Genomic DNA, 60,948 nt, shown 5'->3' on the forward strand with positions numbered 1-60,948 from the left:
ATTTTCATCTCGTCGCAAACGTCGGAGCACTGTCAATCGGAAGAAAGTCTCAGCTGCTCGGGAGAAACGCTTCACCTTCGTCCTTGCTGTGGTCATGGGCGTATTTGTTGTCTGCTGGTTCCCATTCTTCTTCTCCTACAGTCTGTATGGAATCTGCCGTGAACCATGCCAGATCCCTCTAACACTTTTCAAGTTCTTTTTTTGGATCGGCTACTGCAACAGCTCACTAAACCCAGTAATCTACACTATCTTCAACCAGGACTTCCGCAGAGCCTTCCAGAAAATCCTTTGTAAGTCATGGAAACGCTCTTTTTGAAGGATACAGCACGGCTGGGTGTGTAAGACCTTTTACTTTGCAGACAATAAGCTATGCTGTTCTGAACCGTTTGATAATGTGCTGGCCTCGGGTGTTTTCACATCTGTACTTTCAGGGACTGCATTAGAAATGAAGGTGTGATTAAAAGACCTAACAAAATGCACAAAGAAGGGGCTTAAACTACAGGTTCTCTGATAATATTCACATAGGAGGCTTATTTGATGGCTTTTAGGCTGTTTTTCCCTGATGTGGGCTTTGGTTCACCCTATACTGCTTTTCTCTTCACCTAAATAACATAAATGGTTTCCTAACAGGTACTGATGCATGCCTGCCACAGTGGCTGCACTTCATGAACTTCCCAGGAGGCAAAGGGTTTACAGAGACAGAGCCAATTTACAATGTGACCTCATTCACTGAATATAATGCGAAAGCCATGACAATCTCCTCACAACTGTTGTTTGTGACTTTAGATAATAGTATGTATCTTTTCTCTCTATCTATAAATCTGTTTTTCTTTAACTTCCTATGTCACACTCTCGACAGGAGGACCAATGGGACGAAGGGGCTCTTTGCTTACTGTTAAAGTAGCAAAAGTGTTTCACACAAAAAACTAACAAAAGAAAACAAACAAAAAAAAAAAGACATCTTGAAAAACAACAAATTCATATTTCTGCCTCAGTGTTTTGTGTGAACTTAAAAATGCCTAAACTGTGTGCTGCAGTGGAAACTTTTGTCATGTTATGGTGGACTTTGATTGGACGACACGTGCAGTACAGTGGTATCACAGACAGACATGTTCACCTTCCTCACACTGCCGAGGAAAGCTGATGGAATACTGAGGTAGTACTGAAGCAGATGGGCATCTACTGAGGCATTCACTGTTTGTGCATATTTGTGTGTGTGTATGTGTGTGTGCGTGTCTGTGTGTGCAGTCTGGGGGGTTTACCGCATCTTATCCCACCTGCCTGTTAGTGAATGTGTGTGCATGTCTGAATGTTTGCGTGTAAGCCTACTTTTCCAAATGGCCTGATTCTTTCTGGTCAAATGTGTATCTATTCTTCTGCTTCTTATTTTTGTCATTCAACTTCTCTCCCTTATAGCCACAGTTAAAACCAAACACCTTATTGCTGTTTCAGTGTATGCTGCTCACACCCATATTTAGTAAGAACACTCAAGCATTTGTAGCCAGAAGGGCAGATGCTTTGTTCAAGTGTAAATAATTAAGATGATACAGTATTATTGTGTGGTGCCTCATAATCACACGTGTAAAGGATAACAATATTTTGTTTGTAAAATGAACAACACTCTGCGAGATTTCTATGTTACACCAACCTCTGTCCTTTTCTAAAAGAACAAGTGTTCACTTCTCTGCTTTGAACACATCTGAAAAGATCAAATAAAGAAATCTCTTAAGCTATCTTCTGAAGACTACAAGAGTGCATTAGTGCATTTGTTGTTACTGTATGGGATTTTTTGCCGCTCTGCCACTGTTGGTATAAAATGCACACCATCTGAGTGATCCATTGATTTACTTCCTCAAATTTCTGATTGCACCTTGACTTCTCACTGCAGCTACATGCTAAGCCAGTTTGTTACCAGTCTTGATTTTGCTTTGTACAAAGAGGGAAGACTTGCCATCACATACACTCCCCTCCTTCACTAACAGCCAGGCTGACTAAGTGAAATGGTGAATAGGTCAAAACCAGCAGGCAGCTATCTAGCAAATCCCCGGGATACTGGTAATGTCATGCTACATGCTTAAATACTTGATTCTGATTTCACTCGATTTTAACCGATATATAATTTAGTCAATATTGGCAGATATGACAGATATATACAATATATGTGTTACCCAATAGGAAACGAATTGCTTTTTTTTCTTTTTTTCTTTTTAACAAATTTGTGCAGAAAATAAGGGCCAGTGTAATTTAGAACTGATGTTATCACATAATTTGTCCAGTGCAGCAGCTCTGACTCCATTATTTACAATACTGTCAACACATGTAACAGAGTACGTGTCAAGGCCAAGCAGATTGTGGTGCAGTCAAGCAGTGTCTTCATGGTGCGCGACATAGTGGAGTGCACTGCTGGTAAGTTAATAAAAAATGATCTCATTGTTTTACCTTTTGAGTCGAACATGTTGCATCTTAAAACTTATTTATGAATATGTATCAATAAATAATCTTGGACATTATGTTATTGCCATGTCTCCCTGTTTTTGTTAATGGCCCCAAAAAATCAGTATCAGCCAGGCTAAAGATCTGACACAGTATGTGGATAAATGCACTGATTAAAAAAAATAAAAAACTACACTGAATCTCAGAAATGAAATGTGGAAATATCTTGTATTTTTCAACTATTCAGCAGGGCCAGACTACAGGAGAAGGGTCAGAGTGACTGATGGAAAGGATGACAGCATAAGACACCTGAACAAGAGACACACAGGTTTGAACAGATCATTTAAGATCATTCTGTTTGTGCATCCAGTCGTGGTGACAGTGTGGCAGCTACCTTTGCTGCTTTGTCCATAGGAGCACCAGCAGTTGTTTCAATCAGACACATCTGGCTGTGACTGCTTGTTATAAGTGCAGTCTTCCACATGTGAGTTATACAGATGTGGAGGATTGAATACATCTGAAATGATTTTCCTTTTCCTTTAGCAACAGTGTGCTGGGTTCCTTTGTTTTTCTCTTTGACTGTCCTGTTTCTCCCAAATCCCCATTTAAATTGTCAAAAATTGTTTTAGGTAAAATACATTCAGGTCAAACAATTCAGAAATAGTTACTAATGAGAACTCAAAATGTAGTGCTGAAAAACAAAGCCTTCGCAAAAGTGCAAAAAAAAAAAAACTTCCACGAAAAGCCACGAGAGGCCCCATAGATTACAATTAAAACCCAACCTCAGAGAAGAAATTGACAAATTTACATCCTGGTTTTTACAGCCTTTTTATGATTAATCTTCTTAGATTTTTTTTATAAAGGCTTAAAGTTGCCCTGATTTACAGCAGTGCAGACACAACCAACTGTCACAGTCTGCTAGGCCTCATCTCTACCCATTCAAGTCACTGACCTGGACCTCTTAACTGTTTTCTTGTGCTGTTATTGTGTATTTTTGAGCACTTTTTAAAATCACTTTTTAGAAAATCAAATTATTCGGCAACTAGTATGGACATTCCAGCAGGCAAAAATAATGCCGAGATGATGTTGTTTTATTTTTAACCACTTATCCAATTTAGATTCATTGGGCCTAACCTAACATGTCAGGTTACACATGAATTGTGGAATGAAGATGGAGTACCTGGAAGAAACCAGTGCAGGCAGATCATATCATGCATACTCCACAGAGAAAGGCTCCAGCGAACCTGGAACTATGAATCAGAACCTTCTTACTGGGGGGTTACAGTGCTCACAGCAAGAAGCACTGTTTGTGGCTGTTAGTCCTGCTGCAAGAAATGAGACAAATATGAAAAGTGCCTGTTCTAAATGACTGTAGATTACTGGACAAATCTGTTCTTGTCAATGCCTGAATCACAGCAGATGCTGAAGAATCATACTACTGCTGTTATTCTTGCAAATTTAATGAATAAGATACACAACAAATAAGTGTGTACTTTAGCTAAGCAAAGCAGACAGTGTGCCTTTAGTGGAACTGAAGATTGAGGACAGCAATATCTAACCATGCTGAACTAACATTTTCAGGTTTATTTAGATGCTGTTTGCATTTTATTTGGGGAGGCAAGAGCTGTTTCTCCTGAATGTTTGCTCTCTGGCTCAATCAAGGCAAGGTGCAGAAGATACATGTTCATATTCAAAGTTAGATAAGCTAGATACTTCAACAAGAAAGCCAGTGTGGGTTGTTGTTCGGTCTGTGGCTCATGTTGTGTAGCAGCCGACTGTCTGGCTCAGTTTTACCATCTGCTCTGCCTGTGATGAAATGTCGACATTACTGCTTCACCAATATTTGACTTGCTAAAACAAAATAAAATCTCTAGTCACATAAATTGAAACCAGAACTACTTTATTCAGATTCAGGACAAAACAAGGGGTTAAATTGTGAATCCAGGTACTAAAAGGTACTAGTTTATATGTAAAGCACACAAATTTGCTTTGTAGATGTTCATTTTTATCAATAAGATGCCCAGAGAAGTCAACGTTCTGGCTAATAAAGGGGTGTGGACCTCATATTATAGTTCATATACTTAATATCAAAATCAGTAAAAAATATCTCACCAATGTAAACATTTTTGATCACAGAAGGCACAAAAATGGACTTGTGTTTGTCTGGATGTCTTTATAATCATCTCCACTATTTGAAAGTTTCAAAAACAGCGCTTTCCTTTATAGTACTTTACTGTTTTATGGGGTTCGGCTTACGAAGACCCCATTTAACGAAAAATTCAATTTACGAAGGCACTTAACGACAATATTTTTGCCCGTGGTACGACAAAATGCCCATGTAACAAAATCCGTTTGCGAAATGCGTTTCTCTGTTCCACGTGAAAGACGTATTGTTGTTGCAGTGCGCTATTCCGCGTGCTTTTCGTTTGCAATTAGCCTATCGTTCATTCATAATGGGGCCAGCATAAGGCATAAATATGAGCGAGTTTAAAAAAATGTTAAAAAAATATCATTGCACAGTGTACGTACGTACATTAATTAACGTAAATGTAAGTTTTAGTTTTAGAATTAAATTCCATAATGTTATGTACATGTACACGTACGTATGTATGCATAGATATGCTTCCTTCAGCCTCCACCAAGAACTTCGTCTTCAGCCAGCATCTCCTCACTCAAAAGGCGATGGAAAAAGGTGCTTCGACTTACGAAAATTTTGACTTACGAAAGACCCTCTGGAACAAATTAATTTCATAAGTCCACTGTATATATACATATATGTATCTACTGATTGCATATTGAATTTCTTTACTCAGTTTAGTCAGACCCAGACTGATTTCAGAGAAAAGAAGCAGCATACTATGCAGGAGCTCTGGAAACAGATTGTGGGTAAGAGTACTGTAAGAAAAAAAAAATCACTACCATAAATTTCTGAAGGCCATATAGTTGTAAATATGCTAGCGCCATGTCTTATAAACACAAACACGTTAATGACTGATGAGGCAGGCAATAGTGAAACCTAAGTCAGAGGTTTAGTTTTTAATTAATTCCATGCCCCATGGTATACTGCACCTGATGCATTAAAGCATTGCAAGGATGCATGCATGTACATGTACATAATGTCACAGACACAAAAGTGGCAGCAGTCGCGTTTTGGCCTTCAAAGATAAGCAAGACTTTATTTGAAATTGCAGACTGGATCACAGAGTCCTGATAAGTAGTCACAGATGAAAGATTCAGAGGCTTTGATGAGAAGATCACAAGTTTTGTTTTGGCAGCACTTACATCAGGTTCTGGCTGAATTTTCAAATTACAACCAGTTGCAGCAGTGCTGTCACCAAGTGTGTAGTGCTTGCTGGGTTTTACACTCTGATACTGTGAAGCGTTTAACTTACAATCAAAAGCAACTCGAGACAACTGTTCTTGTGAGCTGATGCTATATAAATAACACTGAAACTGAAAGATTACAACTTATAGTGTAATTGTTGAAAACCTTGATCATGAAATTATCTCAATTAAATATCTAAAGGTACAACAGACTTGTAGAATTAACAACTGGATGTTTTAAAACATAAAGTATTTGCAACAGTAGCCTTGTTTATTCATTATTGCAACTTTTTTTTAATGAAACTTTAATGATAACATTACTTACACATTAGATTTAATAGAATTAATAAGGCTGGCTGCTTCAGTAACAGATTGAACAGACAAAGCTTCACGTTGTCTCCATTAATCTTAATCAAAACAAATACTTTTGCAGTATCTGTAGGTTTGATTTTTCTATACATGTTTGTTTCACTGCATCCCTCATGGTTCAGAAAAGATATCACAAATGTTGTATTGTTTGAAGAGACTTTGATTTTCCAAAGATGTGTTCTGTTTGAAAGAAACTGCAGAACAAAATTCCCCCTTTTTTGAAGGCCGCTGTAACTCTCCAGCTGTCTGAGACCACGTAACAAAACAATATCTCTTCTGTTTCTTAGTACAACATTTAGCACATCTTCCAGACATGCGGTGCTTTTGTGTACTGTGTAAAGATTTCTACACTGTGAAGGGCCAACGACTGCTTCAACAAATCCTTGCGGGTGGTTACATTATTTATCATTGTATAAGATAAGATGACCTTTATTAGTCCCACAGGTGGGAAATTTGTTTTGTTACAGCAAAAGTGCAAAGTTATGTAGCAGAAATTAGAAAACACTGGAATGTAATAAAATAAAATAAAATAAAATACTATATACAATAGAATAAAATAGAAATACAAATGCTATATACAACTGAGTAAGAAAATACAAAAGTACAACTTCGTCAAAAGAAGAATTATATCAAATTAAATCAAACACTATGTAAAATGAAGATGTTTTCTCTCTCCAGGGGCCAGGTGGTTACATTGCCAGGTATGAGCAAAACCTCTGCTTGAGCCATCAGTAGAGGTCAGCTTTTACTAGAATGTGTATGTGCAATTATGCACTTTGTGCCTGCAGCTAAACAGTACTCACCAGAGACCCTGTAATCTAACCAGACATCAAATTTGGGTCAGAGTTTGCCATGAAGCTGGTATCATTTCTGCTGGCCCTTTAAGCCTACCTCATGTTTATTTATTTATTCATCTCCTGAAAGCTGGCTAGCATAGCCTAAACGACCAAGTAGAATAGATTCTGTCATCGCTGCGCCTGCCTCGTAGTGTTTATGAATTGCTGTATCAGCAGGGCACATCGTCACACTGTTGGTGGCTTGCTCCTGCCAGCAGACCTGAAGCAGAACTCAAAAGATCCATAATCACGTACATACAGTATAGAGATAATAACGCTTGTCTAGACATGTGCGTTGCTATATTTGATCATGTTCACAATCTAGTTACTATAGGAGAATTGTATTACCTAGGAAAAAGACATCCTTTCCTTTGTCCAGTGATGCTTGATTTTAAAGCTTGTGCTGCTCAGATCAGGCAGGACATGTCCTAATAATAAAAGAACACATATGCAATAGCTGAGCATCAACAGTATCAATCCATAAATATTTAAAATCTTTATGTAGCCTTCCTCTGGTGGGCGACAATCATGTCTTCAGTTCACCCTAAACTTCTAAATCCCAATTGTCTCTGCTTCCCTCTCACTCATTTCAAAACTGATTTCAGCTGATTTGCACGAAGTCTCAGTGGATAGGAAGTCAAGGATTGAGAAGTATTAAATGTTTATACAGTGTGCTGCAAATTGAAAGCTAAATAATCTAACATAAAATGCTAAAGGTTTTTTGTGTGTAAGGGACAACTTTAAAATATAAAGTCAATAAGTCTTATGAGTTCATGAAAAAACTGATAATGCCGCCTGCTTCTCTGCCCATTTCTAGTGGCAGGCTCTACCAGCCATTCCCCTTTTTCATTTTTGTGCATACTGCATAGTCTTTTCCCCTTATGCTATGCTGGAGATGTAATACACACAGCATTACAGTGTAGCAATCAATACCAGACTGCCGTCCACATTTGTCAGTGAGATAGGGATCTGGCTTAAAAACAGCCCTGGGTGATTTTTTGATAATCTCCAGGTGGTAAGCATGAAAGTTCAATCTAACTCTGCTATGACTGCATGGCACAGATGGTTACTAACAGCACTGTGAAGTTGAATGATTTTGCAAGCCCTGGAAAAGTGAAAAGTGAAAACAGGCATTTATCCCTGAATGTCATTGAGACAAAGGAGGTCATTGTGAAGAAATTGCAGAAAAAGGGAGTCACTCATCTCTCAGTGATCATAAATAATGCAGTGGTGGAAAAAGTGGACACCTTTAAATACCTTACACAAAGACTCGACATGAGCTACGCCTTTCAACTGTTGTTTTTAAAAAAGCCTCTGTGGTCTCAGATGTTTAAAAATCTTTTGCCTAAGAACTCAAATCCTTACTGCTTTTTGACCAGAAAAAGATGTAGAGAGACTTCTGACTACACCAGTAAAGATCTGAAAGTCCTTAAGAGACTGGTGTGCATTGCTGAGCACATTATTGGGTCTAAGCTGCCCAATCTACCAGAAAGAACTATACACACAGCTAGGAAGGCCCTTAAATTTTAAAGGACACAACACATCCACACAACAGCCTGTTCTCCATGATAGTATCAGGGGGTAACAGAGGGTATCAGGGTAAAGGAGCCACAAATCCCACACCAGCAGACTAAAGAACTAATTTCTCCCACAAGCTATACATTACTGAATATAACACATGAGCAATACATACCGTACTGCAAAAGTGTATGTCAGGTCTCAACAGTGTACAGTACCAGAACCTATTGCATTGTTGCCTTTTATGTTGTTTTTATACTATGTACTATAGTATTTTTCCTTACTTTAAAGCTTATTTTTTATCTGATAATGCTACATGGGACCCGTAAGTATTTCACTCAATAGCATTTGGATAATAAAGTGACAAAAATTGTCTAGAATCTTAAATCTAGTGAAAAGAAAGACTGCAAATACGGAAAAGGGGATGCTATAAGATCATATACTGGCAATACTCATGATACTAAGCCAAGTATTCCATCCATCCATCCATCCGTCCATTCATCCATCTTCTTCCACTCCAGGGTTACAGGGGCTAGAGCCTATCCCAGCTGTGATAGAGCAGGACGTGGACTACATCCTGGACAGACTGTCAATCTGCCGCAGGGCTGACACATTTAGATCGACAACCGTTCATGCTCATGTTTACACTTACAATCAATTTGGAATCCAGAGTGCATTAACACAATCCACACAGACAGGCACAGGGAGAAGATGCAAACTCCACACAGACAGGCCCCAAAATGGATCTGAACCTTCTTGCTGTGAGACTGCACCACAAATTCGCCTGCCGGTAGTCCATAAGTTATTTTCATAAGAAAAGTTTTCCAGTTTTTCATAGGGGGCACCTGAGGTGCTCCTAGGAGAGACTAGTTTACTCCACATTATAAAGGAGGACACAAAGGAGCAGTAAATACAATCTGAGCTCCAAATTATCAAACTATTCACTGAAACTAATGTATTCCAGCAGATGTTGCACCAATCTGCCAGTCTGTCTCATGGTTCACCTTTCAGTTACCTGTGAAGATAGAAAAGATTCTGCTATACTTTAACTTGCTGACTTGGGGTAAAAACCCTCTCCAACCATGAGGGAAAAAATCCACCACTTCCTAAAAAGAATCAATGGCTCAGATCTTGACTATTTAAAACTGAAATGTTGAGTCAGCAATTCATATACAAGTCATATAAGATATAAATAATTAGCTCACAGGTCTTTGAGTACTCTTTAGTACATTTCTTTATTATTTTGAGGTTAAATACAGTAAACAAAGACACAGATAAAAATGACAATAACATTATGCCTGTTTTCCCCCACGTTTTCTGTAGATATATGTAAGGCAAGGCAAGGCAAGTTTATTTATATAGCACAATTCAACAGCAAGGTGATTCAAAGTGCTTTACATAGACATTAAAAAATAAAAAACAATTAAAAAGCATGATTTAAAATGAAAAAGAAAAAAAGGAACAGTAGATAGAATCGGTAGTCAAAACGTAAGTTTTGAAATGTAAGCTTCAAAGTAAAACAGTGCAGATTTGATGCTTTATTCAAATGCAGCTGAGAATAGGTGATTCTTCAACCTGGATTTAACGATGTAACAATGCCACTTTTGTGATTGTTTTCTTTTTACCTATTAAATATTTTTTTAATTAATATTTTGACTATTACAATGTGAACTGAAAATCTGACATCATGACCAATGTTCCCTCTAAGCTGCCCGCGCGCAATTGCGCACTGCTGGCACGGTCTCTGCGCACAGAAAATCTGCGTTGTGCACAAAAAATCTGCGTTGGGCACAAAAAAATCTAACATGAATTGAAATTAAAATTAATACTTTAACAATTCTGTTTTGCAGTGTTAGTCAGTAAGTGCCTGGCTGTTTCAGCTGCTAGGATTAGAACGATGCCACCTTATCCCATAGTCCAGCCAATCACGCGATTCACATTCGTATATACGCAGCTAATCAATGTCGTTGACAGGCTATGACAGCGTCCTTATGTGCCAACACCGGTGTTTTAGCTAGCAAAGCGGCGTGGCTGATGTGGAGTGATGCCACGTTAATGACAACGTGGACAACCACTGGAGATGTGAGCAGGACAGATGGAACAATTGACGGAAAAAGTGTGGACTTTATACCAGTTTTTAAATTGTGTTGATAGGCCACATAAAACCAGAGTTATGATAAAAATATCTGCAATGTTTGGTTTTCTTCCTGAATACTATCGTTGTTTATATTTACTGCAGGAAGAAACGGTAAAAACGGCATTTTATAAGGAAAACGCTGGAAAGCACTCTCCACCTGTGAGCAAAAACAAAACCAAAAAACCTCCACCCTTTCCTATTGGTTGAAAAATGTAGCATGTCGACCAATCAAAAAATAATATGGCAACATGGCATTTGGTGGTTTAGGAAGGGGGAAGTTTTAGGAGTGACGGCGGTGTTTTGAGATGTGAGAGATTTTCGACGTTTAGCACACATCTTGTGTAGTTAGTGTGTCGTGTAGTCAATAGTTTTGTTGTGTGTGTCAGAACAAAGAGGCGACTGCTGAATGTTACAGCTGTTACAGGAGTGATACATCTCCTGTTGTCACAACTGCAGGTATCAGGCTGTTGTTCTCCTTTATCTCATAGTGGACAGAAATTATTTTTGGAGTGGCACAAATAATTTGTGTGGCATTAGATAGAATAGAATAGAATAGAATTCAACTTTATTGTCATTGCACATGCACAGGTACAGGGCAACGAAATGCAGTTTGCATCCATCCAGAAGTGCTTTAGTGATATAGATATATTACAATATATATTAGCAATAATATAGATATGTGAGTATATTACAGAAATGGGTCTATTATGGTATGTTATAATGTACACGGTATGAAGTATGTTGTGAATATTCTATAACTATAAGTATGTACAGGCTGTAGTGAGTACAAGCTATGTACAGGATATGAACAGGATATAAATATGAAAAACTATACAGAATATGAAATAAATAACTTTACAGAATCTGAGATATACAGCTATACAGAAATGGGAACTATGCAAGTTGTAAACAGTTGTAGGATTAAAGATTATCGAATGTACAGAATGATTATTTACACAGAGCTATACAGTAGTGCAGTTAAGATAAGTGAGATATGTGGATAATTTCTACAGAGGCTATATAAAGTGCTAGTGGTTGTGAGTGGTGGTTCAGTCCATGTTATTATTGTGTTTGAGGGTACAGTTGTCCATTGTGGGTCTGTGTATGTTCAGTCCATGAGTTTAACGTGGGTCAGATGTCAGGAGGCAGAGTTCAGGAGTCTGACAGCTGTGGGGAAGAAGCTGTTCCGGTACCTGGTGGTCTTAGTCCGGAGGCTCCTGTGGCGCCTCCCAGAGGGCAGGAGGGTGAAGAGTCCATGTGATGGGTGACTGGGGTCTTTGATGATTTTCCCAGCCCTTTTCAGACACCGCTTCCTGTAGATGTCTTTTATGGCAGGAAGTGGTGCTCCGGCGATGCGCTGGGCAGTTTTCACGACCCTCTGCAACGCCTTCCGGTCCGAGGCAGAGCAGTTCCCATACCAGACTGTTATACAGTTGGTCAGGATGCTCTCGATGGTGCAGCGATAGAAGTTCACCAGGATGTCTGAGGACAGGTGGTTCTTCCTCAGAGTCCTCAAGAAGAAGAGGCGCTGGTGAGCCTTCTTGACCAGCTTGGAGCAGTTGGTCGTCCAGGTGAGATCCTCGGAGATGTGGACTCACAGGAACTTGAAGCTGCTCACACGCTCCACAGCCGTCCCCTTAATGTGGATGGGTGGATGTGGGTCAGCATTCCTCCTGTAGTCCACGATGAGCTCCTTGGTCTTCTCGGTGTTAAGCAGCAGGTTGTTTCTGTCGCACCACTCAGCCAGACGATCCACCTCCTCCCTGTAGGCGGCCTCATCGTTGTCACTGATGAGGCCAATCACCGTGGTGTCATCTGCAAACTTAATGATGGTGTTGGAACCACCAGCAGGTCTGCAGTCGTGGGTGAAGAGGGAGTAGAGGAAAGGGCTCATCACACAGCAGCGGTTATCCAGCCGGACATGTTGGGGGCGGTTGGTCAGGAAGTCCAGTAACCATTTGCAGATGAGGGAACTGATACCCAGGTCTGTCAGTTTCCTGATGAGTTGTGAGGGGTGGATTGTATTGAATGCTGAACTGAAGTCTATAAACAGCATTCTGGCGTAGGTGTTGTTGTTGTCCAGGTGTGAGAGGACAGAGTGCATTGCGATGGAGACTGCATCCTCTGTGCTCCTGTTCTGGCGGTATGCGAATTGGTGGGGGTCCAGGGTGGGGGGGAGACAGGATTTGAAGTGTGCTAGGACCAGTCGCTCTAAGCACTTAGTGATGATGGGGGTGAGTGCTACTGGACGGTAATCATTGAGGCAAGATGGGTTGGAGTTTTTGGGTATCGGGACGATGGAGGTGGATTTGAAGCAGGCCGGTACCACAGCGTGGGCCAAGGACAGATTGAATATGTCTGTGAGCACTCCTGCACTCCTGCTGATGCAGAACAGCTGATTGTTCTGTAAATAGTTTGAAATGTTTATTTAAAAAACGCCTTGGCTGCATTTTTAGGTAAACAGCTGCAAAAAACTTTGTTTGCATAACTCAGTAACTATTTTGAAGAAGTAACTATATAATTAATTGCCCAACATTGGTCATTATATACTGTATATTGCAGACAGAGAGTTACAGGACTCTCTCCCAGACCACAGACTCATAATACAAGTCAGAGCTTTATAAAAAAAAAAAAGAAAGTTGTGTTTTCAAAATTCAAAAAAGTCCAAGTTATTTTTACTTCCAATAGTGTTAACATACTACACAGGTCATGAACAAGATTTTTTTTAATTTTCATTGTAAGTGGGCTAAAGCAGTTAATTAAAAGTAGTCTAACATAAATGTAAATGCTGTGATTTGATTATTTTAATAAACCATGTAACTTGGATGGATTCGATGCTGGCGTGACCACAGTGCACACGTCTGCTGTTGCTCACAGTGGTCCAAACAGGGACCGCTCAGGGAGTTTGTGTGTTCGCTCAGACACATGAAAAATTAGAGGGAACATTGATCATGACCTCCTTGAATATTCACAAACTAACATGAGCTTGAAACTGGTGAGCAACAGGCATGCACTGCATTCCATTAGAGTAATGTTGACATTCCTGTATCTTTATAAGGAGACAATACAGGGGCTCACATTAAAACTGAGTGGGTGGAATAATTCTCATTATATTAAACATTGTCATTGTGAGTTTTAACAGGCAGTAACTGCCAGTGAATGTCCACAAATAACACCACCATGTAACCCTATAATAAAACTAAATTATCATTTTTTTGTGAATTAAAAAAAGGATAAATCTAAGCATTAGAAATGCTAGTGTCTGTATGTTTAAACTTTGGAACAAGTCACAATTCTGTTTTTCTTGCTGTCAGATTTCATTACAACCTAAGCTAGCCTCTATGTACCCACTCAACTATTGTTCTCAGTTGCAGGGAATATCCCCTGTGTTAATAACACTTTTTTTAAACTTATGCAAACAAATATTTGAGTCTAATTCCAGCTGAAAAAGAAAAATGGTTTAACCCTCAACAACAAATGTCTTTTTTTTATTTAGAATTAGCCAAAAACGAAAATATACAATATAATAAAAAAAATGAACATAAATAAACCACAACTTGTATAAACAAGAATAAAAAAAACAAAACAAGCGGTGTACCTACTAGTTAACATATGTATATAACAATTCAAAAATATAAGATGCTGGATTACGGTTCATACAAATTCGGGATGCCTTGACAAAATGTAATGTTTCCATTTGTCCCAAATCTCAACAAATGTGTCATATTGGAATCTGTTAGGGAATGTAATTTTTCACCATTTTAAACAACCCATAGACAACCTCATGCCAGTCATTTAGTGATGGAATTTTTACACTTAGCCATTTCTTATTGACAGTCTTTCAGGCAGCCAGACTCAAAATGCCATATAACAGCTTGGTCACTTTATCCACGTTTACTGAGCGAAAACATCCAAACAACAGTTCATCCGAATGAAAAAGAAGTTGCATACTGAAAATCATCTGTAACTCAGAGTGAATCAAAACCCAAAAAGTGTTTATCAATGGAGAGGACCAAAACAAGTGGAGGTGCTTTACTCCTTGGGCCTCACAGCTTCTCCAGCAGCTGGAGGAGTTGGAATAATGTTTACTTTGTGCAGGTGTAATAAAAAAAATCTACAAACACTCTTCCAAGCAAAACACCTGCATATATTAGAGCTAGAGATTCTCCACTGAAAAGCACATTGCTGATACCAAGTGTCATTTGAAATTACCATATATTTGTTTCCCTTTCCCATTTTTGTTTGATGTAAATTGGATTCAAATTCTTAACCTCCTGTAAACCCTTGTACAGTCTAGAAATCACTTGGATCCACATGGTATGCCTTAACAAATATATTCAGAACAGGAAGAGAGAAAAGATCTGTTCTCTTGGGTATAAAGTTATGTAGATGGTGCCGGATTTGGAGAAACCTGAAAAAAAAACCCGCATTGTTAACTGGTATTAATCTTTTATTGACTGGAAGTTCCTAAGAGTTTCCTTATCATAAAACGTACGGTATACCGTTAAGCCTTGTCCTGCCCACTTTTTATATCTCGCATCTAATTTACTGGGTAAAAAAATCAAGATCATAAGTGCACCATTATAAGATCCTAGCCTCTTCATTCCAATCATTCTTGTTAAGAAATTGTAACCAGAGTTTTAAAGCCAAGTTATTGCATTGGTTTCCTTGATTGATTAGTTTTTTAATAAGTGTCCCCTAAGCTTGCCTGAATTGGAAAATTTTTCTTTCTTTCCATCTCGCTTGGTAATCTACATTACACCAACACACTAGGGTCCTTAGTTGAGCTGAAACATAATAATCTTTCATTCATGGCAACGCTAACCCCCCTTTATCCTTAGCCAGCTGCATAGTTTGGTACTTAATTGGTGGTCTTTTCCCCTGCTATATAAACCTGGAAATGAATTTGTCCCACTCCTGAAATTGTTTATCAGTTATTTCAACTGGCAGTGTTTGGAACAAATAAAGCATCCTAGGCAAAGCATTCATTTTGACCGTACCAATATGTTACTCGAAATTTAGGATTTGTATTAAGTAACAAAACAACAAATGTCTAAAAATATAAAACCTTACATCCATCCTCTCCCAGCCTATCCAAGCTGCCTTGGGCAAGTGGCAGTACACACCCTGGACACGTCAACAATCTATCACAATATAAAACTAATACTTTAAAAAAAATTAAAAATTAAGGACAGCTCATCCTGCCAACAGCTAATGCTCTTTCCTTTAGATAAATCCTAAGAACCACACGAAGACCTGCAGTCACACAGTTAAAATCACCTAAGGCTATCAGCATGAATTTAAATGCAGGCAACAGCCCATCTTGTAAAGGAAGGATAAAAGGTTATGGATTTTCACTTACCATCATGTCAATGCTCTTTAAGCAAACTGTGTTGCACTCTGCTATTTGACAAGGTTTCCAGCGGTGTATCTGATATGCTATAAGATTCGTGTTGTAGTGGCTGGTAGGTAATTACAATGCAAAGATAGGAATTAATATAACAAATTTGATTAATAGGATATTTTTTTTCTGAAAAGGTTATATTTCAGAAATGATAGACTCGGTCAAAATGCAGTAGAAATACAGAAGAATTAATAATAATAATAATAACAATGGCATTATTATTATTTCTTCAGAGTTCATCTTCATTCCACTTCTACTCCCCCTACGAGAGTGGAAAGAGGAGCAGAGGACTCCACCTCTTGCAAACCATCTGTTATCAGTCTCACACCTCTCACACTGTCTCAACCCGTGTCTTTCACTCTCTTTCTCTCTCCACCACTATCAATCTAGCTCTTCTACTCCATCTGACAGCAGCCATCCATCCTGTGAAGCAGCTTCTGCTCCACTTGCATTACAGAGAAGGAGCGACGCACATGCAGAGAAACTCACACTCTCACAACTTGGAGTAAATACACCTCCACTGGTCGGTTCAATAAGATGCTTTAAATTAAGGAAAAGGGCAAGTCGTTTCTCTAGGGTGCATTTTAATAGCGGAGCTGCTGATTTTTCACCTTCTACTTCTTCTGCTTCTATTCTCTAGAGGTCTGATTGTTTTACTCTCGTTGTTTTAGCATTTAGCAGCTGCTTCCCTTCCTGAAACCAAACTTCCAACCTTCATTTATTAATCCATACAGTATATAATGGATATTTTTCCACTCAATAAAATAGTGTCATTTAAGTGGAGACATCTGTCAAAACGTGTCAAAATGCCCATAAATATTTGTCCAGAATTATTTTGTGAACTGAACAGCACTAAAAACCAAGTTGTGGTTCAAGTACAAAGTGAGTACTCTAATCCAAACAGTGGTAGATTAGAAAAGAGTATGGATCTCTGACAATGCAGTTAGGAGAAAAGCTGATGGAGGGGAGCAGTCATCTTTATTTGCAGATCCATTCTCGTTTGTAAATGTATATGTTATGAAAAAAGTGTTGTAGCTGGCATCTCAGTATGCTAATAAGCATGCTAACCTGCTCACAATGACAATGTTGATTTTCAAATGTTTAGCAAAGGCATTGTTACATATCCATTCTACAGCCCTTGAAATGGGAACTACCCTGTGGTGTGTTATCATCAAGAATATCTCTTTAAGTTGCCTCAGATAAGAGCAGTGACAACAATCTTTTTACACAAGGTCAAAGAGAGGGTCTGTAAGTGTATCCTGTGTTGATATTTTTACCGAATGGTGATCCCACTTCTAGAAACTGTTTATTGACTGGCCAGCTGACCTGACGAGACAGCGTGCCCAAGGTGTTATGGAACCATCCATCCACCCATTCATTGATTTTCTGATGCTTATGTCAAGTTGCATTGGTAGAAAAATAAAAATGGTAAATGGCCTGTATTTGTATAGCGCTTTTCTAGTCCCTAAGGACCCCAAAGCGCTTTACACAACCTGTCATCCACCCATTCACACACACATTCACACACTAGAAGGCTAAGAAAGGTTGTTTAGACATCCCCTGTCCCTTGAATATTTTTTTCAGCTCCTCCTAGGGGATCACTTTCATTTAACAGGCTAGAATTTTCAACAGAAATAATATATATTGTAAAATAAAATGACAGTGAGGCTGCAACTCTAACTCTAACTCTGAAAACAGAAGCTGTGAGATGGACCTTTAAAAAGGTAAATCCTCACAAAGCTCTAGGACCAGACGGCATCCCAGGCCGGCTACTCAGAGTGTGTGCAGACGAGCTGGCAGAGGTGTTCACCAACATCTTCAACCTCTCCCTGAGGCAGTCAGTGGTCCCCACGTCCCTCAAAGCATCCACCATCATTCCCGTTCCCAAAAAATCAGTGGTTTCCTGTCTGAATGACTGCCGTCCTGTTGCACTGACATCCGTCATCATGAAGTGCCCGGAGCGGCTGGTCAAAGGTCATATCTGCTCCTCCCTCCCTGACACACTGGACCCTCTTCAGTTTGCCTATCAGACAAGCAGAGCCACAGAGGATTCCATCGCCCTGGCAACGCACACCACCCTCACTCACCTGGAGAAAGGGAATACATTTGCAAGGATGCTCTTCATCGACTACAGCTCGGCATTTAACACCATCATCCCCTCAAAACTTGCCACGAAGCTCGTCGACCTTGGGCTGGGAACACCGATCTGCAGATGGATTCTAAACTTCCTCACAAACAGGCCCCAGGTGGTGAGAGTTGGTAAGCACACCTCCTCATCACTCATCCTAAACACAGGTACGCCACAGGGTTGTGTGCTTAGCCCCCTCCTATATTCCCTGTTCACACACGACTGTGTTGCTAAACAAGAGTCCAACATCATCATCAAGTTTGCGGATGACACAACCATCATAGGCCTCATCACAGACAACGATGAGACGGCCTATAGAGAGGAGGTGATGGCGCTGTACGAGTGGTGCCTGGAAAATAACCTGACTCTCAACATCAGCAAAACTAGAGAGATGATAGTGGACTACCGGAAACGACCAGTCAGAGAACACCAGCCCATCTACATCAACGGTGTCAAGGTCGAAAGGGTCAGCAGCTTCAAGTTCCTTGGAGTCAACATCACTGAGGACTTCTCCTGGACCCTTCACACAGACACTGCTATCAGGAAAGCTCGCCAGCGGCTTTACTTCCTGAGGAGGCTGAGGAAGTTCAGCATGAATGCCAACATCACCTCAAATTTTTACAGGTGTGCAATTGAGAGCTTGCTGACGAGCTGCATCACAGTTTGGTACGGAAGCTGCTCTGCCAGCAGCCGTAAATCACTACAGAGGGTGGTGAAGGCAGCAGAGCACATCACTGGCACGAGGCTTCCTGCCATTCAGGACATTTATCTCCAGCGATGCCTCCGTAAAGCACACAGCATCATCAAGGACCACAGCCACCCAGCACATCAGCGGTTCTCCTTGTTACCATCTGGCAGACGTTACAGGAGCCTGTCTGCTCGGACTACAAAACTTAAAAACAGTTTTTACCACCAAGCCATACGACACCTCAACCACAACACTTAAACACACACAACACAGCACTCAGAAGCTACCTGCAGCTTCACAAGTACTCTGTTTAATCTGCACTGGTCACTCCACTTTATTGTCATTGATATTTATATTTAAAAGTGCAATACTGTAATTTTCTGCTGCTCATTCCTGTGCAATATCCCATCTGCCCTCCCGTCATGTTTCTTTTCAAGATTTTCTTATTTAATCACTAGTGTACATATATTTATATTTATAGATACATATATATTTAGTCATCTTTTCTCTTTTACCATGTCTCTCTAATATTTTGCTCCTTACTATTTTTCTATTTTCTTTATTATTTTATTTTATTATATTTTCTCCTACTGTATCATGCTGCTGAGTGACTGCTGCTCGTCAAACACATTTCATTGCAATGTTGACCCTGTGCTAACTTGCATATGACAAATAAAACTGAAAACTGAAAACTGATTCATTGTGTTGTTTGTACTTTTGCTGCTCCAGCTACAGAGCAGTCCTTCAGAGAGAGGCAAGGACTATTTTTTCTCACCACAAAAGTAAAAAATTATTATTAACAGGTAAACTGAATGTCACAGAACATTCTTCAGATATTAGGTGCATATTCTAAAACTCTTTATTATGACAGAATGCCCAATTTAGGTTTGATAAATGATTACTGTAGGCTACCATAGTTTCTACTAGTGTTGGTATCACGCTTGTCTAGTAATTGGTCCCTAAATCCCATCTGAAATAAACAGCTGTGTTAACCAAGATGGTAGATCCCAAGATCTCATATCTCCATCCCTCCTTCTACATATAGTCTGCCTTTTGTTAACCTGTTAAGCTGATGTTGTTCAGCTCTCTGTGATGACATTCTTGTGCAACACTGCATGAAACTCACACCAGGGTCTCCGAGTTGGCAGACTAGCTTCATTGAGTGGTGGTCTCCAGCTCGCACTGTGGTGGTCTGAAGCCTAATTGAGCAGATAGAATGAACAATATAACCTCCAAACTGAAGCCATAGTTGTCAGACAGAAGAAGGTAAGTCACCCAGTTGGGCTTAGAACTGAGTTACTACTTTAAGTGGCGTTTTCAAATACTCAGGGGGCTTCACTAGCAGTGAAAAAATGAAGTCTGAGACTGGCAGTGTATTGTTGCTATGGCTTTGGTGAGGTAATAAAAGGAGAGTTAAGCCCAATTACTGGTCAATCAACACTTGACTCTCGGGCATAACTCTGAAACGCGCACCTTAAAGTTGATAACTCGTAACCTGGAGAGGAAATTGAGTTTCACTATATATATATATATATATATCTATATCGATCGATCGATATATATATATATATATAAAAAAAAACCACCCAGCACGCCCCTGCGGGCGGTTTATCCTTCAAGCTCGGGTCCTCTACCAGAGGCCTGGGAGCTTGAGGGTCCTGCGCAGTATCTTAGCTGTTCCCAGGACTGCGCTCTTCTGGACAGAGATCTCCGATGTTATTCCCGGGATCTGCTGGAGCCACTCGCCTAGCTTGGGAGTCACCGCACCTAGTGCTCCGATTACCACGGGGACCACCGTTACCTTCACCCTCCACATCCTCTCGAGCTCTTCTCTGAGCCCTTGGTATTTCTCCAGCTTCTCGTGTTCCTTCTTCCTGATATTGCTGTCATTCGGAACCGCTACATCGATCACTACGGCCGTCTTCTTCTGTTTGTCTACCACCACTATGTCCGGTTGGTTAGCCACCACCATTTTGTCCGTCTGTATCTGGAAGTCCCACAGGATCTTAGCTCGGTCATTCTCCACCACCCTTGGGGGCATCTCCCATTTTGACCTCGGGACTTCTAGGTTATACTCGGCACAGATGTTCCTGTACACTATGCCGGCCACTTGGTTATGGCGTCCCATGTATGCCTTGCCTGCTAGCATCTTGCACCCTGCTGTTATGTGCTGGATTGTCTCTGGGGCATCTTTACACAGCCTGCACCTGGGGTCTTGCCTGGTGTGATAGACCCCAGCCTCTATGGATCTTGTACTCAGAGCTTGTTCTTGTGCTGCCATGATTAGTGCCTCTGTGCTGTCTTTCAGTCCAGCTTTGTCCAGCCACTGGTAGGATTTCTGGATATCAGCCACCTCCTCTATCTGCCGGTGGTACATACCGTGCAGGGGCCTGTCCTTCCATGATGGTTCCTCGTCTCCCTCCTCTTTCTTGGGTTTCTGCTGCCTGAGGTATTCACTGAGCACTCGGTCAGTTGGGGCCATCTTCCCAATGTATTCTTGGATGTTCGTTGTCTCATCCTGGACTGTGGTGCTGACACTCACCAGTCCCCGGCCCCCTTCCTTCCGCTTAGCGTACAGCCTCAGGGTGCTGGACTTGGGGTGAAACCCTCCATGCATGGTCAGGAGCTTTCTTGTCTTTATGTCAGTGGCTTCTATCTCCTCCTTTGGCCAGCCTATTACCCCAGCAGGGTACCTGATCACGGGCAGGGCGTATGTGTTGATGGCCCGGATCTTGTTCTTACCATTCAGCTGACTCCTCAGGACTTGCCTGACCCTCTGCAGGTACTTGGTGGTTGCAGCCTTTCTAGCGGCCTCTTCATGGTTCCCATTTGCCTGCGGGATCCCCAGGTACTTGTAACTGTCCTCTATGTCTGCAATATATATATATATATATCTATATCTATATATATATATATATATATATATATATATATATATATATATATAGATATATGTGTATCGAACAATACAACATTTGTAATTTATTTTATCAACTTTCCTTCTGACTATGCTGTCTGTGTTGAGCGCTCAGTGAATCTGCGTTCGACTACTCCGCCTAGGCTGCACTGTCGAGCGCAGATCCACTGAGCGCTCAACACAGACAGCATAGTCAGAAGGAAGAGCGCAGGGCAAGCTAGCAAGACAGAAGTTAAGTTCTCCTTGCAACATTCCCCCCCCATTCAGATCTGGCGTTTGGAATTATTTTGGTTTTCATGTGACGTATGACCCTGAAGGTAAGCGAGTCATGGACTAAAGTAAAACAGTATGTTGGATGTGCCATGCAATGCTCAATTACATAGGTGGGAACTAGTGTGTTAGCGCAGTTAGCTCGTTAACGTGTTGGCCGTCTAGCCCCATGCACAGGGCGATCGGCGGTAGCTCTAACGGAGATTTGCCGTGTTGTGGCGTTAAGGTCATTTCAACGAGATTAACCTGAAAGCACTAGTGGGAACACAACGAATATTACTGCACATTTACATCATCCTAGTGCAAAGACAAAAACAACAAGCATGCTACTAACTTTAGCCGAGTCATTTAGACAGCTGTTAGCACATGATTCTCCTTATGCTGCTGAGAATATAGCCCAGAAGAAGCGGATAGTATAGCTTTTATTTTGGAAAGAGACATTTCTCTGTAATAAACTCTCTTTTCCAAAGATGAGTGATTCCTCAATCAGATACAGGGCTCGCAAAATCGCTAGCCCGACGTCCTGGGGCTAGCGATTTTTTTCAGATGGGCTACCCTGCCCGTCGGGCTATTGTAGGAAGGAAAAATCTATGTCAATGCTTTTGCATTCTTTCGGAAATTTAGCTGGGTAATTATGTCATTGGCATCGGTGAGCCACTGCTAATATGTGACATATTGAAATCGCGTTTGAATTTGCGCTTGTTTTTTTGCTTTCACTTTGCAATCGCGCGAACTGTGTATAGAGAGCGACAGCACTGATTGGTGAGTGATGATAATTTGCGCACCAATTCCTCTGACGTTGTCTTATCAATCGTTAGCTTACTATGCAAACATGACAAGTAAAATCTCCCGCAGCAAGCTTAAACATGTGAGGTTGATCGTGCAGAGAATCGCTGAGCATTATGTGAGTGCGTGTGTAAAAGCAGCAGGATATATATTGTAGCGGATCAGGGCCCTGTGCTTCGTACGTCGCTTACTACATCCAAGATCAAATGAAACATCCAAGACCAAATCATCGCGCTAACTCTGAGCTCGCTATTCCGGTTCCCCGAACACACCTGTTGTTGACGATTAGTATAGCTGGATGAAGTAATGTGAGATCACTGGGTGGCCCAACAGGGGCTACGCATCGATAGTAGAAACATTGATCGGCAACCCTTTGATTGGTCGGCGAAAATGTCGAAGGAGCGCGCTCGGTATTTTTCGGCAGCAGAGCAAGAACTCTTGAGTGAGGGATTTCAGGAGTTTCAGAGTTTAATTAAAACGCAAGGGAACACTGCAAAGGCTGCAAAAGCAAGGAGAGAGGGCTGGCAGAAAGTTGCTGACAAATCAAACTTGTAAGTAATTCAATAATAACAATAATAATGGAGTGGATTTATATAGCGCTTTTCAAGGCACCCAAAGCGCTTTACAATGCCACTATTCATTCACTCTCACATTCACACACTGGTGGAGGCAGCTACGGTTGTAGCCACAGCTGCCCTGGGGCAGACTGACAGAAGCCAGGCTGCCATATTGCGCCATCGGCCCCTCTGGCCAACACCAGTAGGCGGTAGGGTAGATTTATCATATCACACCATATTATCCAATATTATATTACATTATATTATATTATAATATGTTATATTATATCCCCTTTCACATTAGAGCCACAACAGGACCCACTAGAACATGGGAACAAGTAAAAGTGAAATATAAGAATATTCTACAGAATGGTAATATTTATCACTTATATTGCTTTTCGTCTCTTGGAAAGAGACCCTGGAATACTCTGTTTGTTTGTTCATAACAGCAACCAAGAAAAGGGCAGAGCAAAAAAAAAGACAGGTGGTGGTCCTGCACCCCCTCGTCAACAAGTTGGTTAAGTGAATAATACCCTCACGGGAAAATCGATATCTCTCTATGAGCACACTGTCGCGCTGAGCTAAAGGATCCTGTCTGTCCCGCAATATACGCTGAATTCTGAAAACTCTCCTTATCAATCTTGCACCTTCCGCAATGGGTTGCTCGCGTAAACGGACAGGATATGACTGCGACAGACTTCCCAAATCCACCTTCGCTTTTATAGCCGTGGTCTCTCATCTTGATTACACGAAGTAATTTACAATTACTACTCTGAAATATGAATTACATCTGTAATAATCACATACATGTAATAGAATGTTAATAGTACATTTCCCTTTTTTAGGGAATGACCTGTATGTATCTGTGTGAAATCAATAAAAGGATCAAGTGCTGCATTATCTTTAGTTACATTGATGTTATTTATTTATGGTGAAACAGTGGTGGAATATCGCTGTTGCTTTCGTATGAATGACGCGGACATACCTGCGTGGCCGCGATCTAATCCTGTTTACATAAAGTAAACCTGCTCCCCAGCAGGTTTACGCTTACGGCTCTGTTGCTATGACAGCAAGTCCCGGATGGGCTTCGGGGAACCGAACGATCCAGGATCACGCGAAATCGTCAACAATCTCATCCAGCTAACTCACTTAGCGCGGTACGAAGAACAGGCCCCAGGGCTGTTCGGGGTTCTGTTTGTACAGTTATGTTTTGTTTATGTTGCCATAGTGACGGGTGACGCCCTCTCGCTGCGACGGTGTGTCCTTCCGGGGTCAGAGGGCGCCCTGTGTGGTGTTGTTGTTGTTGCTGTGCTGTTGCCGCGCTGAGCAGTTAGCTAGCGGCAGTGTTCTTCTGCAGATGTCAATAAATGGCTGTGCTCCCTGGCTAGCTCACGGGAAGCAAGACCAAACGATACCTCCGTCTCCTCCTTGTCTGAGCTCGCCACATTGGTGTCAGAAGTGGGATGATGGTGGCACCCCATGTTCTGACCCGAGTGACTTTTACCCCGCCAGTCGTGACCGGCCGGTGCGCCAAAAGAAGGCACCTGGACATTTGCAGGACTTTGTGTGGGGTAATGGGGTCGTCGGGGACGACTGACCCCTTAGGTGGGGGCTATGTAGCGGGTCAGGGCTGTTCGGGGTTCTGTTTGTACAGTTATGTTTTGTTTATGTTGCCATAGTGACGGGTGACGCCCTCTCGCTGCGACGGTGTGTCCTTCCGGGGTCAGAGGGTGCCCTGTGTGGTGTTGTTGTTGTTGTTGTTGCTGTGCTGTTGCCGCGCTGAGCAGTTAGCTAGTGGCAGTGTTCTTCTGCAGATGTCAATAAACGGCTGTGCTCCCTGGCTAGCTCACGGGAAGCAAGACCAAACGATACCTCCGTCTCCTCCTTGTCTGAGCTCGCCACAATATTTTAGTTCTGCTGAGCCAAATAAGACAGGTCAGGGTGAAGAAGTGACAGCCAAAGAAAAACTTACCACAAAACGGAAAAGTTATGACAAATCAGACTATAAGGCAAAAAGAAAGTGCAGCTTTATGGTTTCATGGACAAAAGAATTTCTGTGGCTGCAATATGACAAGCGAAATAACCAGGGCTGCACATAAGTGGTCCGCAGGTGCACATTCGCTGTCAAAATAAAAAACGGGCACAAGATAAGAAGTTTCAACGCGTGTTTGCATACATAAGATTTTCAGGAGGAGGACAGACATTTGTTTAGAACTCTTAAAGATGTCGAAGAAGCAAGCTCCTTTAAGCAATTACTGTGATGTTCCTCCACCTCCAAAGAAATGTCAGAAGGAGTCCGAACCACAAAAGAAGCACGTATTCTCGGAAAAGTAGTTGCAGGAGGTGAGCTGGCTTCAAACAAATGATGAACGCACAGAGATGTGGTGCGGAATGTGCCGTGAAAATTTAATAAATGACAAATTAAAAAGGCATGAACATTTTTTTTGTATCGAAAAAATATCGAACCGTGACACCAAAGTATCGAACCGAACCGAACCGTGAATTTTGTGTATTGTTGCACCCCTAATAGATAGATAGATAGATAGATAGATAGATAGATAGATAGATAGATAGATAGATAGATAGATAGATAGATAGATAGATAGATAGATAGATAGATAGATAGATAGATAGATAGATAGATAGATAGATAGTAAGTATCTCACATTTTTGTAAATATTTTGCTATCTGGTCGTTAAGTCTGACGTCACTAGCCGTGTCTGGGCCTAAACTCCGCTGCAGGTCCATATATCAAACGATCACTGTGGCATTACTGAGAGTTGAAAAACTGTCTAAAGTCTTTCATCTTTAATAAAATGATCAGCGTTCTGCTCTACCAGGTTTAACAATTGAGTTTAACATCCAGGCATCCATGAAAAAGGAATTTATGACATTTAACAGAGTTAAAAGTTAGCAGGAAGTTAGCTCGCTAGCTTCTATCTAAATACAATATAGCATGTCCTGACTGCAGGGTTTTGGAAACAAATTAAAACGTACAGCTCTGTTAGAATTAGAATTAGAATTCAACTTTATTGTCATTGCACATGTACAGGTACAGGGCAACGAAATGCAGTTTGCATCCATCCAGAAGTGCTTTAGTGATATAGATATATTACAATATATATTAGCAATAACATAGATATGTAAGTATATTACAGAAATGGGTCTATTATGGTATGTTATAATGTACACGGTATGAAGTATGTTGTGAATATTCTATAACTATAAGTATGTACAGGCTGTAGTGAGTACAAGCTATGTACAGGCTATGAACAGGATATAAATATGAAAAACTATACAGAATATGAAATAAATAACTTTACAGAAATTTGAGATATACAGCTATACAGAAATGGGAACTATGCAAGTTGTAAACAGTTGTAGGGTTAAAAATTATCGTATGTACAGAATGCTTATTTACACAGAGCTATACAGTAGTGCAGTTAAGATAAGTGAGATATGTGGATAATTTCTACAGAGGCTATATAAAGTGCTACTGGTTGTGAGTGGTGGTTCACTCCATGTTATCACTTACAACATAAATGAAGACAGAAAACTAAACAGCAGTGACATTTGTAGGGTTACTGAAGTTTGGCTAGCTGGTATATAATGATGTGCTAGCGACACAGCATAATATAAACAAGCTAACTTTTTTTCCACTCGATAAAAGTTAACGTGAGTGTTCTCGGTGGTCACGAACAAATGTAATCACATGGCAGGATGCTGTAAAAAGACCAAACTTCAGCCAGGAGAACTGAGATAATTCATCCTCAATACGAGGTTAGTCATTCATATACTGCTGCATGGGCTGGGCTGTAGTTACATCCTAAGGTTTTAAAAACTGAGCTTAAATAAATTATTAGCGGTAATAAAAGCCGAGGGAGGTCAACAGTGATCACTGACTGTTTTAGGAGCTTTTTGAGATTAAATAGAAGAAAATACAAAACATTAAACATGTTAACAACACAAAAGCCATATTAAACACAGGCTACTTTAGACCCGGAAGTAGGATTCGTCACATCATCACTTAACGACCGGATAGCTTCATGGGACAACATTGAAGGTATAACACTTACAATGTAAAGTTTTGTTGCTTTTGTTGCCAGCGGTTTAGACATAAAGCTGTATGTTGAGTTATTTGAGGTGACATCAAATTTACACTGTTATACAAGCTGTACACTGACTACTTTACATTGTATCAAAGTGTCATATTTTCAGTGTTGTCTTATGAAAAGAAATAATAAAATATTTACAAAAATGTGAGGGGTTATAGCAATTTATAAGCTCCTTATTTAGTGTGGAAAAATAGTTTGTTGCTCTATAAAAAGTGTGTTGTAAAGGCAGAACATCTTCATTTTCAAAATAAGAACTTCAGCGCTGTAGCCAGGATGAAAAAAGTCAGAGCTCTGAGGTAAGCATTCCTTTAACATGAACTCTTTATGAATTTCTTCACAAATAAAATGTTATCCATTAGTGAAAAATTTACTAATAACCATTTCACAGATGTAACATTATGCACAGCTACTTTTAGTACCATTGATATTTAGTATGTATTTATGTGGTGACAGAAATAAGACAGTGGACAAAAAAGGCAGAAATAAGGTTTCTCTGAGGGCTATATGGACTTACTCTTAGGGATAGTATGAGATCTGCAGTTAAATCCATTTAAAGCCATGGTAGGTCACCTTTTTCTTGCTCAATGGCATTTTTTGTCTTTGGCCATGCAATCATTGCATTTAAAATTGTGTTTTAATTGGGTGTCTGAGTTACTACCCACAATCAAACAATGGTAGACCCTAGGAGTGGGGAGCTCATTTCAGTCACTTTCTTTCTATTCTGCTCCTCCTTCAAATGTTAAACCATAAACCTCTAAAACAAGATAATGAAGAGAATGGAAGGTTGGCAGAATTTCCTCAACCCAGATATGAAGAAAGTTGTTTATTAGAGATGTAGGATGCAGTTGCTTTTGTAACATTAATGTTGGCTGTGAGATGTCTTAGTATTACAAGGTGAAAGGCAGCTATTACTTTGCAACAGATATGAAAAAAATAATTAGATAAAATTGAAAATGTCATCTGCAAATTAACAGTGAAATATTGGAACAATAACAAGATTAAAGTGCTCACCGTGATCAGAATAGGCCTCCAATTAAAGGCTACTTTTTGTTTTTAAATTAAAAGTTTAATAAACCCAAAGGTTTAATTAGACTTTGAGCTTCCTGTTAAAAAATAGATATTGCAACCTTTCTGAATCACCTTTTATGTTCCTGGTGTCACAAACTGTGCGATGCAGACAAACCTGTTAATGCTGTGTTTGTTTGTTTTTACCAATTTTACCAGTTTATTTAAAAAAAAAAAAAAGCAGATGGCACATTCAGTTCACTTCAAAGCTTCTATTTATGGAAATGGGCTCTCTCGGGTTGTGTATTATTGGGTTAATATAATTTAAATTATGCAATTGGAGACAATTGTTTGTCAAAAATCTGAGAAATACCAAGAGAGCCATGTTTTGAAATGGCTAATGTTTGAGATTACTGAGCAATACAATTAGAAAAGTTGTACTTTTTTAAACTGAGAATATGCCATACATGCAAGAGGAAAGAATGTCTAACAGTCTCGAAACTCATGCTCCTGTTTGATTTCAGTTGATTATGAATATGATATACACATAAATGTATTATTTAAATGATTATTTTAAACCTAGTGTTATGCCAGATTTACATAAAATGATGAGTAATGCATATGTCAAATTATATATTTACTTTTTGTTAAATATCACAGCCAAAGACAATGCACAAATAAAATATTATTTTAAAATGTGACTAAGGGTTTAATGGCTTAATCTGTTAACTAACTGTATGGATAAAGGGGAATTAGCAGATGAAGGTGCAAACTATTAAAACAGTTAAATTGAATGGCCTAAAAACCGACAGATAAGTGGACACGTTGACACTTTCTACTGTTTGTTAAATAATAGTCACTTTTGTGTTGAAGAAGGTGTACTTGGAGCAATCGTGCAAGGCTATGATGGTTTACCATGTGAAAACAATTGGGAACCACAACATGATGATATTTTGCACAAGTACAGTATCTGTGCAAAACAGGCTAAACAGAGTACATCATTCATTTTTTTAAACAGTTTTGGAAATACTGCTGTTTACCTCTCTGTTATGTTTACTTAAAAAAAATCCTAATAGATATGTTTCACAGAAAGCATACTGCTGTCCTCATAGAAGAGCTCTGCAGTGACACACACACACACGCGCGCGCACACACACGCGCGCGCGCACACACACGCGCGCGCGCACACACACACACACACGTGCACAAACACGTATCAGTAATTTATGCCTGCATCCTATTTATCTTTTCAATGGTAATAATTTGCAGTTTAATCCATCTCTGCTTTGTGGGCCTTGGAGTGAATGTAATATACATAAAGTCATTAATTGAAGCAATCTCTATTTAGTCATTAATTGCAGCAAGCCTTGCTTATTAGCCTCTTAATCTCCTAAATTAATTTGACCCTTGGGTAAATAGCTGTATGTAGCCTGTCTATTGAGGCGTAGTCTTGATGTGGCAGCACACACACAGCATGCATATGTGCATGTCTATACTTCTGAAAGCACACACATCTGCACACAAAAATTACATTGACACGAGCACTTAAATATACATGTTCACTCTCACCCCCAAAACAAAGGCCAACAATAGGCTTAGACATTTGCTGGATGAGGATACAGACCTGAAGACAGTCATTACACTGTGTGCATTAATGTAGGCTGGACTGTCATAATTTAAATCTCCTGACCTTTCAGCTACCGCCACCATTAAGTCAACCTTTCCTTTTGTACAGTCATTTTCCTTTTTTGTTTGATGAAAGAAAAAAGAGCTACTGAACTAATGGGCATGTGAACATGCTACAACTTGGTCCATTAGTATTCGGACAATGACATAATTAAAAAATGCCTCTGTACGTCAACATAGTGTACAGTGGAACCCCGACTTATGAATACCCCGTTACAAAGGTTACAAAGGCACTGAACAGCAATATTTCTGCACGTGTTACAGCAAAATGCCCACGTTACGAAATCCGCTGGCTCTGATTGGCCGAGTCCAGAATGATCAGAATGCCCACAATGCCTTCTGAATCATGTGACAACCCCTTGGCTTTCGTAGTTGCGCTTTGCTGTTCCACTTGAATGACGTATTGTTGTTCTAGTTAGCAATTAGCCTGTAGCCTATCGTTCAGCATCGCCTCACTCAAAAGGCGTGGCTGTAGCTCAGGTGGCAGAGCAGGTCAGCCAATAATCAGAAGGTCGGTGGTTCGATCCCAGGCTGCCTCCTGGCTGCATGCCAAATATCCTTGGGCAAGATAATAACCCCGTGTTTGCCTACTGGTGGTGGTCAGAGGGCCTGGTAGCGCCAGTGTCCGGCAGCCTCGCCTCTGTCAGTGCGCCCCAGGGCAGCTGTGGCTACAATGTAGCTTGCCATCGCCAGTGTGTGAATGTGTGTGTGAATGGGCGAATGACTGAATGTAGTGTGAAGCGCTTTGGGGTCCTTGGGGACTAGAAAAGCGCTATACAAATGCAGGCCATTTACCAGGCCAAGGCGCAATAGGTGCTTCGACTTACGAAAATTTTCGACGTACGGAAGTTCAAGTTCAAATTTTATTAGCCACATGCAGTGGCAGGTTGCCCTGCAGTGGAATAAACCCGCCCCCCGACCTTACACACACAACACAGACATCACATGGGGATACAAGTCAGAGAACGGTTGCCTTTCCTGCAGAATTCTACAAAGAATTCTGGTCGATTCTAGCACCAGTTTTCTACAGAACGTTGTTGGAAATTAAAGAAAAGGGCAGACTTCCATCAAATATGAATTCTGCAAACATTAATCTCCTGCTAAAACCAGGCAAAGACCCTGTATATCCCTCAAGCTATCGTCCAATATCCCTTATAAATGTAGACCTTAAAATAATCTGCAAAGCTCTCTCAAAGAGACTGGAGAAAATAACCCCCCTCTTAATTCATCCTGACCAAACTGGTTTCATAAAAGGTAGGCACTCATCAACAAATACACGTAGATTACTTAATTTGATAGACTACTCATACAGTAAAAACCTAGAAACTACAATATTCTCTTTAGACGCAGAAAAAGCATTTGACAGAGTTAACTGGAAATTTCTATTTGCAACTTTACACAAATTTGGTTTTGGATCCTCTTTCATAAACTGGTTAAAAATATTATATAATTCCCCAACAGCTTGTGTTAGAACAAATGACCAGACATCCTCCAGCTTCTGTCTCTTGAGGGGCACCAGGCAGGGATGCCCACTCTCCCCTTCACTATTTGCAATTTTTATTGAACCACTAGCAGCAGCAATTAGACAGAATTCAGTAATTAAGGGCATAAAATGCAAGAACGTGGAACATAAAATCAGCCTTTATGCGGATGATGTGTTACTCTTTCTCCAAAATTCACAAACCAATATCTCTGGGGTGATTGAATTGATAAACTCTTTTGCAAGAATATCAGATTACTCAATTAACTGGTCAAAATCTACAGTCCTACCGATTAATTGCTCCTTCCATAATTCCTCTTCTACACCACTGCAATCGGGAAATATAAAATATTTAGGTATTAATGTTTCTCCCAAGCTTGCAGATCTAACTAAATTAAACCATATCCCACTTTTAAAGAAGGTAGAAGATGATCTGGCTAGATGGAAATGTCTACCCATATCACTCATGGGAAGGGTTGCCGCTATAAAAATGATGGTCTTACCAAAAATAAATTATTTATTCTCAATGATCCCAACTAAACCGCCACAAGATTGGTTCAGATCTCTAGATTCATGTATGTCCAAATTCCTTTGGAAAAATAAACCCCCACGTATAAGCTTAAAAACACTACAAAAGACCAAGGATAAAGGAGGACTAGAACTGCCTAACTTTCAGCACTACTTCTTAGCCAACAGGCTTCAGTTTATCTCAGGATGGCTAAAACACACCCTCTTAGATGAACCTTGGCTAGATGTAGAACAAGCACTCTGCAATAATCTAGAGATCTCAGACCTACCATTTATCAGCTCAAACATCCAACGACATGAATGCTTTAAAAGCATCAACATCAGCTCTTCTCTGACAGCATGGTGGGAGTTTCTAAAATTGACGGCGTCTTCATTAATCCCATGCAAACGTACACCTATCTGGAACAACCCTGACATATTACAAAACAATAATATGATAAACTTTTCAGATTGGAGTGATAAAGGAATCAAATATTTAGAACATATACTAGAAGGAACAGAATTTATTTCATTTGACGGACTAGTTACACAATATGGGATCAACAAGAAAAGATTTTTAGAATATCAACAAATTAAATCCATAGTAAAAAAGAAATTTAAACCGGGTCAAGTTGAACTACAAACACCACCAAGTGTGGTTCAATTTCTTACTCTTAAACCCCCCAAATTACTATCCAAAATATACAGAATGCGTTCTAAAACAGATGAATCAATATCACTTCCTATTGCAAAATGGGAAGCGAATTTATCAGTTAACTTAGACCTAAACTTCTGGTCTCAGATTTGCTTAAAAACCTTTCATCTAATTAGAAATCCCAGTCTTCAATTAATTCAATACAAAATATTACATAGAGTGCACTATACAGGTCATCGGATGTTCAAGATGGGCTTTACGTCTACCAACAACTGCTCACACTGCCAAACCAATTCACCGGACAATTATATCCACGCTCTTTGGTTCTGTCCACCAGTTCAGAAGTTTTGGCGCGAGATATGTGAAGACTTATCGAAGTGTCTGAAATGTAACATTCCAACTTCCCCCTTAGTGTGTTTGTTGGGCAGCTTAGATAATGTCACTTCAGAAAAGAATATCGCCCATATGGTTTTCACTGCCCTATGCATAGCCAAGAAAACAGTCCTCATGAACTGGAAAAATAAAAATAATCTTAATTCTAACCAATATAGAAATTATCTATTAGATTACATTAGTCTTGATACAGCCTCTGCCACCACATCAGATCAATTGCTCTGGGCTCCTTTGATCAGCTCCATCACCTAGTGGGGGTGGGGGGTCATAGTTTGGTCCCGCCTTCACTGTTGTGATTGGTGTGGGGGTAGGGACAGGCTTAGGGCGTCGGGGGGTTCCCCGGAGGCATCTTCCTTGGGGGGCTCAACCCGGGGTAGCGGTCATGTCCGGTTAGGGGCTCTGTTGGCTCTCAGGTGACTGTTTCCTCGCGGCTGCGTGCAGCGGGGCTAGGGGAGGGTCTGTGCTGACGGACGTGGGTTACTGACCTGGTAGCCTGGCTGCCCCTGGGTGGGTCCGGGATGGGCGTGAGGTTCTGGGGGCGCTCCGTCTCTGGGCTGGGACCCGGACCGGGCCTCGGGGGCTTGGGTCCTGGTTGGTGTGTTGCCGGGGTTGTGGGCGGGTGGGTGCATGGGGGCCCAGCCCTGGAGCAGGGTGCCGCCGGTGCGTCGAGCCACCTGGGGGGCTCTTCAACTGGTGGGGGAGATTGTCACATCTTGCAGGAGCTTTCCTCTCCTCAGGAGCTCCCTCTGCAGGAGGGGGAGATACAGGAGAGGTGGAGGAAGATCTCAGCCTGGGTGTTTATTGTCTTATGTAGTCTGGAAGATGAGTGGATGGTGGGGTGGGTGCAGTTTTCTCTGTGGTGGGGTTGGGTGGACTGTCCCGGGCTCTGTGGGGCCGGGCGGCGCTGCTGCACTGGGCCCGGTCTGGATGGGCCTGGGCCCCCTTTCCCTGGCGGGTCGCGGAGTATGGGGGTGCCTACTGGGGTCAGCGGGGGAGCTGGCCCCAGGGAGGGGTCACTTGCCCCTCCCTTCCTTCCCTCCCCATCTCTAGCTGCCTCCCTCTTCCCGCTCCACCACAACCACCCACACATGCAGGGCCTTGGAGTAGGGGTATGTCACCAGGGTGCAGAGGAGGCTACCCCCCCCCCTCTGTCCCCTTCTGGCTGCCTCTGCCTCAATTTTATCCCACAACTTAGACATTCACATTACTCACACTCTCATTACACATACATATAGGATCTTGGGGGTGGGCACGATACACGGAGTCCAAAGTACCATCAGGGTGTACACCCCACCCCTGGCATCGTTGCCCACCTCTCAATTTTAAATACACGTAGACATTGAGGGCTAGCAGGAGGGACCATGCGCTTACCTGCTGCTCTCTGGCAGGTAGCTCCAAGCCCTCCTGTGTTTTAAATGCACCTTAGAACACACATGCATCAACATTACAATGAGCGGGTGGAGGGAGGTTTGGAGTCTTCTCTCACCCCCATTCTCTGCGACCTGCTGGAGCAGGGGGGCTAGGACTAGGAGGAGGAGTTGGCCGTCCGACTGCGGTCTGGAGTGTGGAGCCTTCCTGCTGCTGCGGAGTCGGGGCGGTCTGCCTCCCCCCACCGCAGGGAAAAGGGAAACACCACCTGGGTCTGGGTGCAGTTCCCCCCTCCAGGGGCGGGGGCACCTAGACCCGGTTTGTAGAGTACGCTTGGGGAGTGTGATCGTGTGTACAACGTCTCTTTATGTCTGTCTCCACGTTGGTTGAGTGTGGAGTAAGTGCATATGAGAGCATGAGGGTGGGAATGGATGTTTGTATCTGTGTGTGCCTGTATGTCTGTGTCTATATGTCAGGTTGGGTGTCAGGCGCCACCTCTCTGGGGACATCTCAGGCCCTCCAAGGTTTGGAGGCCTATCTCCCCCTACCACCACTTCCCCTGCCAGTGGCAGACCCCTCAGACATCGGTGCGTTGGTGGTTCTTTGTGTCCGGGGATGGGCGTCCAGGTACACACCGGCTCACTCCTTGGCGGCCGCTTATCGGGGCCTGGAGCCTGGGGCTCGCTCGGGCCACTTCGGAGGTGGGGTGCCCCCGGCCTCTCGGCCTGGGGCTCGGTCACTCAGGCGCAGCTGGCTGCCGGCGGAGCTCACGGGCGCGTCACTGCAACTCCCCCTGGCTTCTGCTCCGCGGCTGCTGAGTGAGCCCTCATCTGGGACTCTCCTCAGCTCTTTCCGGGACAGTGGCGCAGCTGCCCCTCTGTTGGTCTTCCTTGGTCTCTTGTGTTCTGGGGGCCTCTGGATGTCTGGAGTTTTGATCTCCTCCACACCTGCTTCACGCCCTGGAGGACGGGGCTGTGGCCCCCCCACACCCTCTAGCAGATTATTACATGAAGGAACCTTTTAAAAAACAAGCGCGTCCATGCTCACAGGTGTACACACGGGTGATCACACCCACAAACTACACCCTTTTTGGCTCCTACCTCAAAGCACACTGTGTTCTGTTGATCTTATGTGCTGCACAATAATGTTTAACATTTAGTATTTACTGTCATATTCCCATATATCATTGTGATGTTGTTTATTCTATTACTCTTGTTCTCTTCTGCTTGCTTTCTTTTTTCTTTCTCAGCAGGTGATCCAGGTGATTGATATATGCATTTTTTTTTCTCTGCCCGTTCTGTTGGTTTTTGTCTTTTGCCCTTCTCCCCCGTCCCTCTTCTCAGCTGTTTCTCTTTCCCTCTTTCTTTCTCCCCTTCTTTCCCCCAGTCAAGTCTGTCCCGTATTCAGTAAGTGAAAATAAAATAAACAATAAAAGGTGAATCAAATGGACCATTACGGCAAGGCTGGGATGGTCAGTTTGGTAAAGTAAATCCGTTGGGCATCTTTCTTTGCCTTTAGACAACAATTCTGATGGCAAAAGAGCCAAACGGGACAGGCCAAAAAAAAAAAAAAAAAAAAAAAAAAAAAGAGAACGGTTGCCTTACAGAAAAACCACTGAAATGTACACTACAATGGGAAAGTACAAGAGGAAAAAAATAGACCTCTACTCATGCTGGGCTATAGGAGGACAGCATGAGAACAGGAAACAAAAAAACTCCTCTGCATAGAAAGCACATAAATGTCCACAGTACAACATTATAGAGCACGTGACCAGCAACAGGGTTGGGTAGGGGATAAGAAGTAATCCCAGGCAACACAGCAGCCATCCTGCCACTGCGCCGTCTCTCCAGCGCGGTCCAAGACCCGCCTCGTGTTCCCAGGAGGCAACAAGCAGGCATTGGAAGGGGAAGGGGGATGAGTGAGTGCTTATCAGTGTAAGTGTATGTGTGTGCGTGTCCATAGTTCAGCTGAGACAGTGTCCTTCGCCCTACCAGCCTAAGTAAACAGTCTACCAGCCAGTCCAGGTGGCCTTGCATAGAGTGGGAAGAACAGTCAAAACACAGTCGCTATCAGGGAGTTTTTGTTCGGCTCCAGCCTTGAGCCCACAGCTGGCGCCGAGGGGATATCCGCATTATGATGCTGATGTTGTTGATTTTTCTTTTATGCGAACAGCTCATGAGAATTTCAAAGCTGTTCTTTAACACTCCGAAACTGGTCTCTCAATCTCCCGTTGGAGAGCCGCGAGCTTCTCCATGATGTTATCAAACTTGCACTCCGTGGTCTTGTCATTCTTGTGCTCAGAGAGCCGATTCTGAGAACTCACGACTGCAGTGAGCTGTTCCACAATGTAATCCAACTTTCGCTCAGAGGTGTTATTCTGAGTGGAGTTCTCCTTGATGTAATCCAATATACGCTCAGAGGTATTATTCTGAGTATTCACGGCTTCTCCAAGGTCTTAACCATGCTGCACTCAGTGAGCCCATTCTGAGAAGTCGCGCCTTGTCCCATCATTTCAATCCCAGCGGGCAGCCTTGGGGGGGTTTGAACAGCCGGTTCCGCTTTCTTAATTCTCCGATAAACCAGGGCCAAGCCAGCTCCGATCAGCAAGAACCCTGTTATCATGGTTCCGAATAGGTAGATATCTTCAGCGTCCTCGATCGACAGTCCCGCCAGGCACACGATCCTCCATTTCTGCCACCTGTCCATCGTGTATCTGGCAGGGAAAGTCCCTCCAGGGCACTCGGGCTCTCCCGAGCCTAGACTTCTCGTTGAGAAAAGGGTGTCAATAGCATTCAGAGACCAGCTGATCAAATCCATAATTCTCTTTTAGGTTTTAGAGAACAGACTGTGAGAGAGTGTTCCAGGGAAAGTAATACACACGAGACAAGACAAGGACACAAGAGGCTAAGCAGGGAAGATAAGGGGAAGGAGGAGAGGAGAAAAGTGTGACTGCCTTCGCCGAGAGCCAAACGAGACCCTCGGGAACGAATGAATTTCGTAAGTCGGGACAATGACAAGTCCACTGTATTTTAAATTAAACCATGTGAACTCTGTTGTTCTACCTGGAATTTGCCAAAGCCATTTTTCCGGCTCCTATTGCCACCAGACCCACTCATGACTTTACACTCCACAGCTTTTGGATATCACCAATTGTTCATTCAGCCTCCTTCTGTATTTTGTCATGCCCATTCTTCCTAATGTTGTTGTCCACTGCGATTGCCCCATCTGTCATAATTGGAGTCTTCTGCACCTTGTCAACTGCAATTATGCCTAGTTGGTTAGCTAGCAGCTGCTTGTCTGTCTAAAACTTGAAGCCCTGCAGGATCTTAGCCCTCTTGTTCTTGACTACCTTTGGCATCTTAGGTCTCCCATCTGAACTTTAAAACATTTAATCGATATCTCCTACAGGTTCCAGATTAAAGTCACTGGGATGGGTGATGAAATGTTTCTCGCAGTAAAAATGCAACATCCAGATGAAAAGAATAAACTTTCTGGGGTGTTCCAAATACTTTCTTGTGTGTCTCAGTGTACACTGCTGTTACACCCCGGCCTAGGCAACCGGGGTGCAACGCAGGAAAACAAAAATAAGGAAAATAAAACCACGAAGGCTCTCCACCAAAATCCCAAAACGAAAATATCCCATGACGAAAGTATTAACAAACCCATTCACAACTATTTACAACAGACTATTTATTTACAACAAAACACCAAACTATTTACAACACGGGGGAGATCGCGACCATGACACACTGAAACACAGGGTTTAAATACATAGAAGGAGCAATTAGGGAATGGACCACAGGAGGGAAACACAGCTGGGGCAAATTAGAACTGACGAGACAGGGAAAATGTAAACTGAACACACTAAGATAACACAGACCTTCAAAGTAAAGCAGGAAATACATAAGTCATGCAAAAACAAAACACTGACACACCGAAACGTAACATTTCCCCCTACCCAAAAATCAAACATGTAACCCCAAGTGAAAAGTATGATTCAGACAAACGAAGGCTGAAACGAAGGCAGACGAAGCTGATGGAGGCTGGAGCGGTCCCACTGACCCTCCAGCAGACGACGAAGGCTGGTGCGGTCCCCCGGACCCTCCAGCAGAGGCGGATGAGTGAGGGATGGGTGATGAAATGTTTCTCGCAGTAAAAATGCAACATCCAGATGAAAAGAATAAACTTTCTGGGGTGTTCCAAATACTTTCTTGTGTGTCTCAGTGTACACTGCCCCAACTATGATTTCACATCCTACTGTTACGTAGGTAGATGGTAGAATCTGGTGCTGAGAGCCTGTTCATGTGAGCCTCTGTGCTGTCCTTTAGACTGCCCTTTTTTGTTCTTTGGGCTATTGGTAGGATTTCTTGATGTCAGCCACTTTTTCTATCTATCAATACTATATCGTATATATAGTATATATGAGACGATGCTCAAGTTGACCTACCTTCTCTTAGAGTTCCGGAGTACTGCTCTATCAACCAAGGTGTTTTTTATCCTCTGGTATTATTTTTAATGCCCTTCTGAGTTACTTTTTATGTATTGACTCATGTGCCTACTCAGCTTGGTTGCTATAACACCTGGGAGAAGCTTCCATGCTGTGGAGAGGCAGATAATTGGCCAGTAGTGTCATGGTGTCATACCCTTGTGGTATGCCCTCTGTTAGCCAGTCTGGATGGGAACCAGTTACTTGTCCTTTCATGAATTCATATGCTTTTACCAGGGACTACTCAGTGAGTAGTCATGGATCATGTCAGGTCCTGGTGCTGTACAGCAAATCATTCTGGAGACTTGTAGGACAATAGTGGCTCAAGAGTTGGGAGTTTGCCTGTAATCGGAAGGTTGCCGGTTCAAGCCCCGGCTTGGACAGTCTCGGTTGTTGTGTCCTTGGGCGAGACCCTTCACCCGTTGCCTACTGGTGGTGGTCAGAGGGCCCGGTGGCGCCAGTGTCCGGCAGCCTCGCCTCTGTCAGTGCACCCCAGGGTGGCTGTGGCTATAATGTAGCTTGCCATCACCAGTGTGTGAATGGGTGGATGACTGGTTGTGGAAAGTGCTTTGGGGTCCTTAGGGACTAGTAAAGCGCTATACAAATACAGGCCATTTACCATTTGTAGACAAATGTCTGTGTTTGTGACTGACTGGTACTCGTTATGGTCCTTTTCTCTATGTCATCTTAATCCTGTAGTCATCTTGTTCATAGTTTCATTGCTGTGCAACTATTCTGTATTTGATAACAATTAAAGTTCAGTTGTTTGCCATATTTTGTAGTTGAAGTCTTAAAAGGACATAATTGTTCTCTATATTATCTTATTAAAAATTACCGGTCTCCAAAAATATTGATGTCATCCATTACTCTGGGGTGTAACGCAAAAAGGTCAGGTCTTAGCGAAGACAAGTAATAACCATTGACATAGCCATCATTTCCCATTTCCTGTATAATCTTAGTATAGATCTGTAATTGACAGTGACATTGCATGTATTGCATATTTGTGTGTGGATGTACAGTGAGATAGTGAGATATTGATCCACAAATGTTAGTGCTGATCCTGAGATTAATATGTAATTATTGGAGAAAGAATGCTGTTTTTAACTATGAAATGCCAGCCCTTGTTATTTGATCATTACTGCTTTATTGCATTAAATTAACTCTTAAGATGACTCAAAACAAGGAAAGTAAAAAGGATATGAAAGAAAAAGAAAATGAGCATCTAATGAAGTGGAAGTGGCAGCTCTAATAAACATGATGAATTACAGTCTCAAAACTGCGGATGAAGTCATTAAATTTGCGGTAAACAAGCGCTTTCAACATATTCATCATTGATGAATGGAAGTGAGGAAATCACAGGGGCTGAAATACCACAGAACAGAAATAATCCTTTACAGCAAGACATGCATTTATAATCGGAGTAAAAGCACAGAAATTAACTGAAAACTTTATGACTCAAAAGTAAAATTTGGTATTAAAATCATCTGACAGTGTCCTTATATTCTATCAACCAACGATCCACAGACAAGAGTTCATCCAGAAATAACCATGGACCCGAAGAAAAAAGAAAACTTTTAGGAAGTTTTCATCATCACACAGCTCTCTGAAAACTCTTTCCCTCTGAAGACTTTGGTTTCAGTGTCTGCAAATAAAGCAAGATCAGTCAATTCTTCTCATTCAATACTGTAAAAATAGGATAGTATTATATACGACATCCTGTTTTTATCTGAAAACAACTAACATGTTGGAATGAATTCCTTGCTCCAACAATTTCTATCTGGCACGCCATCCGTTTAGATAATGTTTTTAACATCTGCAGCAGTGACATATAAGGTATATAGCCTGCTAAATTAAATTATTCGACTGGACAGGCACTGCAGCAAGCACAGGGAAATGAGGGACCAAGGAAGACTTATGGTTTAAGGGAGGAGGAAAGTGAAAGAGGTTTTGTAGTGAAAGCCTTAGATAAAGAGAACAAAACAGGAATGAAAAGTTGAACGCTGACAGTTGAAGTCTTGAGGTTTACTTGAAATGAAAGCCTGAAATGCAGTCAGAGAACAAAGCAGCAAGAACTCAGTGCTAGCATTTAACTGACATCTTGATAGTATCTGTTAGGATTGCTTTTAATCCCTAACCTTGAAGGACTTTGAGGTTCACCTGCTTCAACATTCAAGAAAAGTGATGGGATACTGGTGGGAATTCAGTAAAAAGAAAATTAGAGTCAAATGACCTAGCTTAAGCATTTGTTTTTTCATTATAAGGAATAGATACACAGTCTAAATCCAGGCTTTTACCTGACAAAGAGGCAGAACTTGAAAACTTTCTTCCAGCTTAAGTAAACAAAAAATCTTCAGTGAGTAAATAATTTGAATTGAGTGATTGAACTGAGATAAACGACAATAATTTTCATTTACTTTCTGGAAATGAAGTCTAGCAAAGGCTTCTCTCGTCCCACTGTTTCTTTTCTGTTTGTTTGCAAGACAGCTGACAATCTCTTCTTTACTTTTGTTGCTTGTTTTAATGCAGCAATATAGGCTAGCACACAGTTGGATGAATGCCATAAAGTCCATAAAGGAGTGTGGCTCTGTTTGCGCTTCATGTGCAGAAGTAACCTTGGAAACAGACAGCAAAGCAGAGATCTAAGAAGATAAATAACCAGCAGTACACACTGCCAGCTGCATTTCCAGCTCAAAAGTGGCTTTTTCTGTGAAAACACATCTTAAAAATCTGGTACCATCAACAAAAACATTTGGTTTTCAAGTCAAAGGCTCCTCCTAGTTAGGAGCTTGCAGTTTTTAATGATACGAGTCAAGTATTAGGGGCAACGATAACAGGCACAATCATTCCAGTGAGGGATAAAGAGAAGCATTCACAGGTGCTAAGGAGAAAGAGTCATTTAGGCGCACATCAGTAAACACTATACGGAGCAAAGGGAATGAAAATCATGCACCAAACAAGCTGAATGGATGTTTAAGAAAAAGTTATCAGAACATCATTAAACCACCTGAATAATTATTTTTTGTTTGGGTTTTTTCAGTTAAAGGCTTAACGGGGGTCTGACATTTGAATATGAGATGTTGCTTTGAGAAACATAAATATAGATTTCGATGTAAACATGACGCTTTGCTAAAACAAGTGGTCTCATTATTTTGATATTTAAATGTTACTAGGGGTCCCAATCACTACTTTTTTTCTTATAGCCATGAAATCTAATGCATATAGTTGCCAAATTTAATCATTCAACTGAGCAGATACTGCAGCAAACATGTAGGATGAGGGACATGAAGGAAGTCTTGGAAAGAAAAGCATCTGGACGTTTCTTGAAGACGTTTCACCTCTCATCCAAGAAGCTGCTCTTAGAAGCTCAGTTCTAAGAGCAATTGGTGGAGAGTCCCAGATTTTTAAGTCCCTAATATCTGGGAGTTTCCCTAAGAGGGTCGTGGACCCCCTCTTGATCCTCTGCCTAATCACATGAGCCAAAGTGAACCCATTGCCACACCTTGCACCACCCTATCGTGTGACTTACTGAGGTCAAATGGTCCAACATGTGAGTGGGATCTCAAAACTGGAATATAGATGGAAGACAGCTGGTGTCGTAAAAAAGTCCAGATGCTTTTCTTTCCAAGCTCCTTAGACTACAATGACTATAATGACCTGGATGACTGAGAATCTTCACCAATGCGAGGGAAGACTTGATTTAAGGGAATTCATCCTTGCAAAATTAAATTGGCTCTCTTGATCAGGGCAACCCCTGTACCATAAATGTGGATAGGACAACAGTCCTCCATGGAAATCCAACTGTGGAAATGTAGAGTATGATAGTTCTGGCCATAAAATAAAACTACATCAGTTCAATAATGTGCACAGCAATATAATGCCTGCTTATGATCATAAAAGGTTCAATATCCACCTCAATTAATTTGGTTTGGAAAAGGAAAAAATGTTTAAAAATCAAACATATGAGCATGAATTGATGTGTGTTTTAGGGAAGCCACAAAACACTAGTGTGATCACCATGTGCCATTCCCAGTTCACAGTTGGCAGAGTATGTATGCAGTGTGATCACTCTCCATGCCTCGGTGCAGATCTTCAATTCTTCCTCAATGACAGCTGCCTCTGTAAAAACCACTAAACAAATATTTGGGAGCAAAGGGTTTTACTGCATCTACATTTAAGCCACAAAATGCGAGGCCATTCGGAGAGTAACGACGAAGAACTAGTGTGACTAGTGTGAGTGCACCTTTAATGCCCTGGATCTACATTGAGTGTCCTCCAAGTCTGTGATCGTATTCTTTTGATCACTTACCACAACTAGTGAGCATCGGTCAGGGTATTAGAGTATATTGTATACTGACAACATTGCCTTCTCCCTGTACAACGCATCCACTTAACACACTGTTTGCTGCTATAACTACACATGTTTCTTTTTCAGCTATTTATTTATGAGTGACTTATGTATGTATATATACGGTATGTATATATTGTACTATTCTTAGTTAGTGTATTGTCTGTCTTGTCTTAATGTTGGTTTATAATGGAGCACTGTAACAAAAAATAATTTCCCCCAGGGATCAATAAAGTATTCTGATTCTGATTAGTGCTCAGATTTTCACTACAGCATGCCAGTGCAGCATACATGTCACTGTATAAGCTGCACATGTACATATTTCAACCTCTCTGTGACTGAAGTAGGCACTCCACTCTTTTCTGGCTGGGAACCATGGTGTCAGACCTGTAGCTGCTCATCCTGGCTGCTTCACACCTAGTTGTAAACTGCCCCAGCATGAACTGGAGGTCACCACTTGATGAGCCATAGGATCACATCATCCTGAAACCACTGAACCTGGGAATGAATGAGACTTCTATAGGAATTTGTGCAAAAAACGGTGTCTTTCCTTCTCTTAGTGTCTATGCCACTCTCTCACCTCTGTATGTGACCCTCTATCTAGCTCTGCCTCCTATTCTCTCCAAGGTTAGCGGAGCCAATTACTTTCCTTCTGCACGAAGGGTAAAGTGTCCTTCTGCCCTCTTCAGCGCTATAAGCGATGGGATCAATAGCACTCCTGGTCCAATTTAGAATGTGGTTTATTAGCAAAGAGCCACTGTCTTGACAACTGATTTACCAACAACAAACTCATTCACCTCCGATTTCACTGTCACAGTAGATATGTGGAATTTGACTTATACAGTCTTAAAAGGAATTACACCCAGAAGTAAACATGAACATGAATGGACAAACGGGTGAATTCTATAATGCACAGTATGTGTGGGTTACACCGAAGGAAAAAAGGTGCAGTGGCAAGAGTTTTTATTAAGCTGTGTTTAATTCATTACATTATGGTATTTATAACAATACGAGCAGAACCCACCAGAGAAAAACGCTAAAACTGAATACTTCTGTGTTGTTATTATCATAAATTTGATGTTCCTGTTACTACAAAGCTCAGTTAGATCCACTTGAGAGACCATTGTAATTGCATTTAGCCAATAACAACAGAACTGTCTCTACACACTAATTCACTGTAGTTTTGTTTTTTAAATTGCTTTAAGTCCTGTTCATAAATTTCTGTTCTATTTTTATAGAAGTTGAAATTTGTTACTTATGTTTCACCAAGAGAGACTGATAGCTGAATTGGCTCTGACAGTGATTTTATATTATACCACTATCAGTCTAATAGACAACATGCTGGCTTGGCTTAGTATAAACCCATTTAAACCACAGGTTTTATCCCTTTTTCTTTGATTTTTTTTATTCCATTACATAAGATTTGCTGTCATAAAATCAGACATAAATCACTACAACAAGTGTATGCAAGGATCTAATTACATGACAACAACTACACGATGCACTGGTCACTTTATTTGGTACACTTTCTTGGAGATTTTGGTCCATATTGACAGGATGCTATTACACAGTCGCTGCAGATTTATCAACTGCAGAGTCACGAGGTAATTCTCTTATTTCACCACATCCCACAGGTGCCCTGTTGGACTGTGCAGGCCGTTTGAACACCCTGAGCTCACTGTCATGTTCAAGAAATCTGTTTAAAATGATTTAAGGTTTGTGACATGGTGCAGTATGCTGCTGGAAATAACTAACAGAAGACGAGACACAGCATTATAAAGGAAGAGACATTGCCAGGAACAGTACTCAGGCAGGCTGTGCCTTTTAAACAATTCTCAGTTGGTACTAATGGGCCCAAAGTATGCAGAGAAACCCCACTACACCGCCACCAGCCTGAATCATTCATTTAAGGCAGAATGGATTTATGCTTTTATGTTGTTTATATAAAATTTAGATTCTTGTATCCAAATACTGTGTCAAAAATCAAGACTCGTCAGACAAGGCAACATTTTTCCAGTCTTCTATGGTTCAATGTTGCTGAGCCCCTGTGAATTGTAAGCTCAGTTTCGTGTGCTTAATGGTAGCAGTCAGTTTAGTCCTGCTTCTGTACTACATCTGCTGCAAGGTTGTGTCTGCATACCGTGATTGCAATGATGCATTATTTGAGTTACTATTGCCTTCCTACTGCGATCAAAGCAGTGTGGCTATTTTCCTCCGATCTCTGGTATCAACAAGGCACTTTTGCGCAGACAGTTGCCACTGATATTTTCTCTTTTACAGACCAATTTCTGCAAACCTTGGAGATGCTTATACAAGAAAACCCCCAGATTTTTCCCAGTGGTAATCACCCTTTTCCCCTATTCTGATAGCTATTGGGGTTATTATCATGTGACATGATTGCCAACAAGCAATTTAGCAAGTGTACCTAATAAAAATAAAGAGTCTGTGTGAGTGTGTTTGTGTGTAAATGAGTGAAGGAGGGAGACAGAGAGAGTTAAAGTGGCTCAGGAAATAAGAAACCCCTGATTAAAAAGCTCTGAAGCGAATCTTGTTATCTCTACTAATGAAAAAACAATTAACCTGCTTTGGATAGAGTGCTCTAAATGATGCTGGCATTCATGTGTATGCACACCTGCACACTGGACATAAGAGTGACTTATAATAATTTCCCAAATACTTAGCCTTCCTTACCATGATCTCAAAGCAAGACATTTTGCTTGAAGTGGCAGCACTAAGGATGAATAATGAAGGTATTAAAAAATAAAAAGAGTTTATAAACAAATCTATCAATATTGAACACACTGAAGGTGAACTCGTTTGAAGATTTGAGACCAATGTTCATTAATGTATGACCTCAAACGAGTATTTTTGTTGCTTTGATTCTATGTGAGTACACGGCAAGTGTTTGTCTTCTTTGCAAACTACTACCAAACCAAATATCTGGCTTCAGCTAAATGTTCCATTATCTTCGCCAGCTTGATATCCACTGATTGTCGCAGGAGTACTGTGTGTTTATCAGAGATTATTTCTGCCTTTGTTGCCTGCTGCTGCTGGGAATTAGGTTAATGAGAGGAGAGAGGGTGAACTACACAGTAAAGTTGTGAGCCAACAAAAACAAAACTTGGAAAAAAAGTGAAAAAGACAGAATTTATGATGTGGTTTTACCGTGAAGTGTGTTGATTCCTGTACACAAGAGTTTCTATAAATAAGTTTAAATATAAACTGTCTAGATATATGAATGTACGGAGATTGAGAGCCATACAAGGGTAGAGGGATGGGGGGGAGAGTGGGAAAAATTTTTCTTTTTTGTCTCACATACTGTCTTATTTTATCTTTCTTGCAATTACCAATATTATTATTATTATTAATATTGTTATTATTATTATTATTATTGTTGTTATTACTTTTTGTGTTTGATTTTCAAATGTTTGAAATTATCCTTGAATTGCATGGATACAAGAAAATACCTAAGAGTGTTCCTGTAGTCACAATAACTTGCCATGTTGTAGCGAGTTGTAGATCTTTGCTATGTGCCATAAATGTTCTGTAAGAGCTTTGTTTGTTTGTTTGTTTTTGTTTTTCAAATTTAAAAATGAAAATAAATCTTATGAAAAAGAAAGAATGTAAAGCTACATAATCACTATATAAAGCTAATGCACCCACGTGGGTCAATAACTAATTAATAAAAATATGAAGCAATACCACTTTAAAGATTAATGTCACATACTGTGTTACTGTCACGTACTGTTTATAAATGATGTTGTACTTGAATGTGTATGTTTGTACTGACTCAGTAAAAAAAAAAAAAAAGCATTGTTGCACAGAGCTGGCTGCTCGTAGAAAACCACAAACACACAAAAGAGATGATGATGTTTGTGTTATTAAGATTTTAGTCGTGCCGTGCTATGGTGAAACATGCCAAGGACAGTCAAATCAGTCAAGGAGCAACTTAGCAAGGAAGGGACAACTGAGAAAGCAAATACTCTCAATGACAGTCTTAAAATTCACACCACTGGTGGCTTTACAAATCAGATGGTGTAATGTTTAAAAATCACTTTCTCTGCTTCTTGGGAAGTCATTCTTCTACAACAAGACCACAGATATTACAATAAAATACCGTAAAATTGGATCTTTGATGCCTGCCTCACTCCTTCTGTTAGCTATGCATTAATATTATCAGTATATGTAAACAGCTTATGGCTCATTCTGAAGAATGTTATTTCCACTGTGGATAATGACACTAATGCATAATGTATGGGGTCATTAAGGGAAACAAAGGGAGCTAAGGAAAACACACATCATGCCACCCTTATAGGAGCTGCAGTGGACACAAGAAAATAATGAAAATAAACTGAGTCTGGGTTGATATACAGCACAGCAGGCTGCTGACCTTCACATAACAGTCACCACCTTGCTAGTACTGTATTGTGTGTGTTTGCACAAAGTCACCCTTTAAGCTCTCTGTCATCTGGCTGCTCTGTCAGTGTTGATGGAAGGATGCCACAAACACCCTGCAGCGTCCACACAATCAGGTCTGATCAGTCAACAGGATACACCTAAGATAATACCAAGTGAATAATAGGCAGTAATAAGTAAGCTCTTCATGGTGAGTTGTTTTTTAAGGAACATCTTGAAGTTAAGTCTGCTATACCCAGTAAATGGCTTTCTATCGTTTTGTTGGAACATTTATTACATCTGCATGAAGCCCATTAGAAGCATCATCTGTTTTTCTAAGGGAGTACGAATAAACACTCACATATAATGATTAGAAATTTGTACAAAACGACAACACATGACAACGGAAAGAATATGACTTAAAACCTTGGGCAAAGTGAATCTGACAAATAAAGGAAGTAAAAGAGGGGTAATAGCATTATTAATGAGAGTTAATATAGGTGGTATTTGTATTTCCTATTACACATAATACTGAAAATCAGTTTTACAAGCACTGTAATACAATCTGTCCGCACAGTTATACACCAGCACTAAAGTTTTTTTTATTTTTATTGTATAACCAATGTGTGATTTAAAGGAAAGCGCAAAATCAATTCATTTACCTAATTCACAGAGAAGGGGGAGGAACATTCACATTTACATGCACGCACACACACACACTAGAATATATATGTGTGTGTGTGTGTGTGTGTGTGTGTGTGTGTGTGTGTGTGTGTGTGTGTGTGTGTGTGTGTGTGTGTGTGTTTTTATGTATAACCTCTTGTAGGATATAAATTGATTCTTTTACACAAAAAACACACCTTGGCGAGTTATATGACACAGCTCATATTCATGTTCATTGGGGGGCAATAAGTCTGGTTTGACCTGTTTGTGAAAGCAATCAGAGAAGGGGTGATTGCTTTCACTAAAAGCACAAAACTTCCCCTCTTCTGTGTCAAAGCAACGGCACCTCGTCATCAGTTCAGCAGTAAGAGCAGTGGCGGCTCCTGAAAAAAATCTCAGGGGGGGCAATTTTTATGATATCGACTAAAATGACCCATTTAATGAGTACATCAAACAACACAATTTTAATTTAAATTTAAAATGAACAACCATATTCTGGCCATTTGTATAGATTTGTAAAAATGAACAACCATATTCTGGCCATTTGTATAGATTTGTAAAAATGAACATGAACAGATTTTTTTTTTTTTTTTTTGAATGAATGAAAAATAACTATTGAAAACAACAACTGTAAACTGATTGGGGGGGTGGGCTAAAGAGAGAAAGAGAGAGGGATGGAGAAAGAGTAAATATGGTTAAGGGTTCTTATTTGTACAAGAACTTTGCTCGTCTGTCTTTCTGAGTGGCAAATTTCTCGATGACCCTGGTGTTGAAATCAGGAAGTTCTTGTGTGAGTTTTTTCTCTATGGACAGCATAGCCAGAGCGTTGAGCCGATCCTGAGCCATATTGTTTCTCAGGAAAGTTTTTATCCTCTTTAAAGTAGAGAAACACCTCTCCGATTCTGATGTTGTCATTGGTGTGGTGATGAGGATGTTAAGAAGACTTACAGTTTCGGTGAATGTGTCTTGAAGGTTGTTTTCCATCAGAACCTGATAGAGCGCCAGCGCACCACTACAACTCTGAAACTCCTCGTTGTCGTAGATCAGGGACAGTTCTGTTTTAAGTCTGGCTTTGTCCAATGAGGGATAGGCTTCCACTGTGGTTTGTAGTGCTGCATCTGGAAAATTTTTGCTGTGTTGTTGGAACAAGTCTCCTTGCAACAGAGTGGCGCTGACAAGGTGCTTGGTGAAAGAAAACCTCTCCTTGGCATGGCTCATAATGGTGTCGCACACCTATCCAATAATATATAATTGGTAAGAGTTAGATTCAGTGGTAAGACTTTGGCACATGTCTCATGTTAATCATTATTCTGAAAAAAAAAATCTGTCCATAACAAAACAAAACAGTCATGACCACTATATCAAATGACATCTGACAGCATCGTCATTAGATTTTATCTGATGATCCGATTTAAATCAGACCAAGCAGCTAGTGCTTACCTCCAGTGCCAAATGGTGTTGCCTGTCTTCCCCCAATGTTCTCCGTCTCTTTGTGGGTGGGTCTTGAACAGGTCCCCTGTACTCCTCATCCACAACCAGATTAGGAAGTGCCTCCCTGATCCAATACATAAGTTTCATTAATGGCTTCTGAAAACTGAATAGGGATATATTAACCAAACACAAACCAAACAAAGGTTGTGTTCTAATTACCGGGAATTACCGGATTTAATTAATAACCGGACCTGGTTTAATGGCTGGGGGAAAACCAGTGCAAGTAAATAAAGGCCCTGGCCATAATTTCAGGAAATAGCCTATGGTATAGGCTACATCAAATCATTACTGGGAATATACTTCATCAAATATACTTAATCAAATATTTTTCATAAAATTACTTCAAAGGCTGATATAAATCAAAATTATCTGAATTCCATTAAACATTTAAGTCACAGAACACAGAATATATGCAGAGAATTTGATAGAATCTATGCATAGATAATTAACATTTATTCTAGGTTACATATTTATGCTTTTATGCCTACCTGATAGCCTGCATGCGGCTGATGAATGTCTGGGTGATCCCTGCGATGGTGACAGAATCGATGTTTCTCTTCTGTAGGTGGTTATACAGCATGTCTACATGTGGCATTATCTTGTGAAACAAGGCCAGGAAAAAACAGAAAGCTTCGTCTTCCAGCATTCTCACGAAACCACCGGCATCTCTCTTTGTAGGGGCATCAAATCCTTCACTGTTACGGATGGTCTGAAAACACCTCACCAGATCGTCTTTATGTTCATACACTGTATTCACAGCACGACTGTTGAAGTTCCAACGGGTTGCCGATGCACTTGGAAGTCGGTGCGCCACCACCTCGTCAAGCACTGCAGTCCTCTTGCTCGATTTAGTAAAAAAAGAAGCGAATCCTGCTATGTCGGAAAAAAAGTGACTGATTTGAGGGATGTGGGAGGTTGCTTGTTGCATTACCAGGTTTAACTGATGGGCATAACAATGTACGTAGTGAGCGTTAGCATAAATGTCCTGTATCTTACGCTGCACTCCTCCAGTGGTACCCCTCATTACAGCGGCCCCATCGTAGGCCTGGGCGATCAACTTTCTCTCTTGTCCCTGGGGGAGGATGAAGCGCAGCCTCTCCGATAAGGCACTGGCTATTGCATCTGCACAAGCATTGGGTAGCTTGATGAATTCAAAAAAACGCTCTTGAATACGGTTTCGTTGGTCAATGTATCTTAGCACCATGACTAACTGACAGTGTGTAGAAATGTCAGTGGTTTCATCAGCTTGAATGGCTAAAAACTTCGCTGCCTTTACTTCTTCCACGATCCTTTCTCTCAGAACTGCCAACATGCAATCCAGGATCTCGTTCTGGACTGTTTTCGAGGTGCCTTTAAATACAGTAGCATTTTCAAGGTGTTGCCTCAAGTCGTGATCAATTGATGCCATCAAGTCGACTAAACCTCTAAAAATCCCTGGATTGTCTGAGGAATCACTTTCATCATGTCCCCGCATTGCTAGCTCAAAAGCACCACAAAACTTAATACAATCGATGATTTTAGATAAAATATGACGGTTTTTATCTACCTCTTCGTTGTGCCTTCTTAAAGCAATCCGATGTCCATCATCTAGCTGCGCCGCTATGCTAGTTTTCCCTAGCACAGCTAGCTTTACACTGTTGTCCATATGAACTCGTGAGCTTTCATGTTTCTTGATTCGTTCGGAGAGGTGCTTTAAGTCGGTTTGTCCAGATTGTGTCCACGTCAAATCACACTTGTCACTTTTGAACAGTATGCACGGAAAACAAAAAAGTGCATTAGCTGTTCCACAGCCTGTCAGCCACGACTTGCGCTGGAACCAACTCCGACAAAAAGTCCTGTTGTATGCTTTTGACTTCTCCTTCGTTGCCTGGGTTAGTTGAATTTCGGGCTTGTCAGGTCCCAACTCTTTAACTTGCAGTTTTTCTGCCATTGTCCTTCTGGCAAAAGGGTAGGTTAGAAGCGATCTAACCGAATTTGGGGGAGGCTGTGCCTCAACCGTTAACAATACCGCTGCCATCGTCTCTCTCTGACCTTATAGCTCACTTAGGCTACTGACTGAGGTAAAATTCTAGAACAGCAAATCTTCGCGCGTTTTCTGCAGGGGCGCAATTTTAAGCGCCCCCAAACCATTTAATTCAGCGACGCTGATAGGTCAAATATTTATTATTTTCCCCTGGCAACCATTTAATGATAGGCTATTTCGCTGCATATCAAGGGCGCTTTGACGAGCGCCCCAGAAGAAGAAAAACACCGTTTGTTGGTTGAACTTTAATGAGTCAGCTGGTGAAAATGTTAAAATACGCCTGGCTGTATATGGGCACACACATAGTAAAACTATCATTGATGAATTTTTAAAAAATATATATTTTTACTCCTCCACATTTGGGGGGGCGGAGCCCGAGCGCCCCCTATGGGCCAGCCGCCACTGAGTAAGAGTAAATAAAAATGACTAATGCCTGCTTTTAAAGACATTATTTCTTACTTTATCCTGAAAGTTGAACAGTTTAATCAAGATGAGTTTAAGACTGATTTGGTCATCTGGTGGCGTATAAGAACCGCAGTCAGCCCTTTTGATAGGCATGGCTGGTGGAAATTCTTTTACTCTAAGAGCTCAGAGATCATCTGGGACACAAGGCTGATGAAATTGTGGCACTTCACTGCCTGTGGAACCTTTAAAAAAAGCGGAAAGGATTTACTTTCATTTTCCAGGCCCCCTATTTGGACAGTCGGATAAGGACTTTTTTAATACTTGAAGCTGAAGCAGGATCAGAAGATCCTTAACATTATCTTTATTTGAGCAGACACGTTGCTCCTGCGGGGAGAGTTAGGTCGTAAGGTGTTTAATGAAATATGCCACAATTTAATGTTAAATTCTGTGCATACTTCGGGCCTATTAGTACCAACTGAGCACTGTTTAAAAGTCATAGCCTGCCTGAGTACTGTGTCAATTTATGACAGTGTACCCATCTTCTGATGGCTGCTTCCACCAGGATACTGCACCAAATCGCAAACCTGATTTCTTGAGCAAAACTGTGAGTTCAGTGTATTCAAATGGCCTCCACAGTCCAATAGATCACCTTTGGTTTGGTGGAAATGCTCTCTTCATTTTAAACTTAGAAACTTTAAATAAGACCATAAAAGTTTCTTCCCACTACTTGGTCATTAATGTCCAGGTCAAAATTAGGCTTATATAGTTGCCCAGTCAAGTTGAAAGATTTGAGCAGACCTAATCCCCTAGCGCATTAAGCCAGAGCACAGCCCTATTTAATGGGTATTCCTTAATGACATTTTAATTTCAACAAAGTACCTAATGACTTTTTGTAAAACACCTATAATAAATGCTGGTCATATTTTCAAATAATGTGTTCACAGAGCCCAGTCTCTCACAGTGTCATAGATTGTCATGAAAACCCGTGAAGTGGGATTGATAATGGCAAAGATATTTTAGCCTATTCTGAAAACAACTGTTCACAAAATTTAGAGTGTAAAGCAGATCATGTTTTCCTTTCAAAGTGACCTGCATGAACCCTTTCTGATGGACACTACAACTGAAAGGACAACAACGTTTATCAAAGGTCTTCCATAACCTTTGCTTTTCATCTTCGAAGCAGATTTACTCATTTCCACTGCTGCTGCTGCTAAGGTTTGGTTAGGTTAGTATGACTGCTACCTTTATTGCTATTGCCAAATTGTCAGAAGAAGACTGTTGATTGTAGATCTGTGACAAAACACAAACTCTAGCCTCAGCTTGGAAGTAAGACTTGGCACATGTCTATCAACTAAAAGAAAAGTGATGTGTCTACTTATCCCATATGGATATTAAAACCTCTCCTTAGGAAGAAACACTGTGAGCTAGGACGTGAAACTAATATTCTTTTTTTCCTCCAGAGTTTTTACATGCAGTTTGACATATTAGGCCTAATAAAACAAGTACCAAACAATACAAAGACATACCTCAATACAGTTTAGGCCACGAAACTGATATTCTTCATGAGAACAGACACCCAAGGAGGCTGCTGAAAGAGGTCTTTTAACCCCCTTCCTCCTCTGTGTTGTCTCTGCCAGCTTCTGGTTGGTATCACGTCCTCTTCCTCTTTAATCTAATTACTCCCATATGGAAAAGATATATATAAATCTTATAAAGTTTGTATCTGTCTTGTGTGAAACTTGTATGAAAAGCATACAAGAGTGAAAACGGATATAAGATCCCTTGAAAAATTATATAATGAAACTTATATGTTTTGGATACTTACTAAAACAATATATGAAAGTAATGAGAAAGTGGCCACTTTCATGAGTAAATCATATAAGTTTTTACTATTTCTTTTCCATATGGGCTAACTTCTGAACTCAAAAGCCCCAGACACTTATTGGGTTGTGAGGACAAAGGAAATGCATAAGCCCACTTACCCTTACACACACACACACACACACACACACACACACAGTTGAGCAGGATTGGAAAAAGGAGGCGCTATCTCTGCATGGTCAACACCATGACCACCTGCTGCTGCTAGATGGAGCATTGATTGAATTTCCCCTCCCTTATTATTTTTCATCTGACATACTCAACCTCTCCTCTACCCTAGTAAGCCTATAAATAAAAAGAGTGAAATGCAGTGATATCACTTATGATTTTTCCTTTAAATCTACATTTCTGTTTTGATCTCAATTGTCTCAATATTCCCCATATTACATTTCACCAAATTTCATAGCTTGACCCCAGAAACCAGCCCGCTGCTTTCTAAATGACTGAGCTATGAAGCTACAAGCAGTGCAGTTTTGAGGCTATGTACTTGATTCAGTCATCAGCTTAACTGAGCATATTTAATTAAATAACCCAACTTTAACATGATGAATACAACAGACAATTTAAATGTGGGGATTGTCAAAACAGGTAATATGTGATGACTGTCAAGAAGACCACCTGCCAGCATAGCCATGCATTTGCACATTTCTGAGTGACAGTGCAAGTAGTAGCAGTGAAATGGCTAACAGTTTAGAACATGTTATGCCCAGAATCCATTTTTAACAGTAATTAGTTGGTCCTTTGGGAAGAGGTCACAACCATCCTTTGGCACAAAAGTCGATTCTTTAGCAGAGAATGTGAGCTGAGCGTGTGCCTGCATGGATTGTCTATTTGGCTAAAAGAAAGATGAGCATAATAATGAATGCTGGAATGACCTCTCTGTGCTTAACACTATAGTAATATTTGGAACTCAGTGAACATTATTTTTTAGGTTTAATTCCTAAAGTGATAGGATATGTTTGCATTGTATGAGGAAAGTTAAAATTCACACTGTGTGTTGTCTGAGCATGTAATGACTGATTTTTTTTAAACAACCTTTTCACTGCTGCTAACCTAGTTCACAGTAAGCTCACTGTTTGTCTAAGACATCCCTGGAAACTGCATTTTAATTAAAAGAAGCATCTATTTCTAGGTCTGGACCACTGAGAATATAAGGGCTATGCTTTGAAAGCGCATTATTCTGCATACCGAACCAAAACAGAGAATTATGAGCTTAACGGGACAGATTTTCCATCAGCTGATGCCCTTAAAAAGCTGCATATGAGTTGTTGTTTTTTTAAGCACAAAAGCTATGGTAATTTTCAATTCAAATCAAGACTTACTTATAAATTAGGATGAACTTAAATATCCTGTAGGTTTGCTGTGCTTTAGCTTCTGGCATACTAACGACTGTCAAGATTGTGAAAACCAAATTTGGGGATTGGTTCAGAGCACAAAAAAGAGAAAGTTCTTTCTATAATGAACAAATGCTCTCTAAGAAATGCAATTCAGAACAGAGTGACTCAGCAGGACTCCAGAAAACACAACTACATCTACCTGTCAAACTCATCATATCCTTTCAATCGCTGCAACTCAAGCATAAAGGAAGGTGACTTAAAAGGAAGCTTTTAAAAACACGCCATAATCAGTTGCAATCAGCCTCAAACGTCAGTGCTGATATAGCTCAGAGAGGAAAAGATCAAAGACATTTTCTGACATTCAAGATTCCATCACTGTTATTGTACAAGCAAGATGAGATGAAGGGGCATAGGCATGAAACAACCACCTATAGTAGTATTGTAAAAGCAGAAATATGTACTGGAGATATAAACTATTATATACCCACAAAAACACAACAGAAAATGACTGAAGGTACTACTATCAAACAGCTAAAGAAAAAGTGACTGAAATCGTTTTACACAATAGCTCTCTGTACTAGCATGTGAGCATAAGTAAAAAAAAGACAAAAAAAAAGACAAAAACAGCTACGAGGTTGTGCAACCTGAGATTTATTGGGCTTCTGAGAAGGTCAAAGGGATAGAGTACAGAACAGAACACATACTCCACAGCACTGTAGTACAATGAATCTGTTGCAGCAATGTAAAAATAACCAGCAGTGCACATAAGTTACAACAGTCCAACTGCAAAGTAGAGGGAACAAAGTAAAATGGGATGTCGTAGTGAGGATACTTGAAGTGTTATTTTCTATATTTATTTCTGTCAGCCCTGAACATTTAGTAGGAAAACTGCTTTTTGATTTCAAGCTCGAAGGAGACACCAAACAGCAACATTAAATAATAATATTAAAATTACAGTAATCAGATCATGCTTGTGTGGTTAGATTGTGTATATACACACACGTTTGCTTCTGCCCCCCAAAAAACATGCTAGAAAAAGAAATCTGTAAATCAATATGCTTTACAATATCACTGCGCCATCTTTAGGTACAAATCAATCTAACTGCAACCCTGGGAGTGCTAATTAGTAAAGAAGAAAGGAATAAACTAAAATAAAGGTAAGTGCACTTTTAAATTTTGTATAAATTTAATAATAATAGTAATAATTGGCCTAATGCAGACTGGAAAAACTGGAGAAACTATTTTGAAAGGAAAGCCACTGTAGTGGCGAATTTCTGCTCCAAGCTTTGAAAAAATAGATCTTCCACTTCTTAATGTGAGCTGTCCAGATTTATTTCTGACTCGTACATACAAACAAATGATGTCACGGTCAAAAAACTATTTGCTGCTACAGCGCACATTTCCATTGCCATCCTGGCTCATTTCTAACCTGCTACCACACATGCGCTGTAATGTTTTCTTACCCGACACAAATTAAACACGCAGCATATATTCTCTAACAACATATTATACAAAATCAAACATGTAACATAATAACTGAAACGATATCAAAAATATTTCTCTATAGATTTGCTCTAACAGCCACATACAGAGAAAGCAACAGGAGAAACACACCAGTGTTTCACTTATCAAAAGATGAATTTTTGGAGTTTTAAATATAAATCTGATTAAATAAATAATCATTTGAGAGTAGAAACTGTGGAGGGTTTATTCGCAGAAGTGTCATTCAGTGCATACCCAAGACATTATAATGAGGGTTCATTCGGATTTGCCCATCGGTCCAAGAAATGTAAAAAAGGGGGTGATGAAAGACTCCCCAAGTCTGCAGCAAAGACTTTGTTCCTGTGGCTGCTGAGGCAGGCTTGGAGGCCTCTGCTGTTTGCGCTGAGTGCCCCCTGTGGGGCTACAGTCAGCGACAAAGACCTTTTTCCTCCTCCATGAGGTATATGCTAGAGCTGAGGTAGCTGCCTTTGAGCTTATCTTCCATGAAGTCATGCTACACAAAATCCCAGGAGCTTCTGACTAGATCAGGATGAAAGAGAGGAGTTAGATTAAATTAATGGCTGGTTCATCTTTTTGCATTGCACTTATAACTGCTTAAGATCACATCACTATAAAAAGACCTGCAGACAATAAAAGGGCTGCCAGCATGAAGAAAAACAAGCAATGTTCCCTTTGCTTAGAATCCATAAGTCTCATTGATGGTTGTCTGGGACAGCCAAAGTTGCCCTGCCTCTATCTGCACACAGTGATCTACATTGACTCTTCTATGAATGACGACACCATTTATCAAAAAAGGACTGGTCAGTGAACAGTGCTTTTATTTCTGTTAATATATTAACTTACAGCATAGTTTACTAGTTAAGTGAGGTGACCCTAATCTGTGGCACTGAAAACCCAAGGTTAAACCTGATTACCTCAGTAAGCCCCAAACCCTCTTTTGTAACACAAGTCTTGTTGCTTAAAAACAATGCAAATGCACATCTGAATATTGAACAAAATGTTGTATGTAGTTTGTGTTGCCCATTGACATCCAAAACTGAAATGTAAAAAAAAGAAAAGAAAAGGGGTAATGGATGTTAATTGCACCACACTAATGAGTATGTTTCTAACAAATATAACCTGCACACTGTACGGTCACTGCTTGGTCTACAGCTAGGATAAGAATTGCCTAGATTCCAGTGTTCTCCTTTGATCTGGTCCAATAACAACAGCAGTAGCCTTCATGGTTGTGGGCCATTATCACAGCAACATGTACAATTTTGTGTAATCATGTTGAAAATAATAAGTGATACTTTGTAGTACAAAATTGCACCCTGAGACTTAATTGTGTGCAATATGTATATATGTGAAATGTGCAGCACAAAAAGCCTGCTCTGAACAATATAACAGGCACCAACAAGGACATCACTCAGAATTGTTCCCACTAATGAAATGTTCCTCTTGTTAAGAGGAAAAATGGCACCTACCTACTGGGCAGCTGAGACAAGCCTCAAGATTGGCAATGTGGACTATACTTAAATGTCGAACTCATAGACATGCAGCCCTGTGCTTGTTAAGGCCCATTACCTACAGTCTTTGGTACAGTGAGTGGAGGAGACTGAGATGTATTGATTCCCCTCAGCAAGGCTGACACAGAGAGAAGCGAGCACAATCTCTGCTTCCTGTCTTTCTGTACACACACAAACATGCACCACAGACACACTTTCGCTTTATTTACATGACAGGGGCAATTAATGTAAAGTATTGTTGCAGATGCTCTTATTCATTAACTACAGTTACAAGAAAAACTATGCAGAAAACAGCATTTCTACACTGATTGATCATAATATGTGGTGAGATCTAAACAACAGTTTTAGGTATTCACAACCAGATTAAAGTAGCAACACACACAGTTGTTTTTTTATTACACATCCTGAACAATAACTGACAGTTTAGGGTGGAAAAAAATTGATAATTTCTCCCAAAGCTATACAGAGTGAGGTGTTCAAATGGAGAAGACAGGGTTTGAAATGTACGGAGGTGGAAAGAAATGAAACACAAATAATAAACCTTAGAACAGCAGCACATATTGGGCTGATTACAGACGGCACACAAAGAAAATCGATTGGAGCTCACAATAGAAATTATTTTGACTTGACGTGATTCTTTTCCCCTTATTGCACCACTACAGCCCATCTTAGGGTTTTCACACCTGCAAATCCAACTTTTGACATAGGTACCCATCAACAAGTAGGCAATACCAAATAAACTCGTTTTTTTTATTCTTTGTTTTTCTGTGCTTATATTTCAATTAGAGCTGGGCGATAGAACGATAACGATATGTATCGCGATATAACTTTTACTCGATAGAGAAATTAAGCTATCGCGATAGACCTCGCCGCTCTTGTCCTCTTAAAAAAAAAAAAAAAAAAAAAAAGGTCAGCCGATCCAAATTAAGTAGCGCAGAGCCGAACCAATCACAGCCGCAGCGTCACGTCGCGTGACTTGCTACATACAGCACAAGTGCCAAGCCGCACGTGTGTTTGTTTGGGAAGCAGCCAGCGGGTAATGGAGGAAATGAGTGTGCCGACTAGAAAAATCAACCGAGCGTGACCGAAGAGAAAACCGATGATGGTTCCAATGCCGGAGAGATTGTCGAACGGAAGAGCCATAGAAGTTCCGTAGTGTGAAGGTATTTCGGCTATTTCAAGTCTGACAAAAAACAGAGTAGCGTGCACTGTAAATTGTGCCGAAAGCAAGTCTGGAAATACAATAAACTGGTGCATGCGTCACACTGTGCGCCACGTTATTGTTTCGGTGAAATGAATTTCTACAATACTGTTACTGTTAATTCTACTCTCTGCAGTGTTTAAATGCTTACATATACACACAGTTACTGTCCCTCCACACATACGACTCGGTTCTGCTTCTATGCCGCAGCTTTGTTTACTTTTTCCCACCGAGGCTTCTAGACTTCTGATTGGCCAACATTTCTGCACGGTTAGGAATCTAGCGCCACCTGCTGCTTTGGCATGTTCATAGCAGCGTTTTCCTTCATTTCTGCCTTTACGTGTGAACGGGATTATTTTTTAAAACGAAAACGGAAAATCTCCGTTTTCAAAAATACCCGTGTACGTGTGGACGTAGCCTCAGTCTCTGACTGGAAGCGCTAATTCGTCATTCGGCTTTTGTCAGACTAAAGTAACTGTTAAAACTGTTTGAAAAGCTAAGCTATACAACAAGGAGAGATTGAGAATTTCCTTTTAGTTCTCAGTTTATTTGATATTGACAAAAGTTAGTCAGTTTTGTCTGTTCTTCTGTAAAACAAACTAAGATTTATTTTTAGAATTAATATTTTGTTTCTAAGTGGAATTGACAATTTAGTCTGTTTCATTTGTTCTATTTTGAAACTTAAACGCTTTAGCGGCTGCCTTTTGTGTAGTTTGCAATATTTGCCTTTATTTATCTGAAAAAGTCTCATGTTCCTTAAGTACATCTACCCTGTTGAACTTATTATGGGAAATAAATATTTAAAAACAAGCTGCTGATTATTTCACATTTTACTTGTGAGCAACGGCACATTTAAATCTTACAAATATAGTTATTTGGCTTATATCGTGATAGATATCGTTATCGCCTGAAATGAAAAAAACATATCGTGATATGAAAAAAATCTCATATCGCCCAGCTCTAATTTCAATAATACTTTTTTTTTTTTTAACAAGAAAATGTCACAAGAGTAGCACCTGATCTCAAGTTTAGGAGAGGTTGAATAATGGAATTATTTGATTTTCAGAAAGGCCAAGTCATTAATCTAACCGAGATGCCAGTCAGAGCTGTTTAATCAATGCACAAAGTTATATT

At 40.7% G+C, this 60,948-nt stretch overlaps 2 protein-coding genes and 1 pseudogene across 2 annotated transcripts in view; 1 reads left to right on the forward strand and 2 right to left on the reverse strand.

Annotated features, from left to right (window-relative positions):
- adra2c (adrenoceptor alpha 2C) overlaps nucleotides 1-2,722 on the forward strand; it is a 4,069-nt gene extending 1,347 nt beyond the window's left edge. The window contains exon 1 of the mRNA XM_085277850.1: nucleotides 1-2,722. This exon is cut by the window's left edge and continues 1,347 nt beyond it. Within this exon, the coding sequence (XP_085133976.1) occupies nucleotides 1-316 (316 nt within the window). The 3' untranslated portion in view covers nucleotides 317-2,722.
- Nucleotides 2,723-36,773: 34,051 nt separating this feature from the next.
- On the reverse strand, nucleotides 36,774-37,393 carry LOC146573199 (uncharacterized; annotated as a pseudogene).
- Nucleotides 37,394-48,869: 11,476 nt separating this feature from the next.
- LOC146573200 (zinc finger MYM-type protein 1-like) lies at nucleotides 48,870-51,708 on the reverse strand. The gene is made up of 3 exons (XM_085277851.1): nucleotides 50,445-51,708; nucleotides 49,906-50,020; nucleotides 48,870-49,698 (listed from the first exon to the last, which is right to left on the reverse strand). Exons 1-3 carry the CDS (start codon nucleotides 51,599-51,601, stop codon nucleotides 49,171-49,173), a joined length of 1,800 nt encoding a protein of 599 aa, XP_085133977.1. The 5' UTR covers nucleotides 51,602-51,708; the 3' UTR covers nucleotides 48,870-49,170.
- Nucleotides 51,709-60,948: the final 9,240 nt, after the last annotated feature.

This window comes from Mchenga conophoros, linkage group LG6 (assembly GCF_057382185.1).
Source record: "Mchenga conophoros isolate Kocher_MC1m ecotype Shallow Benthic linkage group LG6, M_conophoros_male_GT1.1, whole genome shotgun sequence".
NCBI lineage: Eukaryota > Metazoa > Chordata > Actinopteri > Cichliformes > Cichlidae > Mchenga > Mchenga conophoros.

Coding starts and splice junctions, on each gene's coding strand:
- LOC146573200 (XM_085277851.1), bottom strand. CDS start 51,601: ATGGACAACAGTGTAAAGCTAGCTGTGCTAGGGAAAACTAGCATAGCG. Junction 50,021..50,444: donor AGCCGCATGCAGGCTATCAG/GTAGGCATAAAA, acceptor GTATTGGATCAG/GGAGGCACTTCCTAATCTGG. Junction 49,699..49,905: donor AACACCATTTGGCACTGGAG/GTAAGCACTAGC, acceptor ATTATTGGATAG/GTGTGCGACACCATTATGAG.